Below are 51,452 nucleotides of genomic sequence, written 5' to 3'. Positions count from 1 at the left end.
GAGATCATATAGTTATACTTAGCTGATCAATAGTTAACCAATAATTATCCAAAACATACTCAGACGTGTGTATATAATATAGCAAGACCAATCAATTTCAATTTGTCTTATCAATACTAAGCATAAAGGTAACGCTTCTCATAACGCAACCAACCGGCGTGGTACGTCAAGTGAACCGCCACTCGCACGTAGTGAGTCATCTTCTTAATACACGATCTTTGGACGGAAAGTGGAAAGTTCTACGTTCTGCGCATGCGCGCCCCAGGATTAATGTCAAGGCACAAAAGTGGCGCTACACCGTTTCGAGCTCTACTCCGGTAAGCGAATTTCACACACGTTTTTTATATTACAGTTTTACGCCTAATTAGTCAAAGTTTTGGGAACTTGCGCGTGCCGTTAAGCCGGTGTCCAGGGACTCCCTCAGGAGTCACGCCGGGGCGAAAAGACACATTTAGTGAACAATAAACAGTCAATTTTAACAGATTTTCTCCCCTGATGTGTGTGTGCTGTGGCTGCTGCCGCCTCTAGTCTCCAGTATTGTTCAGTTGGCTCCCTAATGGCGACGGCAGGCAGTGCTGTTTTCCGCTGGGGGAGGAGGAAGAGGAGGGGGGGGGGGGCATATTCTATGTGGTTGTGAAATTATTAGGTTTATACCCGGCTTTGGGTCCCGGTAACTCCCAAAGGGTCTCATGTAAACACGGTGTGGGAATAGCTTTGCCCCTCGTTGTTTACCACCGCATGACACAGATGAAGACCGTTCATTTGAGCGACAGGGCGCCCCTGGCGGTGGCCGGGGATATTTGCCACTGATTGCGCCAGGTCGGGCTATGTGCGGGGTAACTTTCCAATTAAAACCCCTGTGTCACAGGTATCCTAAAAATCGGGCTTTTTATTCTGTTTCCCGGCCTGTTGTGGTGATACTGGCACGTGCACGACTAGAAAAAAATAAACTGGATGAGATGGGGGGGGGGGGGGGTAAGGGGTGTTTGTGGATTAAAACCACACGCTGCCAGTCGTGAAATATGTCAGAGTCACACTGTGTGTCTTGTTCAGCATCAAGCGCTATTTGATGCGAACAAGTTGTGATCATTTTAGTGATATTTTTAACAATGGCGCAGTCGGTCTGTGCCTGCTCTCCTCCCCTCTATCCGCCGCTAATCCAATGGCTGTTTGCGCCAGGAAGGGCAGGGAGAGGAGCACGGAACACCCTGAACCACGTTTTCTTCTGGATCCCAACTTGGAAGCCAACCTACCTCCTCATTTACCTACCTGGGGTATTTATGGAGGAGTTGCGCAGCTCAGGTAGTTCTGTTTTTGTTCTGCTTAAAGTTTTGGACCTGCTTCCCGTAGTTTGTTGAATATCACTGCTGGGGGAAAAAAAAAAGAGAGAGAATGGGAAAAGAAGGGCAGCTCGGATCAGGGTCGTGTGATAGTCACCGCGGTAACCGGGTGCCTGGACCGGATTTGGTGCTGGGGTGGTCATGGAGCTGAGCTCCTAGCCAGTGTTAATAACCAAGGGCACGGCCTGGGGGACTTCAGCGGCTCCTGGGAAGCTTGGTACAGGCTGTCCTTCAGCGCTGATTCTCTAACATTTCAAATGAGAGCTCATCAACTGTGCGGAGCTCAGAATAGCCGGGGTTGACTTTGCATTCCGCTGCCAGGTTACCGGAATTGGCTGTATTGTAGCCCATCAGCTGGCTCGGGGGATGTTCTGGTGGCTGCGCATTACGCATCACCTCTCAGTGACATAAGCCTTATATAATAATCTCAGTCGTTTTTATTTGAATATGGTATTAGTCGGTTGTCTTCTGCGGAACTGGCGCAAACAGCTCTATGCCTCCACCTTGTGACCAGCTGGAAAAAAATTATTTAATGATGAACTTGCGCAAACTGACAGTGTTAGAGGAGCACACATGTAGCCTGAGGTGATGATGTGGCCGGGGGTTTTCTGGCGCAGATTTTAACTGCTTGAGGGTTTTTTTGTTGCAAGGAGGGAGTCTCTCCCCCTCCTCCCCCCCCCCCCCCCATCCCACCTCTCTCTGTCCACCTGGTGTTGACGTTAGGAGCAAGGTTGCATGTCAGAGCTCATTAATGCAGGACCCTCGTTTCCCTCGCATCCACGTGAATGCAGGCTGGCTCATAGCGCTGCATTGCAGTCTGAACCGAGTCTAGACTGGGCTATTTTTTCCCCCTCAGAGCACTACTGAGTTGCTTTGCACATAGATTCCCTCTGTTGGTGTAATATCAGAACTGTGATGCGTTTACTTTGCAGCTCAGCGTGGCTTCTGGGTGGTGTTGCACATATAGAAGGGTGCCTTTGGGCCCTCTGTCCATATTTTGACACCAGTTAACCCCACGCACATGGTCTCTAGACATAGGGTTAGGTTATATCGTCTAAAATATAAGCTTGAGTTAGATTACGCAGTCACTACTTTGGAATCCAATCCCATACAGTCGAGGACAATTTATCAATCTGTAATGTGATGCTGTTTTGACTTGTGCTTCCTGTCACATGGTCATCATGAGCAGTTCTTCCTGTTCCAGCTTCAGTGTGTTAGATAGGTCACAGGGGTTGCCAGGCTGAGATCGCAGCATCCACAACAACGTTGCTTTACACTTGTCCCACGTCGCCAGACATTACTTCACAGCACACCGGGATAGCTAACGTTAGATGCTGGCTAGATTGACATTGTCGTAAAAGTGCTCACGCAGAGCTCTGTAACCCAACTGACGGACACACGTGTTCGGCTTAGACTTACGGTAGATGGGCGGAATCCAAATTGTGATAGCGGGAAACCTCCCTCTTTTACCGCGGTTTACGGTATTACTGTGACTAATTAAAAAGGATGGCGAAAGGCTCGGACGGCTTGTGGCTACAGCTTTCAGAAAGAGAATCCCAAATAATACTGAAACACCTCTTCTTCTCGTTAGGTTGGAGCCCCAAATGCTGCCAAACTGCAGAAGTTGGGTTCTTCTTCGAGACCAGGTCACTTGGTGCGCGACTTGCCATCCTTAAATATCTTTCAGCCAGAATTATTTTTGGTATCTAACATATAGATACTCTTTTAATACTAACTAAAGTAAGTCCAACACTGAGTATAGGAAATGGTTATGTAGCAAAAGCTAGTTTTTTTTATGGTCATATTTGTATTGTTTGTACATTTTAGACAGATTTTTATTGAGGAAAATTTCGTATACATTTGAGGTCTTTGACGTATTTGTATTTTTGTCCATCTCCTTTTAATTAAGTTGTGTTCTTCTTTGAGACCAGGTCACTTGGTGACCCCCCCCCCCCCCCCCCCCCTTCCCCTCCCACTGTCACGTGATGACAACCATGCAAGCATTTTTAGGCATCAAATAAATTTATATTTAATATTTAATCCTTGTCTCCCATATCAGTGCATTGCATTTTTGTAATGACGATATTGAAACTGATACCGTTGCTATTTCAAAGACCCTGCGGTATATGTCGTTTTTGTCGGTTAAGGAACTTCTGTACTCCAACTATGTCATTATAAAATTATAAAATGCCGGTTCCTTGTAGTGATGCTTACCTGTTCAGGAGGAAATTAGCCAACTTGGCGTCCTTTTTGACTCCCAACTGTCTCAGTCTTTCAAGTACATCTCCAATATTCACCCGGGGTTTGTAACGTCTCTGGTCACGCAACTGTTAGAAACATGCTGTTTTTTTAGGTTGGGTAGAATCTATCTCCCGTTGATCCCGTTCATTTGTTTGCTGCTTTCATGGCTGTACTATATATATATATATATATATAATATATATATATATATATTATACTTTATTAATCCCACAAGGGGAAACTACACTTTTCACTGTTGTTATTACACACATTACACACAGGACCTTTACATGCACTAATGGAGAGATGTCAGAGTGGGGGGGCTGCCCATGGAAAGGCGCCCCGAGCGGTTGGGGGTTCGGTGCCTTGCTCAAGAGCACCTTGGCAGTGCCCAGGAGGTGAACTGGCACCTCTCCAGCTACCAGTCCACCACCACCATACTTTGGTCCGTACGGGGACTTGAACCAGTAACCCTCCGGTTCCCAACCCAACTCCCTATGGACGGAGCTACTACCACCCCCTAACGTTAAGCTATAGCACTCTGGGTTTAGGTCTCTACAGGTAGATCTGGCAACCCGGCCCGGCTGTCAAACCGGGCAGTTGATAACAACACAAACTTTCAAAAAGGAGAAAATACTGGCATTAGCTTTGTTGTCAGAAAAGATAGTATTTCAACTTGGCGTGTTTCCTTTTTATCTGATTAGTCATTTGGCTCATTTTTGGATTCATTAAAGTAAATATGTTGCATATTGGACCTTTTCACCTGCAGCAGAAACATCTGATAATAGGTCTACAATGCTGTAAGCCCGGTCTAGTTTGTAGCATTGCTGAGCAAATATCTTGTTAAATATCTTTCAGTCAGCGTAATCAGTGCATTTAATAATTTAGTTTTACTGTTTTGGATATGTGTGTTGGCTGGATTTTTTTTTTTTACTAGTGCTTGGTATATAACATATAAATACTTAACACTGAGTATAGGACATGGTTATGTAGCAAAAGCTAGGATTTTTTATGGTCATATTTGTATTGTTTTGTACATTTTAGACAGATTTTTATTGAGGCAAATTTCGTATACGTTTGAGGTCTTTGACGTATTTGTATTTTTGTCCATCTCCTTTTAATTGCCAAGTAGCTGTCTTGACATAAGTTTCAAGTAAATTATTGGCGAAATGCCAACCGCCAGTAGCAAATAAACTCCTTATTTTTTGAAAGGAGAAAAAATAAATATGTCACAGGAACTGCTTTTTATACTTCAAGCAATCTGGTGGAAAATTAATTGCATATCTCATTTACATGTGGCTTTACACAGCTGTTAGTTGTGAGGTATCATAGAAAGATGTCTTCCAGTTTGCAACCTTGGGATGTTTCAGTAAGCCCCATCAGGAGGAGGTCTAGGTCATCTGGGTAAAGGATGGACTTCCGACCATACTAAAATTTAGCAAAATCTCAACCCGGTCATGAAGCTAATGTGGGAAAAGTGGAAAAAGTTGTAAAATATTAAGAAAACCTAATTTCCTACCTGTTTCCTTCAAGATACTGTAGCTGTGGTGCTGTGATTTATATTGGATGGCCAAAATGGCCGCCGCAATTATGTCAAGCCAGTGAAGTGGCAATGATCAGCGTCTGCACAGAAATACGTGTGTGTGTGCGTGTGTGTGTGTGCGTGCACGCGCACGCGCACATGTGTAGCAGCTGTCAGCAGTGATTTGATGTGTGGTCTACAGCCACCCTCACTGCTGTGCGACATGAAAGGCAATTTTTGACAGAAACGGATCAACGTAGAGTGTGCAGACATCCCCAAAAGTGCTTTAAATTGTAATTACCGGTAATAGTAACTAATAGTGTGGCACCAAATCTGCCTAAGACGTATTTTGTTGTATTTCTTCTCTTTTGGATACTGTAGAGATATCCAGAAGACCAGCTTTAGTAACATTTACCTGTAAAAGCATGTTTTATATTGATCACTTCACACATCCGTTCATTCAGTATCACGTAGAGTTAAATATAAGCCATTTGAATATTGTGTTAGCCAACTCAACAGCACCCAGATGTAGAGCACAGACAAGGAGTCCCTGTGGTGGTGGTGGTGGGGCCTTACCGTCACCATGGCAACCAAGGTGTAGCTTCACTAGTTGCCGGGGGCAACAAGAGAGAAGCTGTGTCGAGTGACACACGGGTACGGACGGAGGGATGTGAAAGACAGCAGGTGAGAGGAGTAAAGTGCACGGTAGATGGGTGAGGAGGTGCAGAGAAGAGGAAAAGACGGATGAGACATTATGGAGAGGAGGATGAGCAAAGTCTCCTCTGTTGCTAGGCAAGCACGTAGCGGTTCCTCAGAGTCTACTGTTGAAGACATCGCCCCTACTATTGTTTAGCCTCAGTTTCTTCTTTTCGTAGTGTTTTCCTGTGGTAATTTCAATCAGAAAGCCTTGACTCTGCAGCACAAGCCACCCACCATCCTTCGACCTCATCAATAATATAATACTGGAATCAGTTTAGGAAAGTGTCTCAGCAAAATTGTTTTGATAAGACAGAAGGTCTTCTCAGAACCAGACTTTATTCGCCAGGTATGACATACAAGTACACATACGAGGAATTTGACTTAGGTTGGAGCAAGCCTCCGGGCGGCAGCTATGGAACAGCGCCACCACACGCTTATCTCGAAAAGAAAACAATGCAGACAGCAACGTACTATACAAAGAAACATGGTATACAGTACACAACGTAAGAGATGGTGATGCTGAGATGGTTTTGCATTGATTTACAAGATCTCAGTCAGCTCTGTACAGTGGTTGCAACAAAAATGCACAAACATGTTCAATTAAATTTTAGGTTCCACCATAATGATGTAGTAGTAGGAATACTAAGTCGTTAATGTTTCCAGGATTTATGTCCCAGAGAGGACTAAACTGCTACTTGTTCATACAAACGTGATTTAAAGAAGTACAATGCTTTAGGCTTAGTCACCAAGTACAGCCAAAAATGAAGAGGTCTGAAAATTGGGACTAGTCCTGCTCTTTCTGGAGTTGCTTGACCCACATTTGATGAGTTCTTCTCACCCAGGTCGAAGGAATATTGAGGGATCCTTGTGCCGTCCTTGTTTCTTTTACCAACACCTTCTTCTCAGTGCGAGTCACCTTGAAAAGGAAAAGTTTGACTTGACCTCAACGAGCTGAGTGATGTAACTCGGGCTGCAACTAACAATTATTTTCATTGTCAATGAATCTTTTGATTAATCTCTTGTATAATCGATTAGTTGTTTGGTCTATAAAATGTCAGAAAAAAAATGCCGATCAGTGCCAAAGCCAAAGATGACATCCTCAAAAGTCTTGTTCTGTCCACAACTCAAATATAATCAGTTTACTTTCAGATATTTACATTTCAATAAGCTGAATCCAAGAACCTCTCTTCCATGGGACTTGGAAACTGATAATTGGATTATCAAAATAATGGGCAATTAATTTAACTGTTGACAACTAATCTGTTATTCTTTGTAGCTCTAGAAGTAACACAAGCAGAAATGTCACAGCATCACCACAACATCCATTTGGGCTCCAACTGTTAGCGGAGCATCCAGTTAACCCTTGTGTTGTCTTCCCGTTAACAATGAACTTGTCCTTCCAGGTCAAAATTGAAAATGAATGTTTTGTTGTGCTTTTCTGATGTTTTTGTCACTTTTTCTGATTTATTTGTCACTTTTTAAATTGCTCTTGGTGCTTTTTTAAAAACCTGAGCTGGTTTAATAACAGGTTTTACACTTATTCTTGGCAGTCATGGTCAACAAAACCTCATTTATATCAAATTATACCTACGTTTTTTTGTTAAAAAGGCAGAAATTAGATTTAGTTTGACTAATAATTAAGATCAGAAGATGTTGAGTGGATCTCAGATGGGTATATATATATATTAAAGTTTAGTCCGGATACTGTTTAAAACCATTAAAGACAAAAAATTAAAATGCTATAAGATTAAATAAAACACCCAAAAAATTCAATGAAAGTAATGTTGTATGAAATCATCCATGTTATTTTTTTGGCTATTTGGTTGAACGAAATCCATATTTCTAATATAAAACACTTTGAAACGGGTCCGTTTGACCCGAGGACAACACGAGGGTTAAAGCTGTGTCTTATAGGATATAGGTTGTAGTTTATTGGACATCTAGGACAAGCTTGGGGAAAAAGACAATGGCAATGAGTCTTCACCAGGCGTGAGGGGTCCATGTGGGGGGGGGGAACTGGCCTCTGGGGATACCTGTGTTACCCCTACAGCTGTCAGGAGATAATTAGGTGAAGCCAGCACCAGTGAATGGTTTTACGCTGTCTAACTGGCTTTTGTTTGTTGATCGCCAGGTGGTTGCCTTAGCGATGGACGGGGAATCAGAACCAAACCCTGCCATAGCAGAAGAGGCAGGGGAGCGGGTGGAGCCCATGGATGCCACTCCCTCCCCCGAGCAACAGACCACGCCCCCCTCCGAGGTGGCTGGGGAGGCATTTTCCATGGTAACGGAAGAAGACGATGAAGCCGCAAAGGAGGGGGGCACGGAGGACAATGATGAGGGTTGCGCAGAGGACAATGATGATGATGATGTGGTTCTTGTAGGGGAGGAGGATCTCCAGCCTTCTGCTACAACCCTCTCCCAAGACACGCCCAGCACAGACTGCCTAGAGCCGGCTGCTGCCGTGGCGACTGTAGACATGTCCACGCCAGACATGACCCCCAGTTCTCCTGCGTCTTCCAGCACATCCACGGTGGCAGCACCACCTAAGCCTCCAACCGCAGAAGCAGAGCCCATCGTCATTGACGATGAGGATGACTCTGAGCCGAAAGAAACGTCCTCCTCCTCACCAGCGGGCCCTGCGGGGTCCTCCGAATCCCACTCGCCAGGTGCACTCAGCAGCACTGAGCCGGATTCAGAGATCCGGATTGCCAGTGTCACAACACTGGGCTCCAGTAGCCAGAAAGGAAGCGCCACCGTGTCCGCAGTGAATACGCCACCACATCCAGTGGACGTCCTGGAAGACATGAACCTGATGATCACCTCGGTGACGTCGCTGCAGAGCGGGGCTGCGGTTGTCACAGCGGTGAGAATCAGCAGAACGTTTTATCCATATTTTCTTTCATCTAGTCTACATTCCCCTATGCTTTCGCTGTATTTTTGAAAAAATAAAAAAGTTTTAAGTTACTCCTTCTATTGGGTTTCAGGAAAAGTTGGTTCTTGTCTGCTGATAGACGTTGGTGAAAGCATGTGTTCTCTGTGACATAGCATGTTTGTTCTTGGCAAAGTGCATAATGAGATCTTTGTAATGACGATTTTTTTCATTCCAATATTTTATTCATCCAAGTTGCACTGGGAGCTCCTAGATAGATGAGGTTGGATTCAATTCCACAGACTGCACAGCATACATGTTGTTTTTTAATGTTTTGTCACTAAGGAGAGAAGCTCATCTAAGCAACTTGTCTGTCTAGGCAGGTGAAGGCCAGGCAGAGGAAAATGGTCTGCAGATTAGCAACGCGTTCAGCCTGAATCCCGACACCCCATCTGGTCGACCAACAGCCTCCTTCAACCCCGGGCGGGGCTCAGCCCCCACGGGCCAGCTGGTGCAGAACGGAGACACGGGGACGCACAGCAGGGCAGGTAAAGAAAATGATTATGCAGCAAGAAGAAATTTAGCTTGATGTGTTCTCACAGGTAAAACATTACGGTAGTGACCAAATTAGTAATTGTCAATGTTTTAATTGAGATTTTATTGTAAGTGCATATTTGGCTTTCATGTGTGTGTCTTTGTACGTATGTGATGATGTGATGATGATGTGATGTGATGCAAAAGAGATTTTTAATCTCAATGGGTATTACCTGGTTAAATAAAGGATAAATAAAAATAAAATAAAATAAATTGATGTGCCACATTTGACTTTGGTCACTGCAAGGCTTGCAGGGGAAGCAGAACAAATAGAGCCCTGCTTGCTTAAACCCCTAACGCTATATTTTGATGTTACACTGTTCTGTTGTGACAATAAAACAAATTATTATCATTATTTTACTGAGAACTCATAATTAATTAATGTTAGGGAAATCTGTTTATGTTTTGTAACGCTTTTCTGGATTCGTTTTTAAATATATATTGCCCCATATATCGGATTTTTAAATAACCAAATATTCTTATCGGCATCGGCCTTAAAAATCCTATATCTGTTGGGCTCTATCCTTAATTGGGTTAAGAGATTAACAGCTATATGTGTAAGGTGTTCAGATTGCACATTGTTTGAAAAAACATAGCCCCTTCATCCAGTGAAAAGCAGGATCATCCTGGAAAAAAAAGTTAAACCAGCTTTGCTTTTGCTGCAATATAATGCAACATCATCTGGTGAAGCACAGCTTGAAAGCACAAATTTGTGGTGGATTACTTTGTAATGTGAATGACGTATTTACACAGAATACCTTATAATGTAAATCTTTTCTAGTAGACCTCATGAGTACAAATATGATGCAGACAATGAGTATAATAGTGTCTCTTTAAGTGTGATTTTTACATGCTGGTTGCCAGTTTTACTCACGATGTTTACTCTGTTATGGCCTAATAGTATATAGCATACCACATACCTGCAATGACCCTGGTTCAATAGCAGCCGAGGACCTTTTATATGCATGTCCTCCAAATGTCTGTCTGTTTGCTGTCTGTCTCTCTACCAACATCTGTTGTTTAAAATAGGAAAAACATACTAAACAAATAATCTTAAAGTGTTAGCATGTAAGGACTGCAGGGAAGGGAGACGTGTCCAGACTTCTGATGTTGTATAAAATATAGATGTGGACACCCACATCTATATTTTTGAAGAGCTCATCGCTTCTCCTTTTCTGGGAAGACTTTCAACCATATTTTGGAACCTGAATGCGAGGAATCGCTTCCATTCAGCACACAATATGATTATTATTATTGATTTGTATTTATACTTTTTTTTTTCATTTTTATTAATCCCTAGTTGGGAAATTACAAGTAGTAGTCTGCTGTTAATTTCTGCTAATAAGATTCTCCTGCAAGTAAGAGATCAGCCCAAACCAAGCTTAACATCCTTAGGCCCTAAGTACACAAAACTATGTTTACAGGGTGGTCCAAATAGTTATGATATTTTGGAATAGTGAGGACAACTTTAAGACTGCAATTCCAAAATGAGGAAATGGTTAACGAGGAGCATTTGGACGGATGCGACAAACTAAATCCTCCTGATAAATTTGAATTAACTGAGTTTATTATTAAGTCGGAAAAACAAAGTTGTAGTATGGAGACAGCTGACTAAAGTAAAACTTTCTTTATTTCCTTCTAGACTCGTGGATCTCCCAGTCAGCCTCAGTTCCCCGCAACCAAAAACAGACGGGGGTCGACTCTCCATCACCAGCCACCTCCCTACCAAAACCTCCAGGCCAGTCTTCCTCATCTACTTCCTCCTCAGGCTCTCAGCCACAGCCCAGGACAGTCAAGGTGATCATTAACATTAAATATTAAAACATTAAAACATTAACATAGTCTATATCTTTGATGTTCCACTCGTTGCCGACTGAAATTCTGCTGGATTTTACTAATTCAAGCCAGATATCCGTTTCCTTTGTGTTGGATTTTAAACTCTGGTGGATTTCGGAAGACTATGGTGACCTGGTCCTCAGGTCTCTGCAGGGTAAATCCAGACAGCTAGCTAGACTATCTGTCCAATCTGAGGACTATGGTTACCTGGTCCTTAGGTCTCAGCAGGGTAAATCCAGACAGCTAGCTAGACTATCTGTCCAATCTGAGGACTATGGTTACCTGGTCCTCAGATCTCTGCAGGGTAAATCCAGACAGCTAGCTAGACTATCTGTCCAATCTGAGGACTATGGTTACCTGGTCCTCAGGTCTCTGCAGGGTAAATCCAGACAGCTAGCTAGACTATCTGTCCAATCTGAGGACTATGGTTACCTGGTCCTCAGGTCTCAGCAGGGTAAATCCAGACAGCTAGCTAGACCATCTGTCCAATCTGAGTTGTCTGTTACATGACTAAAACAACTTTTGAATGTACACGTTCCCCCAAAACAAGTTCTCTCAAGGGCGCTTTTGCAGAGGTGCTGTTTCTCCATGCGGAGGTTGGCGCCGTTCAAGACTATTGTGATTGGTTTAAAGAAATTCCAATAAACCATAGCACATTTTTCTCCCATCCCAGAATGCTGTGTGGACTCTCCAGACCCTCCTCTGCCACGAATCTAATGTTAACATAATAGACAAACTGGAAGTGTTATTTTAACTTAAGTCCAAAGTTAAAGGTTCAGTTGTACATGCAACTTTTGTATCTGTATTTTAATGTTTTCATATAAATAACAGTGTGTCACTCCTGTTTGTTTAATTGCTTCATATTCTCAACTTTAATTCATGTGTGCATTTAAATATTCTCCCAAGCACACTGCAACCACCACTGGAGCAGATTTAAGTGTTTTAATTAATTTAATTTACTTTTAAACACTTCTTTCTTTCACCACCTATTTGCTGTTGTGCAGGTGTGCAAAATGCAGACACTCAAAGTGTATTCTCATTTTGTGTGTCTGCAGTGAATCTGCAGTGCTTGTAAACTCATAAATTACTTACTGTTGTAAACTGCCCTGCAGTTAAGTTTGTTCTTTTGTTTGTTTGTTTATCCCAGGTGACCTGTGCCAACTGTAAAAAGCCCCTGAAGAAAGGCCAGACGGCATACCAGCGTAAAGGCTCCACGCACCTGTTCTGCTCCACCACCTGTCTCTCTGCCTTCTCACACAAACCCGCCCCCAAGAAGAGTTGCACCATGTGCAAAAAGTAAGTTGCACATTGAACGACAGATATTTCATTCGTACTTCCACTCTTGGTTATGGGTAACCAGAGCACAAAGTCCCTTGATCCTGCGGGGTCCGTGCTGTATGGATGAGATGGTAAAGACACGTGGTTCTGCTCGTATAGAGTGATTACCGTAATGGTCAACATAGTTTGGGTTTCCACAAAATGGTTATTGCGCTCCGATGACGTGTGTGGGACAGCGGCTTATACACTGTCCCATACTAGCAGCCTAAAATCTGCTATTTCATCTGCTTTAACTGTTCTTTAATGTTTAATTTCTTATACTGCAATGTGACTTTTGTTGTTTTAATTTTTAATTGGTTTTATGTGAAGCACTTTGAATTTCCCAGTTGTGTTATACAAATAAAGCTGTCTTGCCTTGCTTTCATTGGCTTGAATTTAGAATTGTAACGAAGCATGTGCAGTACATTTAAAGTAGTGGGGTTGTATTAATAAACCAACTCTTTTAAATTTCCATTAAGGAAAATAGATATTTTTGTTTATAAGTGAATTTCCAGCAGTTTTGAGTTGTCTGTCCCAATTCTTAATTTACTCAACTCATATATTTGCAAGTCCTAAACACAATATTTAAATAAGGACAACTATTATCACTTTTACTAAAGGATGCACATTTCCTGTATATGTTAATTGATTTGTGCACTGTTTTTCAGGGACATCACAAACATGAAGGGCACCATCGTGGCCCAGGTCGACTCTAGCGAGTCTTTCCAGGAGTTCTGCAGCACGGGCTGCCTCGGTGCATACGAGAACAAGCAAAACCCGCCAAAATCAGTCCTCAAAACAAAATGTACTGTTTGCGGCAAACTCACTGAGGTCAGTCTGTTTACACAAGTAGCAACACATGCTCCTCCCTTGTCCATTTACCTGTTTTTCTCAACCAAAGCAACACTTGCCTCTGGATTCCTGATAATAGAATGAATAATTGAGTGGCAATGAGTAAAAAAAGCAAGGTAAACAACCCACATGTACAGTATTATGTAGATAAGTGTGTGAAAGTCTGCAGCTGTTCACATCTGTACTGAAGTAGGATCATGGTTAATTACAAGCTAGAGGTGTCTGTATTAATATAATAATATATTATATAATAATAATATATGTGATATTCTGGCTCCCTCAGGGTGCAGAGAACATTACAAACATCAATGTAACGCAGAGCGGCTAGCATAGCTGTAGACTCTTAGCATTTTGGGGTTTCAACTTCTCTTTATTATTTACATCCTTGGTTTGAGTGTTTGATTTTTCCATCTTCTCGCCCTGTTCTTTAATTTTTTATTTATTTTTTTATCTCATTCTTATCCCTTAATGAACGTTTCTCTTACCACCATTTCATTGCCTCTGTCTCTCCTTCATTGTCTTCCTCAGGCCACTTTCATTCAATATTCATCTCTTTCTTGTTCCTTGTCTGCCTTTTACGGTTCTCTCGTTCTCTCTCCTTTCTTGCCTTCTTTCTTTTCTCCATCCGTCCATTTCAGTATGGCGTAGTAGGGCCCATCTGCAGAAGGCCTTCAGCGCAGTCTCCATGGCCACCAAGTGCAAAAACAGTTTTTGTCAAAATTGAATTGAATTCGTCCCACCTCCTAAAGAAGAAATCATTGCCCGGAAGCTGTGTATGAAATTACTTTTGTATTGGTGTCATGTAGTTCTGTGTGGGATGGGCCACATAAATAAAATATCATTCATCCAGTTGGCAATGGTCCTGGGTCCTTTAGCGCACAAAGTATCCAAATTAAATGAACGTACCATTAATTTCTTACTTGCATTCAGTATTAGTCTTTGGGGTTGTTCTGTTACCTGCATCACTGTCGGATAACTACCACTGCCGTCACCTAGCAACCAAAACTATCTGCATTTGTGACATCTTAAAACTATTTGCATTATTTATAGTCTCCCTGAGTTCATTTGCATTTTAAAGCAACAGCAATGCCCCTGCCAAGCTTCGTTGAAATAATTAGCAAAGTACACAGAATCGGACAGCATGCCTAAATAAATTTATAAATTTAACTAACATGATTTTTCTTTCTGTCATTCCCCATAGCTTTAGATTTAAATTATTTTTATTTTAGCAGATTGCAATGGCTTGAATTGAAATGGCTCGTTGGACACGTCCTTTAGTTATTGTTTGTATTCATGCTCAAATTATAGCCATGCATTGACTAATTTTGCACACCCATGACAATTTTGAAGGACTAGTTAGCACACTGTACATGTACATGCAAGAGGTGTTGTTCACGCCTCTGTTTTCACAATGGGAAGCACTGTTGGTTTTACTGAAAAGTTTGTTTCTACAAAGCTAGAACTCCTTTACAATAAAGTGAAACCAAGTGTGACACATAATGACGAGGCTCTCCGATTGAGGAGAAATGTATAAGAAAGCTTGATGAAGTTTAGTTAATCAGGCTCTTTCTGCCCCTTCTGCATTTCTCTCTGTCTACAGATCCGGCACGAGGTCAGCTTTAAGACTGTGACCCACAAGATCTGCAGCGACACATGTTTCAACGTTTACCGCAGGGCCAACGGGTTGATCATGAACTGCTGCGAGCAATGTGGCGACTACCTGCCCAGCCGAGCATCGGCCAACCACTTCCTGCTGGTCGATGGCCAACAGAAACGCTTCTGCTGCCAGAACTGCGTCAGGGAGTACAAGCAGGTACTGTAGGGCCAACCGCAGGCCCAAGGTGTGTGATGTGTAAACCTGAGGGAAGCCTGTTTGATTTGGTTCATTTATTTCATTCAAACGTATTCATTTAAATGTACAGCTCTGCTCAGATCTGTAGAAGTTTCTGTTGTATTAGTGTAGCTGTGGTGACCCCTCCTCCTCACAGCCAAGAAACTACCATGTAAAAAAACAGTAAAATGGCCTTGTTACTCACCCTCCTCCTCCTTGAAGTCAAGTCAAATTCAGTTTGATATATGATATATCAAACTGAATTTGACTTGATTTCAAGCACATAATTGGGACCATCTCTGAGGAAAGTTAGGTGAGGTTGTGATACAGCAAGAGGGAAGACTTTGAGGATTTCAACAAACTTTTCATTTATTTGTTTATTTGAAAAGGGGACAATGTACACTGATCAACATTCAAAGCAAATGTAAGAGCACCCGAGTTAGCGATAGGCTAGTTTTCATCGGCAGTCCCCTAGCCAGATGTTATTAGGCATCCTAAAATAATAAACATCCTAAAATAATAAACAGTTATAATACAATGAAGAGATTTATACAATAGACAAAAGGTTAAAAATTACTATGTTAAATCACAACAATCGAATAAACAAGATGAGCAAATAAAATCTAAAAATCTAAAATAGATTTTCATTTATTTTGCAAAAAAAGGAGAATATGTATTGCCATCTACAGGAACTTATGTTCCTTTTTAGCACACAAAGATTTAAATATTACAGAATATCAATTGAAATAACTTGCATTCATCAAACTGCCATCTTCGGTGCTCTTACAATAATTGTATCCTTTAAAAGAAAAGGAGAGGAACTCTTAAAGCTCCGTCTTTTGAATAAGTCAGAATACGTTGTGATTTTTTTCTTCTTTTTTTGTTGTATAGTTTTTAATAAAATGGATACTTGTTTTGGGGAGAATAAAACTATTCTATGCTGAGTTTTCCCAGTAACCTTACCAAAAGGCTCAGGATGCGGCAAATGTTGGTATAATATGACAATGGCTGGTGGATTTAAGACAAAAAAATAATTTATTGAATGAATCAAATTTGAACATATCTGTCAGTGTGTTGTGCGTTGAACCTTGCAACGCACACACGCTCCGAACCGAGACAAGTGAACCAAACATTTTAGATGTTTTTTTCGTGCCACCCATAGTACAAACCTTCTCATTGGGCTAAGAAGTGAAACAAAGTGTTCAAATATCTTTGGCTGGTGGACAGAAGTTGCCTGCATCCATTTGAGCATTTAAATAAGTTATCTTTTCTACATCTGACAAGCTCTGTTGTCTACATTTTTATGAAAAATACAGAAATCTTCAAGGCTGACAAACAGTTCTTCTAAATAGAAAATCCTAACTTATGGCTAATGTTTGCAGGAGGCACATTCTAAATTCGGTAATGCCTCTTAGTTTTAAATCATTTTTAAGATCTAAAATCAGTTCAATAAATGCAGTTTTGCACTTTGAGGAAAATCACCTTATTCTTCTCTTGGGTCTCATTAAATCATCATTGTTGTATTTTCTACAAATTAATGAAAGTGAGAATGGTTCCAGGTCTTACAACACATATTGATCATAGTGTTTTTATCAAGCAATGCAATAATAGATTCCCAGGGCTGATGTTGATGCTGCTAGTCACTGTGATAATAACAGGACAATGAGGATAATCAGTGTGCTTTTGTGGCTAAGCAGTGGGATCACTTTAGATCCCATACTGGGGAGTTTCACGCTGTGTACTCCTCTAATGCTCATATGTCATTAAGATTTACTCAACTAAAGTCAGAACAATCACATTAAAACCCAAAGAAGACGATCCATCAGGATTTCCCACAACTTGTAATGATCCCTTTTTCTTTCTCTTAGGTGCATCTTAATATCCCTTCACCATAGTTCACGATATGTTTGAATGTGTTGTCATGACAGTGCTGTCTGTAAATGTGTTTACATGGACTCTAATGTGAATAAAAGGACTTAAAAAGCTTGATAGAAGTCTAATTGGAAAAAAGTGCTGTTTTTAGCTGACAAAATGTTTTTATCTAATCAATTCGCTTTATTAATGATTTAATATAACATTGTTTTCACTGCAGAACATAAAGTGAGTTATTATTTTGACATGGTGTTTTCCTTCTGTCACAGGTCCACAGTAAACTTGCGAGCTGCCTGACTTGCAAAACGTTGATCAAGACAGGCGAGGTGCTGCACAGCCTCGGAGCCGGCGGCACCATGGGCTCCTACTGCTCCGTCAACTGCATGAACAAGGGCAAGCTGGCGTCGACCTCCTTCATCAGTGAGTAACCAGGCGGCAAAACACAAAAACAGAGCTTTTCTGAACAGAATTTGATAGAGTTCTGCACAGTTGCACAGGTCCCATACTATGTTAAGCTGATTTTAGCAACACAAAGTCATGTTGTCAAGGCTCAAAGTGGGCAGTAGCAGAAAAAGACTTAGCATTTATCACGGTATGAGTTCGGTAGCCTACTGTTTGTGTTGGGAATTCAAATATTTCCTTGTCTTAATGTATTTAGGTGTGTTTATTCTGATGATGGATAACTGACTTGACAAAGCAGCAGAGAAAAGCTCCTGTTAACCGGTTTGATGATTAGTATTCATCCCGGCAAACATTGAATGCACATGTAGGAGAAACAGTTATTCACTCTCACAAGTCATAAAGTCACAAGTATGTGTAATAAATGCATTGTCGTGGTGAGTTTTAATGTTTAACGTCTGTGTGTGCAGACACAGAGCCCACATGTCACTTCTGTAAGAGGAATTCATTACCGCAGTACCAGGCCACGCTGCCAGAAGGAAACATCCTCAACTTCTGCAGCTCACAGTGTGTTACCAAGTTCCAGGTGGGGACTCTTGTCATTATAAACCAGCAGACACAAATCTGGGTCCTTTTACAAAAAAAAAAACCCTACATAATAAAGTGGTCACACTCGTGAACGCTGTCCCTCTGATGTATTCTGGGTGATTTAGCACAGTAATTCTTTGATGTTGTTGAATGAAAACACCGTATTGTTTCGTGCAACTGCACGGAGGACGCTGCTGAAAATTAGCATACATACAACTGATCTCATGCAATTAACACTTTAGATAATTGGATCAAACTAGGCTTTCGCATAGTTTGGGTTTCCATTGCGCCCTGTATTCCAGTGTGAAGTTGTGCGGAGCTGATGAGTAAGGGCATGAAATGGTATTATACCTGATAGGAATGAATAGGAAGTTGTGAAAATAAAACCCAGATTAACTCGTCATGAGAACAGCAGCTCAAAAACACAAACGTAAAATGCCACAGGTTTCCTCAGTGGAGTTGATGACCTGATCAGTTTCTTAGCACCATGTTGCATACATTTACATATTAACGACAAAACAGATTTTCTTGAAACTATCGTGACTCGTGAATCATTGTTTATGACAGTTCATATAATGCCAACCACGTATAAAATATATATTTATTTGCAAGTCAATCTTTAAATTAGCTTTGCTAATTACATCTGTAAGTACAACCAGCTGTGTTTTGATATATATCAAGACGCTCATGGAAGGCCATTAGACCCGGATGTTGTTACTCATCAGCTGCTAGTCGTCGAAAGTTTTAATTTAGTCCTCGTTGTTTTTTTACAGAACGCTACTCTTCAAACAGCCACCAATGGACAAACGCCACTCTCCACCACAAACAACACCGTCCAGCTCAAATGTAACTACTGCCGAGGAGCTTTCAGCTTGAAACCTGAAACTCTGGAGTGGGAGGTGAGACCATCCTGAGGAGTAGTTGCTCCCTTTTTTATTCAGGTAGCACAGGTCTTTTTCTTCCACAACGATAAGATAAGTTAAGATAAGATAAGCCATTAATGATCCCCAGAGGGGAATTTCGGGCGTTGAAGCAGCACAAGGACAGAAATACGTATAGATAAATAGAGAGAGGTTAAAAAAAGTACATGGAAATAAAAATAGAAGCTTAATAGTTACCTTAAAAAAAATCTAAATAATAAATTATGTTATTTTTAAAGAAGGAAAACTGCCAAAATTCACTAGTTCTAGCTTTTCAAATTTGAATATGTTCTGTCTTTTCTCAGTCCTCTGTGATAACAAAATGTAGTAAAATTTGTGTTTTTGATCTTATCATAATAAATTATATATGTCAAGTGGGCTTTAGGCAATAGTGATGGGACGGGATTTTGGTATTTGACTATAGACAAAATGATTATAAGGTAATTGATATAAACACCCATATGTTGAATTCCCCTAGGCCTTTGGAATTAAAATAGCCGAACATCATCACATACCCTTCACCATACATAGAGACAGGCATGGGGAACGTTCCATAAGATCATCTCTCAATGCAAATCAAACCAGCTGTTAAGATAACTGAAATAACACCATGCCAATCTCTATGTACGCTGAAGGGTATGTGATGATGGGGGGTTATTATTTTATTATTATTTTGATTCCAAAGGCCAAGGGAACTTTGTCATGATGCAAAGTATCCTGGATCCATGAAATAACTGGTCTTTAAAAATAAAAATATGCCTGCCTCTATGGGAATTTAACATAGGGGTGTGTATACTTATGCCCCTGTATTTATAGGAGGAACATTTATTTATTTACTATACATTAATCATTCACAAAGAAAATTAGTGTCCTTTAAAAGGTTGTATTTCCCCAATTATTTTGAATTAAGGCGTTAAGATAAATTTCCAAAATATTTCCTTTTATTTCTCTTTTTAATCAACTTAACATGGGTGTGTAAACTTATGCAAGCCACTGTATTAAGAGCGTGCACCTAGCAAATCCACAATTTTAATAGCAATCCGCCATGGAACAAGCGTGCCTGCTACTTCAGACCAACCCATCCTATTTTAGTTTCAGGCGCCAGAGTCATTCATCCTGCCGATATAATAGCAACAGCGCCTGAGTTTCGCCCACAAAGCTACTTGCGTTTGCCGTTTGATACTTGCATTTCAGATTGTTAAAATAGGGCCCGTTAATCTCATTGTGCTTTCTTTTGGAAGGCTGCACTTACTAGCAAATTAATTGAGTTAAACGCTAGCTATCAGTAAACAGAAGGTAGTGTTTGGTGTGCACGCTAGTGTTTGTGTGTGTGCGTGTCTGCGTGGGAGTATTCATTTTGGACCCTGCACACGCAGTAGAATTCTTTTCAACATGAATAAATTATTAAAATTATCGTCATGGGAAAAATGCATCAATAACAGCTTCAGATTTACATTTTCGATTAATCGTCCAGCGCTACTTGGTACAGAAGGTGAGTGATGAGTTAAGTCAAACTTTGTGTCCAAGCCAACTTGTTACAGCTGTAGGAGCATCCTGCAATTCTAACGTTTTCTTCATGCATGCAGAGAATAAAGGTAATGAATCTTAAAACCAGAATTGGTGCAACACATTTATCCAAATGTGTCTGTCTTTAGGATAAGGTCTACCAGTTCTGCAGTAAGACGTGCTGTGAGGACTACAAGAAGCTCCACTGCATTGTGACTTTCTGTGAATACTGCCAAGAGGAGAAGACGCTACACGAGATGGTCAATTTCTCCGGAGTCAAGAGACCTTTTTGCAGCGAAGGTAGTAATCTCCCTTCCTTGACAGTTTTGACATTGTCATATCCCATGATGGCTGCTGTGGATTGGTTTTCAATGCCTTTTGTTTCTAGTTGTGTGTTCAATTGTTTGTTTGCCGTTTTAAGCATATTTCTTGTTTTTCTGAGGTTTTGTACTCATGATTTTTCAGTTCCTTGATTGTTTGTCCTTTTGCAATTTCATTTTCTTTTGCTTGCCTTCTCTTTTTTGTTTTTGCTCAGGCTGTAAGCTGTTATTTAAGCAGGATTTTATCAAAAGATTGGGTCTGAAGTGTGTCAGCTGTAACCACTGCAACCAGCTCTGTAAGAGAGGTTTGACCCGGCAGCTCGGCGGCATGACTCGGGACTTCTGCAGCGAGACCTGTGCCAAGAAGTTCCACGACTGGTACTTCAAGGTCCGCTCACGTTCACTGTATCCCTTAATAAATTAACACAAATGTAATTGTACGCAGGAATGCGTTGTTGTGAACAGTCGGAAATGTTTCTCTTCCACTAGGCGGCGAGGTGTGACTGCTGTAAGGTGCAGGGTAACCTGACAGAGTCCGTGATGTGGAGAACCGAGATGAAGCAATTCTGCGACCAGGAGTGTCTGTTAAAGTTCTACTGCCAGCAGAACGACCCCATAATGGTCACACAGAAAGGCCCCGAGAACACCACCCTGGGTAAAAAAAACAACAACAGCAAAAAAACTGTGTGTACGCGCACGTGTGTTTCTTTTGGAATAATAAAGCCTTCCTACAAATACCTGCCTTCTTATGTTACTTTATGTGTCAATTATTCACGAGGCAAAGATGTGATGTGTTTCATTTTCCTCTTTACAGGCTATGAAATGCAAGGGGCCAAACTTGGGGTAAGTAAGAATTTGGAAAAGGTCATACAGTTAGAAACACTAGTTTTTGCTTTATCTGAAGTATTCATCAAATGTACGACCTAGTAGTATAGAAATGTAAGGCATCTACTTAAATGTGTTGCCTTTTTTTTTAAACCACATAAATGTTTTTTTTTTTGTCAGACTTGTACTTACCTGCTGTCCCTTTTTAAAAACAACACCATCATTTGTTTTAATAAAATATTGATTTGTCAGAGCAGAAGCCACATTCGTTTTTGCGATTATCCTGTACATTTTTTTAATATTTTTCTTAACCATGTTGCAGCTGGTGAACCAGGGTACTGTGGCGTATGCTGGTGGAGGTTTGATGAGAGATGTCAAGAACAAGGCAGTGCTCTGCAAGCCGCTCACACTGACCAAGGCTACTTACTGCAAGCCACACATGCAGAGCAAACTTTTACAAACAGGTAAACGAAGCAATTAGAAGTGTTCCACACTGAATTATACAGTGTGTGTGTGTGTGTGTATATATAGGAAACATGATAGAGGGAAATTATGAAGTTTGCTTTAGCGAGGCAGTAGAATTGGGACATTTTTGTGAAGTTTCACTTAAGTCCGACTTAACCATTATGTGTAGGTTGACAAAATTCCTGCCACTCACCCTTCAAAATCATCACTTCACGACCCATTATCACACGTACTGATTTTTGTATATAATTTTATGGTTTGACATATCTGTTTTCACAGATGTAGACGATGGTGTGAAGAGGGAGTATATTCCTGTACCCATACCTGTGCCTGTCTTCATCCCCATGCCCATGAATATGTATTCCCAGATCACTCCCACCCCAGTCTCTCTGCCTGTACCGGTAAGACACTATGAACACATATGGCTTATCTATGCTAAAAGGCAAAATCTCGTTTTATAAAGGTTTAACATAACGTGGACACATTACTAAAAGCCTGTATGATAAATGTTAAAATCCCAAGCTGCTTAAAATGTCTCTGTTATGAACAAATAGGTAAACGCAACAATTTAAGTGTACACATTTTTTATGTTAAAATTGTGTTGTCAATTCTACCAAAGCTAAATAAGGAGACATTTATTAATTAAAGTTGTCTTATTACTGACCAAATAGCTACGTGTCCTGTCCCGTCTAGGTTCCTGTGCCTGTGTTCCTGCCCACCACCCTGCACGGGACAGAGCAGATCGTCCAGACCATCAACGAACTAAAAAACAAGGTGCCTTCCGACCATCTGGAGGCTCACCTGCTCTCCATGGCGGAGATGATCACAGAGGACCAGAAGCCAGGTGCGCTTATGATAAAAATAACAAGTTATCAAGTTAACAGTTATTACATGAGTTACAGCAGTTACAGCCAGGGGAACTGGCACACTTTTAAAATTGTATTAATTTAAAAAGAGAAATATTTTAAGACAGCAAAACGAACAGAACATCAGAGCTGGTTATTCTGTTTTGATCAAATCAACACATCTGAGACAGAGAAACTGCAGAAGCCCAAAACATTGGCTACATAAAATACTAGAGGTGTGACGAGATAAAAACATTTAGATATTTCTTGATGAGGTTAAAAGTTAAAATGTTGTTACCTGAAAGCCCAAGCGTCGTTTCTGCATGTTTCACAGAGAGCGGGGCTCAGCGCCAACACGCACGCACACACTCATGCACGCAGATGGACCAAAAAGTTACGCCTTTTCTCTCCAGTTTGCTAAAGTCACTGTGAGTCACCGCAATGCCGGTAAAGTGAACCTAAGTGTGGTTACAGTTTTTAAAACTTCACGCAATAGGTTGTAGGGGCGGGTTTGGGACGAGAGAGGAATGCACAACTACTAGTTCTGAAGAGATTAGTTATACAGGAGAGATGCCATTTGAGTTTGTGGTAAAACCTTTCACAGTGCTCATTTTCATTTTGTGACTTTTGATTAAAAAAAAGACTATTTTTGATATGTCATATTTCCTCATTTAAGTGTTTTTCTTGTGAATCCAATCTTGTCTCTTATCTCTAGAGCTGAGTGTCTTGTCACACGTCTATAAAATAGGATGTGGTCCAATTGATTGGTTAACATTTTTGCCAAATCTGGCACATTAAAAGTCATATTTTCCTCTTACGTACTTATAGGGCTTTGTACCGGTACTCAATACCTTTTTATGGTATCAACAGAAATAACCAATTATCAAATAGTATCAAAAATTATCCATTCAAACACACCTGCAAATACCTGCATTTGATCCTTTATGTACCCAGATCTAGAAACAAATGAATACTTGTATGGTTTTGCTCACAGCCAATCACCACAAGCGTTCTTTGTTTTTATGCCATGTGTGATTGGCCCCCATATCGCAGCAGCTATACAACCCATACAGTCTGTAGTGTGGTAAGACCAAGTGCATTTAAAGACTTGTTTTTTAAAGATGTATCTGTGTAACAAAAACAATAATCATTTGGATGGGTGGTGGCGGCATTTTACACCAACTGAATGCTTATGGTCACATGATGGTTAGCAAGTGACATGAATGGGGGAAAAAAGTATTATATAAAGTACTTTATTGGTATCTGCACCACTTTGATTTTAAAAACCAGCTTACTTACTTGTGTAGACATCGAGGTAGTTGTTTCTTTCTTTCTTTTTGGCTGAGCTTTTGAGATGGTGGTGAATGAACCATTAAGAAACCTGAATTTGTAAACACAAATGTCTCTTTCCAAAAACAGTGTTCTGGTTACAACATTTTCAATTTAATAAGATGCAACAAGTGATGACAATGAGAACCTACTTGACTGTGTGTTTCAGATGTGAAGCCGGTGAAGAGGGAACGTAAAAGGAAGGAGATCTCCAGCAGCAGCTCTGAGGAAGAGGAACAGGAGAGGCAGGACCGGGTTGAAAAGGAGGAGGAGGAAGAGATGGAAGAGAAACAGAAGCAGGAGGAAATGGAAGAGGAGGAGGAAAAGATAGAAGAGAAAAAGGAGCAGCAGGAAATGGCAGAGACGGAGGAGGGAGAGGAGGAGGACAAGTACGCACCCAACCTAGACTTGGAGTCAGACTTCCCTCAAGGTAAACGCCTACTGCACATGTAGTTCTGAGCCTGTTGATGCTAGGCTAGTGAGGCAACAAAGCCATGAAATACCACCACACAGCATTCTGGGATGGGAGAAAAACACTCTGTGGTTTATTGGCATTTCTCTAAACCAATCACAATCGTCTTGGGCGGCATTAAGCGTCATACGAAGCAACGGCGCCTCTGCAAAATAGCCTCGGAAAGGAACTTGTTTTGGTGGAACGTGTACGTTCAAAAGTTGTTTTAGTCGTGCAACAGAAAACTCAGATTGGACAGATAGTCTAGCTAGCTGTCTGGAATTCAAAATGAGTGAATATTTGCAACAAAAAAACAAAACATGAAGTTTATCCGTTTGAACATTAAAGGCCTTTGTAGTTTATTCAATTGAATATAGGTTGAAAATGATTTGTTTTTATTTATCTTTTACACTACATCCCAACTTAACTGGAATTGGGATTTGTAATAAAAATAATTCAACACATGTTGTTAACTGTCTCAGCCTCAGACCCTGTTCCAGTTCTGGAGGGCATGGATGAGGACATGGACTTCTCTCTACCTCCAGTCCTGGCTGAGGAGAAGGAGGAGCCAGAAGAGTTGGAGGCGTCTGCACCTCGACCACAGCCCAGAAGACAAGTACGCACCCACACAAACACACGTGTAACAATTAGGAACACTCCACTGGCCGACCTACAATTTACTGTAATTGTGTGTTTGTTTGTGTTGCAGGGGAACAAGAGGTTGGCAGTGGAGGAAAGCTCAGATCTGGCCTCGTCCTCGTCTTCCCATCCAGCACACAGACACTCAGCTGGACGGGCGCTGCCTCTCAAAGCTCGATATGGCGTCAATGCCTGGAAACGCTGGGCGCTCTCTCCTTCTGACCAATCAGATGACACCAAAGTAAAGGACAGCTTCAAACCAGGTAAGCTGAACTGGATCATGAACTTACTGCCGTGGCTCAGTAGTAGTAGTTGGTTGGCAGAAAATGAAAGATTGATTATCATATTTGAGAACATGTAGGATGTGTTTGCTGAACGCAGTCTGTCTGTTCCTCATCTCCTACAGCTCGGTCTAAAAGTAACCTGTTGTCGCTGAGTTCAGAGGAGTTGAACGTTGCTCTGTCCCGGTTTGTCAGGGAGGTCTGCAGGCCCAGCGGAGAGCGCTACTCTCCAGACAGCATCCTCTACCTATGTCTGGGAATTCAGCAGGTTGGTACCAAGCCATGTAATCGAACCCCAGAAACACCAGCACCTCTTCATCAAGCCATAAGAACAGAAGTATAACGTTGAAAATTAACACTGATCATTAAGATTGCACCACATGTGTTCACACAATTTTTAAAAGGTTTATTTTCAAGTTGTTTTTTGAATTGAAAACACTAGTGTTAATGCAAAAATATTGTCACATCTATATTTTCAATCTACCTTGGTCTAAGATGCATGGCAAATAGCCGTAGCTACACAACAGCACTTTATCCAGCTGGGGACCTTTTTGTTGCATGTCAACCTCCCGTATTTACTACAAATAGAGGCAAAACCCCTAGTTGCTATTATCTGAAGAAATGAAAGGTTGTTACTTGCATAGTCATAAGATAATTTAAGATCAGATAAACTTTACTCATCCCGAGGGAAATTTTAGTGCAGCAGTTGCAGTACAAAGGTGGGGTGTGTTGTGGTGTGTGGTGTGTGTGTGTGGTGTGTGTGTGTGTGTGTGTGTGTGTGGTGTGTGTGTGTGTGTGTGTGTGTGTGTGTGTGTGTTGTGTGTGTGTGTGGTGTGTGTGTTGTGTGTGGTGTGTGTGGGTGTTAAAGATCATGTGGCTGATGTGTGGACAGGCATTTTGAAGTATTGATAAAATGAAATGGCAATCAAGTTTTACAGCTGAGATTAAACTAAACATAAAGCATGGTTATAACAAAGTATTGATTGAAATTATCACAATCATTACTGTCTGGTTAGTTTTGTATTCCACCTTTACTTAACCTGGGAAATAATGCACGGAGAAGGAGGAGCGGTGTTCTAGTGTGCTTAGTTTATACTTAACAAAGTGACCGTTTAATCGCCCCTGTGTTGCATGTCCCTGTCGTAGACCGTGGTCCCTCCTTTGTTTTTCCCCTCATTTCCTGTCACTTCTTTGTCAGCATCAAATAAAGACTAATATGCTATAAACATACTATATATAATAAAATAATAATAATTTCTTTTCTTTTTTTAATCATACAAAGGCATGGTATCTTTGCTAATGTTAGCAGTTGGGTTGTCACAACACCAATTTTGTTGACTTCCTCTCCACTACCACCATATCATACACCATATACTACCAACGTATTATTGTTTCACTGACTGAAATAATATCTTAAAATAATACAAAATAACTATTACATTTTAGATTTAACCTTGTTAACCTTTCCTTTGCACTATGCACATTTAAATAATTGTATTGATCTCTTCATTGCACTCATGCCTCTATATTGTTTCTGTTTAGAGTGTGTATATATTGTGTATATATTAGTGTGTATATTTCTGTTTTGGTTGATGTGTATGTGTAAGCACAGTTTGAGTAACGATGCTCCAAAGACAAATTCCTCGTATGTGTCCTCATACTTGGCGAATAAAGATGATTCTGATTCTTTTTGTTTCTTGGGGGTGGAAGTATCTTGGGGGGGGGGGCAGTAGCTCAGTCCACAGGGAGTTGGGTTGGGAACTGGAGGGTTGTTGGTTCCTTGTATGGACCAAAGTACGGAGTGTGGATCGGTAGTTGGAGAGATGCCACTTGATCTCCTGGGCACTGCCAGGTGCCCTTGAGCAAGGCACCGTACCCAGCTGGCCCACTCACTCTGACATCTCCATTTGTGCGTGTGTGTGTATTTCACGCCTGTGTGTAGTGATTACTAACAAAGAGTGTAAATTGTGATTTCCACACTGGGGATCAATAAACAGTATACGTTAAATTAGTTAAATTAAAATTATAAGCATTCCATCTGTAGTCTTTCTAGAGGTAGGAACTAACGTTAGAGTGAGTGTTTCCAGGAGGACGGAGATAATCGGCGCACATAGTTCCCTCTCATACGTCCATGCTCTGAGCCTCTCACGTGGTATCAGCCGTGGTGAGCAGCGGGAGCATGGCGGTGCAGTGGAGCGCGGGATTGTCCAAAGTCCTCTGGAGGGGGATTTTTCTGAAAGGAAAATGTAAGATTGTTTTATCTGTTTACAAAACTAACAACGTCTTAAATATATGGTTTATGTTTTATGTGACGTTTGAAGGAGAAATGTCAGCTTCAAAACACTCGAAAATGTCTTCTACATTTTCTGGGCCTGCTTTAATTTGCTGCTGTAACTTTTCCTTTACTTTTAAAAAAAAAAATGAAAAGCTAATTGGTGGGTTTTCGCTGAGAATGGAGCTTCTGGTGTTCAGACCTTTAGTCCCAGATGGGTCCGGCTAAATGTGCAGGTTTGTGTCCAGTGATTATAACTCGTTTAACTCTGCTGTTCACATCCTGATAAACAGTGATGATGATTTAAATATGAGGACACTAAGGTTTTGATATCTGTGTATTGCAGCTATTTGTTTGATTTTTTTTTTTTTTTTTTCTTTTTTTTAAAGATGAGATTTTATGTGTTTTTATAGCATCTTCACGCCAAAGGCCGGAAGGATGACCTGTTCAGTGACCCGTGCTACCAGCAGTTTGGAGAGGAGCTGAACCAGGTCCTGAAGGACTGGCAGCCCAGCGTGCTTCCCGATGGTGAGTCTGAGATCCCCATCTCTCCAACTCCAAGCCACTCTGAATTTTTATCAGATTTCTTACCAGTTAAGCGAGTGACCACGTTTTTAAACGTCACACAATCTGTTGAATATCTGAACAACCACAATGCACACAATAATAATAAAACTAATTTAGAGAATTAAAATTCACAGGTCAAATTGGACCTCGGTCAACCCAGAGCGTTAAAGTAGCTTTCATAACTGTGCGTGAAGTTAATTAGTTTGAATGGATTGTTCTTAGCACCACCTGGTGGCGTAGTGCTGTATGGTTTCTCTCAGTTATGATCCGTGTCCAATGATTATAACTCTTCTGCTGTTCACATACTGATTTGCTGTGATTGCACTATAATGTTATATGAGGACACAAGTTAAACAAATCAAGTGTTTTCCTGTTTTACTTGGGGTGATGCGTTTGTGAGATGTAAAATTTGAAGGTTGAATTCAAAAATTGGGGCGGCTGTGGCTCAGTGGTAGAGCGGTTGCCTGCCAATCGGAAGGTTGGTGGTTCGATCCCCGCCCCTGCAGTCCCACGTCGAAGTGTCCTTGGGCAAGACACTGAACCTCGAGTTGCCCCCGATGTGAATGTGTGTGTGTTTACCTGATGAGCAGGTGGCACCTTGTACAGCAGCCCCGGCCACAGTGTATGAATGTGTGTGAATGGTGAATGTTTCCTGTAGATGTAAAAGAGCTTTGAGTAGTTGTTAAGACTAGAAAAGCGCTATATAAATACAGCACATTTACAAAAATGAGTTTATACTGACATGCTTTTTTTTTGTTTCACGATTAAAGTGCTAGTGTGAATTAGTGTGTTACTTTTGGTCCCAAAAATATGAGCGTTAGAAAATAATGAATAATTTTTAAATGCATGCATGTCATTAAAGTCTGCAGAAAGATTTCCTGAACACGTAAAAGTACAGTTTGAGGGTCATGAATATTACTCTACCCTCCACTTATCTCCATCTTGGATACTGAGTAGTCCTTCAGACTAAGGATGGTGTATTTTCCCCCCCCAGGCTCGCTGTGGGGTCGGGTGGAGGAGCAGAGCCTGTGGAGCAGCCGACAGCTCGGGGAGCAGAGTCCGGCCGCTCTGCTGCGCTCTCTGGTTTACCTCAACACCAAATACTTTGGCCTGCGGACCGTGGAGCAGCACCTCCGCCTCTCCTTTGCCAACGTCTACGGCCCGGACACCGTCCATCCTGTAACCAAGGAGACCACCGTCTGCATCCGAGTGCCTTCCATCTCTCAGGACCACCACGGTGAGACCAGCACCATGTACATTTTGGGACTTTTTTTTTCAGTTTTGATGCATTTTAGCGATGTCAACTGCCTGTTTGTGCAATCTACGGTAACCCAAGCGGTTAGATTTGACATATCACATCTTGACACATCTCTTTTATGCTTTAGATGAATTATCTTTTAAATTTGTTAATTTTTGTGTTTTGTCGGACACATAATCATGAATGTTATTTTTGTCTTTTGGTCCTTCAGTGCAAACAGAGTCGAGGAAGCGTAAGTTGGAAGAAGGCGATCAGGACTACGAACCAGACGAGGACTCGGGAGGTTCCGCTGTGTGCTGCCCGGTTAAGAAGCGCGAGTGTCATCTTTACGATCTCTACAGATCTAAGTGGTGGGTTCAATATCTTTACTAACGGCATTGCTGAGGATCAAATTATGCAGCAGTTGTAAAAACAAAGATTCCCTATTTAGATACGTGGATACATACGATGGTTAACATCATTTATCTCAAGTCCTTTCCAGGGGTTATTTGAAGTTTTATTTGGGCTGCAACTAATGACGGTTTTGCTATCAACTAATATATTGATTGGTGCTTAACATTAAGTGTATTATTTTGGCAAAATTACAGTGAAATAAAGTAATGAAAAGGCTGACTGCCTGGTTTGTGCAACAAACGGTCCAGAACCCAAATATATTTAATTTTCAATGACAAATGAAGAAAATTGTAAGAATATGGTGAAAGCAAACATTTTTGCTTGTTAAATGTTATTTCTGTTGAATGAATAAATCTTCTCATTTACACTTTAATCACTAATTAAAACTTGACATTAATTGGTGACTTTTTCTGGAATAATAAAAAAAATTGTTGCTCTGAATATTTCTGACATTTATCTCATTTTTTATTTAAAGTTTAATTTATGCAAAGTTTGTCTTCAGTTGCTCCATTTTGCATCCCTAATCAAGTTAGATTTCTATATATTTTTGTAGTCCTGTGATTATAACTCATTGCTGTTCACATCCTGAACCACAGTGTTGACTATTGAGTAATGAGGACTTACCGTAAAATACTCCAAAGTGTTCAGAACAATAGATTCACACTTCTCTCCACCCCCCCCCCCCCCCCCCCCCCACTCACCTCCATTTGCTCTCCACATCCCTCCTTCAATCACATATCCTTTGTTTCCATCCTTTCAATCCCCCTCCCCCTCTTCCAGTCCAGCGTTGTTGCGTGAGCGTCTAGACGTCTTCTACGTTCAGCCGGGTCCGGCCTGCAGTCCCGACAACCCGCAGTGGTTCAGCTCCACACCGCTGGAGCGAAAGATCCTGGAGAGCCTCCTCACCAGAGTCCTCCTGGTCAGGGACGTTTACACAGACAAACAACGCGAGGAGGAAGAGGACAGCGGTGAAGCAGTTGGGGGAGAGTAGCGGCCACTTTGACTTCTTTTAGCAGAGCCTAAACAGTCAGCAGGGGAGGAGGAAGCGGAGGATAGCTAGTTGTGTGTGCGTGCATCCCCCTTCTCCTCACTGACTTGCCAAGTCCTCCAGGTGAGGGGAGTCCACAACAGAACTTGAAGCGGAGGATGATGAATTTGGTCGTGAAGAGCAGTCTGAACTTTTACTTCTGTTGATAGATTCACGAACAGAGGAGCAGGTCATAAACCAGAAGAGGACAGGCACAAATCAGTCCTGATGTGTTGGATTATTAGGGTGATGGGAGGTAAAGGAGGTGGAGCTGCCATTTGGTTTTCAGGTAGAAGACGAAGCGTATCAATGGTTATCCATTGAATTGGATGTGCTGCTAAGGATCTAGCTTGCTTACAGTGCTCAGACATGCAGCCTTACAATATTTAAACTTTTAACAAGGGTCATCAGAAGCCACCAGGGGGCAAAGGGACAGGAAGTCATGGAGTTATAGTCTTTCTCTCTAAGCTTCAAGCCCTCCACCATTGCTCAGTGGAGGAAAAAGAGAGCAGTGTGCTTTGGGGTTCAAGAGAGGACAAAGCAGACAAAAGGTCTGGGTGAAACCAGAAGCTCTACCTTAGAGGTGAAGGAAGAAGATAGTGCAAGGCTTATGTGTCAGTTGGTAGGTCATAATTCTCTTTGATGCAATCGGTAGTTTAATTTGTACAAAAATAGAAACACAGGTAGCCAGGTAGGTTTTTGGGCAAATATTTACCACTGTTCCCAATTTAGCAGCTCAGCATACAACTAAAAGTGCTACTTCATATTTTTCTATTTAAAGGACGATAAACCCAGAATATTCTACAACAGAAATATATTATCTATATCCATCTATACTGGAAAGATTTGGGCCCGCATCTTTGACCTCACCCATCAGTGACGTAACAATGTACCTTGTCCACTTATGGGGGTTGAAAATGTCTAAGCAAATATTTGGTTCAGAAATGGATCTGGAGAAGATGTAAAGGTCTTGCACACCCACACAACTTTCTGCTCAGGTAAAGTTTGAAGGTGTTGAGCTGGTGAAATATGCTCCAAGTTGCGCCTAAAAGCGGGCAGGACAGGAAATGGCACGGGTAAGGTTGTAAACTGCACGAGCGTTTCCTGTTTAGGTGTGATCTCCAGTCCACCTTTTGACCAACAGAAACGTAACAAAAGTTATTTCGGTCTGTTTCATCACCATATTTAGTACGTTATAACAGACTATGAACTGCGGTGTCTCTCTTTCACACTGATTGCTCTGGTCGATATTTACTTACCTGCATCTAAAATGTTATGTCATGCTCTTTGGAGCAATTTTATGTGACTGCACCTTTTTTTTTTTTTTTATGCAGGTAATATTGTGAGGTCCCCAAAGATTGGTGTACCAATAAGAATGGAGAGAGGTGCTTAAACTATAGTAAAGGATAAAATTGGGTAAATGAATTGGAATCACCTGTGAGTGTGTCTAGGGCCTCTTAAGGTTGTGAACTTAAACTCCATGAGACTTGAGTGTATTTTTGACTTGTCCGTATTTTAAAAGTGATGCTATGTACTGCTGACGTGTCAAAGTCTAATAAGTGCATAAAGAAAACCTCCAGTTAAAAAATGTTTTGCCATGCAGGATCTGAAGATGAAATTTCTGTTATTCCAACATGCCTTGAACACAGCATAAGGACTAGCCTCCTCTTCCCCTCGGTCAGGGCAACTTACTGGCCCCACACACATCCATTTTAACTGGGCTGCTTGCATTCCTTCCCATCATCCCGCTCACTGCTATTCCTCTTTCAGTACTGCTCTTAGGCAAACCCATTTGCACCACAGAGGACTTCAGGAGCCAGAACTGATCCCAGACAGTAAGAAGGATTGACTCTAAACCTTGTGTTCCCTCACCTGACGGGCCTGACTCGCTGTGTGTGTGGTGTGCGGGTCAAAGGCAACCTACCAACATGCTTCCTTTTTATAGGACATTAGGGAACCTTCATTCATGCGATGTAGCATTATGTGCGTACTAAGCCCAGATTTGGTTGCTTTTGAAGTGTAAATATCTTTGAAACAAGGTGGTTATTGAGATGGAGTCACCACAGACTCTAGTTTGGGGAAAGGAAAAACACCTACTGAAACCTTCAGCTTGAAAAAAAACGCCTCCGAGAAGCCTTTTTAAAAAGACAGATTATTTATTTCTTTTTATTAGTTTGACTGTATCCCCTTTATGTTGGGATGGAATTCTCTTGGGTGCCATTTCCTTACCTGACGTTCATTGAAAACCTGCTGCAGACTCTTGTAGATTTATAAAGGGTATTTGTGCAGGAACCTGCAAAACATGAAGGCTACGGATCATTCAGAGCTCAATGGAATATATATATATATATATATATATACTCTCTCAAACAGTTTCCTTTCTGCTATTGTCCCTGTGTTTGGACTTTCAGTCTCAAGGAGACGAAGAACAGCTGTTAAGTTTGACAACTGAGCTTTTTTTTTTTTTTTCGGCTGTTTTAGGATGCAAGCACTGCAAAGCGAAAGCTTATGTTCTAATAACAAATTGGTTGGACGTTAAAAATATTTTTTTTATGAACTGTTTATACACTATCATTTTTATTTAATTTTTGTGTGTGGTTAAAGTCCCTTTTTTTTACTTTTTGTTTTGTTTTCTTTGACTTTTGCTTTCTAAACGTTTCAATAAATTGGAGAAAGTGTTTTATCATCAAGTGAACTTTATTTGAGAATATTCTTTGTTCTACTTCTTCCTTGGTCACTTAACTTTCATTTGAATAGGGAGAATACTCTCTAAAGCTGGCTGAAACTTACACCCAAACAAAATGTACTTTTTTTTTAAAAACCTGTGCTAAACATATAAGGAACACACTCCAGTTGTTGAGTTTGACCCACCATGAACACAATGTCTTACATTTCTCCCTGATTAAAGTTAGATTTCTCCCAGCTGAAGTGGATTAAACCTATTCGTAAGGCCATGGAACAAAGCCTTTCAGGGTTTTATTTTATCTTGAGCAGATGTTCTGTTGTTTTGGACACTTGTCTGTGCATTTAACGGTCTAGCAGTGTAACCGTTCAGGAACAAAGGTTTTGTGGATTTAGAGGGTGAACAGTGGTCCGGATTCCCAGCACCAGATCAGTGTCACCAGCCCCAAACCTTTTTAAACTTTGACTTTGGAAGTTAACAAAACTGACTCCGGATCAGCGAACACTGGTTAACTTGGCTGAGTTTTCCTGCTGTGCCGTGAAGGCAGTAACCAAACCTCCCACAGATTTGGACCTACCTAGACGCTGTGTCTGGCTTCGATGCCGGAAGTGAACGTGCCTATCTGTACATACTGAAAGTGAGTGATTGTGAGGCTGATGCTATGTGTGTGGGCTGATGTGCTGATACGGTCATGTTAAATAAATGATTTCATTTTCTAACCAGACTCCTTTATGATGTTGTGGATATGCCATGGAGTAAAAACAATAATGTAGACTTTAAAGGGCTGCTTCACCAAAAAGCATGTATTTTCTTACCTGTCCCTAGTGGGGTAGAACTGGGAAGTTTGACTTTAATGTGCTGAGATTTTGAGATTGCCCCTAAACCTGTGCTACTAACCCAATATAATGGAGGTGACTCAAAGGGACTTTATTAGAGCGTAGTTTCAGTGAAAATGGTTGGCTTGGATGTCTTAGATTTATCCAGAGCAACCAGGACATTGTTATGGCTGAGACATTTCTGCAATGTTTTATTTAAATGACATTTTTTAAACAACTGCATTGTTTTGTTCAACAGCAGAAAGTCACAAATCAAAAACCTCAGAACATAGAATGGCTGAAGAAAAAGATCGGTTGGGATTTGTTAATGTACACTACGCGGCCACAAATATACGGACACCCGAACATTAGACCCATTAGGACGTCTCATTCCAGAACTACGGACATTAACTTGCTGCTTTTAACATCCTTCACTCTTGTTGTTTCAGGCTTTCCACTAGATTTTGGAACCTGGCTGCATTCCAATTAATATTAAAGGTGTTGGGTTAGGGTCGAGGTCAAGTCTCTGTGCAGGACTGCCGAGTTCTTCCACACCAAACTGAGAAAGATTTATGGAGCCGGCTTTGTGCGTGATGGCGGCGTCATGTTGGAACAGGAAGGTCTTCACCAGTCGTGGAAAGTAAGGCTGCAAATGGCAAAAAGGTTCTTTTTACTTTTTGTATGTACTGCAGCTGCCGTTACCCAGATGTGCTGCTGCAAGCACCGTGCACACATCAGGGACGCACTGCTTTACTACTTCACAACGTTGTGTTTTAGACCTCCTGAACTTTGACCCTGGCTCATGTATGCTTGGGGATAAATTCACAAGCTACCTATCACATTAATACATTCATATATAAATCAACATTTGTAATCATTAATGTTTATATTATTCTGAAATTGGCCATTCTGTATAATGAATACTTTAGTTAAAGTATATTTGGATCTTAGTAAGTTTAAGTACGTAAAGTTTTGAATGCAGAACTTTTATTTGGAACAGAATATGTCTACAGTGTGATAGTACTACTTTGACTTACAAAGTACTACTTTGTGTGCATGGGTGTCCAAATACTTTTGGTCCGTGTAACATAATCACTCATGACAATAGGCAAAGCAGCGTGTCATTCGTAATTTCAATTTAAATAATTGTTCACACGTTGTTTCTTCCATTATTTTTTTATAAAATGTGAAACTTTGTAAAAAGGCAGGTGTTAAAGGAACAATTATGGTCATGGGTCAATGACCTTGTTATAGTCTTATGTAAAACCATAAGATTTTAAAAAAAATTCTCCCAACAAAGTCCAGATGAAATTTACTACAGCGTAACGTTGGCACAACATGGGGGGGCTTGTTCGCTGTGTTCTGACTCTACTCACTATCATTTAGATTAGATTAGATTATACTTTATTCATCCCACAACGGGGACATTTTGGGTCATTTGGACTGTTATTGTTTCAATATCAGCAACAAAAAAAAAACACAAACAAGTTAGCTCACAAGAAATACAGGCAAACAATAGACAATGATTAAATGGTAGACTGACTAAGCAAAATGGCGTTAAATAAATTTATTTTAAAGTGCGGTTGCCATGATACAAGAACCAATATTGCAGTGTAAGTGACGTTAAAAAACTAAATTGAATGTGTAATTAGAATAATGAAGCAAGAGTCGGTAGCATAATATAAATATGTATAAAATGATATATACTTTTTTCTTCTTCTTCTTTATAAGGTGCCAGGCGGACATGACACTGAGGCAGGGAGTGTTATCTGGGAGATGACAACAGGGCAGGAGGAGGAGGCGCGGCCTGTCGACACCCCCGGGTCAGTGGAACAGGCGGGGGTCAGGGTCAGTGGAACAGGCCGGGGTCAGGGTCGGTGGAACAGGCGGGGGTCAGGGTCGGTGGAACAGGCCGGGGTCAGGGTCGGTGGAACAGGCGGGGGTCAGGGTCGGTGGAACAGGCCGGGGTCAGGGTCAGTGGAACAGGCGGGGTCAGGGTCAAGAGACAGGCCGGGTCAGGGTTAGAGACAGGCGGGGGTCAGGGTCAAGAGACAGGCGGGGGTCAGGTCAGGAACAGCGGTCTGGACAGGGGTCAGGGTCAGTGGAACAGGCCGGGGTCAGTGGAACAGGCGGGGTCAGGGTCAGTGGAACAGGCGGGGTCAGGGTCAGTGGAACAGGCGGGGGTCAGGGTCAAGAGACAGGCGGGGTCAGGGTCAGTGGAACAGGCCGGGGTCAGGGTCAAGAGACAGGCGGGGTCAGGGTCAGTGGAACAGGCTGGGGTCAGGTTAAGAGACAGGCGGGGGTCAGGGTCGGTGGAACAGGCCGGGGTCAGGGTCAAGAGACAGGCGGGGGTCAGGGTCAGTGGAACAGGCGGGGGTCAGGGTCAGTGGAACAGGCGGGGTCAGGGTCAAGAGACAGGCGGGGTCAGGGTCGGTGGAACAGGCCGGGGTCAGGGTCAGTGGAACAGGCGGGGGTCAGGGTCAGTGGAACAGGCGGGGTCAGGGTCATGGAACAGGCCGGGGTCAGGGTCAGTGGAACAGGCGGGGGTCAGGGTCAGTGGAACAGGCGGGGGTCAGGGTCAGTGGAACAGGCGGGGTCAGGGTCAAGAGACAGGCGGGGTCAGGGTCGGTGGAACAGGCGGGGGTCAGGGTCAAGAGACAGGCGGGGGTCAGGGTCAGTGGAACAGGCGGGGGTCAGGGTCAGTGGAACAGGCGGGGTCAGGGTCAAGAGACAGGCGGGGGTCAGGGTCAAGAGACAGGAAGCCCAGTGGAAAGGTTAAGGAGTGGTTCTCAAAGTAAGTACTGCAGAGTCCCAGAAGACTATGAACACTGGTGGCATGTAACTAAATGCATTTATTAAGTACTATACTTGAGTACAATTTTGAGTTAATTGTACTATACGTAAGTGTTTCCATTTTATGGTACTTTTATACATTCACTACATTTATCTGACAGCTTTAAGTACTTTTCAGATCGAGATTTCACAACAAAATCATGAGTTCTGTTACTACTATGTTCTGTTAAAGATTTTACAATGCAAAAGTATTTCAAATTAGCGTCACCTTAACCAGCTATAACAACAATGTACAGTTCACATGTTAATGCATCAATAAAGGCCAGTAGTTTAATACTCACAAATACTTACTTTTGATACTTTGAGAACATTTGGCTGACAACACCTTTGTAATTTCACTAAAAGAAGTATTACTTGCGTATTTCTATATTGTGGTATTGCTCCTTTACTTAAGTAAATTATTTAAATACTTCTTTCACCACTGGCCATGACATATTCCTGAAGGTCTCTACAGCCAAGTGAACATTTCAGTATTTCTCACATCTTTTCAAATTCAATAAAAATAACCAGATCAAAAAGATATGAGCCATTTACTGCATATACTGTAGAGAGGTTGCACTGTGACAGAAATGTACGAAAACGAATATTCATTTTAGCTAGGTCTACTGTAAATTCCGCTTTGTTTATGAAGTGAGAATTACACAGCTCACTCATAACTAACTTGACTGATGACTGAACTCATAACTGAAATGTTGTTGTTGTTGTTGTTCTACTTTTCTGTCTGCAAATCTCCTGATCAGAACAAACAATGCATTAGTCCTTCTCTCAATGCTTTCCAGCTTCTCTATGCTGTCTGTGGCTCCAACGCCTTTTAGTTTAGTTTATAGCTTATTTGAACATTTACAGTTTTTTAAACAAAAAAACAAACAAACAAAAAAACAAAACAAACAACAACATTAAAATAAAAGATTTATATACATGCATTCCTGCATACATATATTTACTATATGTACATATATGTACTTATTAGCACAATCTTCCAAATTTGAAAGTCATTCAAAAAGAAACAAAAATGTTCCATTCAAAAGGAGGAGGAAGAAGTTGATAAACAACTTATCAGGTCCGACCCCCCTTTCTCTACTTTTATCCTTTAGTAAATCTTATTCTTCAGTTATTTACACGTTGTTATTTACACATCAGAGACACAGATGCATACATACACAAACACTTATAAACCCTCTTTTTTCTTTTTTTTTTCCCTTTCTTCTACTTTCTATACCATCTATAGCAGATTACATACCACAGCCATACTAGACTTAGTATATAGACATGCTAGTATGTAGATATATTTGCATTTGGACATACCAGCATATAAACATACCAGTATATGGACCTTTGTTTCCTGCTGAAGACATTCAGCTTTAAAATGACTCACAAATATATAGTTCTTTTATTGTGTTTAGAAATAGCCAAGGCAGTATTTTCCTAAGGCAGCGGGTGACTGTAGTTCTGTGAAAATCTTACTCAGACAGGAGTAATCAGTTGGGGACTATTTTCAGCTGCGGATTAATATACATTTGCTGCTTTTGTGAGTATTTGGGGCAGCAGGACGGTGCATGTGGGAGTCAAAATAATAATAATAGTGTGTGGATATGGTAATGAAGGAACATGTCGCCCAGTGTTTTTAGTAGTTTTTGGACATCAATGGAGCTCTGTGGTGCAGAGGAAAACTTATACTCATTGATACTCAAATTAATTTATGGATTTGGTCTTTTTATGGGATTTGTTGACAATAAGTAAAATACAGAAAATCCCCATCTTTATCCTGTAAATACAAAAACTGACTAACTGCATCAAACAAATTAACGACTGGATGTGCCAGAACTTTCTGAAATTAAATGAAGGAAAAACTGAGGTAGTTGTTTTTGGAAAAAAAGAGGAACGATTAAAAGTCTGCGCTCAGCTTCAAACAACAACGTTAAAAACAACAGACAAAGCCAGAAATCTTGGTGTAGTCATGGACTCAGACCTGAACTTTAACAGCCACATTAAGACAATTACAAAGTCAGCCTACTATCACCTTAAGAACATATCAAGGGTTAAAGGACTTATGTGTCAACAGGACTTGGAAAAACTGGTCCATGCTTTCATCTTCAGTAGACTTGACTACTGTAACGGGGTCTTTACAGGTCTCCCTAAAAAATCAATCAGACAGCTGCAGCTGATTCAGAACGCTGCTGCTCGAGTCCCCACTAAGACCAAGAGACTGGATCACATCACTCCAGTCCTCACTAAGACCAAGAGACTGGATCACATCACTCCAGCCCTCACTAAGACCAAGAGACTGGATCACATCACTCCAGTTCTGAAGTCTTTACACTGGCTTCCTGTGTCTCAAAGAATTGATTTCAAAGTACTCTTGCTAGTTTATAAATCCCTTAACGGTTTAGGTCCAAAATACATTTCTGATCTGCTACTACACTATGACCCCCCTCAGACCTCTCAGGTTATCTGGGACAGGTCTACTACTACACTATGACCCCCCCAGACCTCTCAGGTCATCTGGGACAGGTCTACTTTCTGTCCCCAGAGTCAGAACTAAACAGGGTGAAGCAGCTTTCAGTTTCTATGCTCCTCATATCTGGAACAAACTCCCAGAAACCTGTAGATCCGCTGCTACTCTCAGTTCTTTAAATCAAGGCTGAAGACCTTTCTTTTTGATGCTGCCTTTCTTTAAATGAATGCTCATTTCTTTCTTATGCTGCACTGTAACTTTTATTCTTGTGTTTTATGTGTCCTAATGTTTCTATTTGGTTTTTAACTGTCTATTCATGTGTCTTATTGATTTTTAATGCTTATGACTTTTAACTGTTTGTACTTGTGTTTTATCTGTTTTAATGATTTCGTGTAAAGCACTTTGAATTGCCCTGTTGCTGAAATGTGCTCTACAAATAAAGCTGCCTTGCCTTGCCTTGCCTTGTAAGGAAAGACATTTCACAGAAGACAAAATATGGGAACGACCAGAAAAAAGGGCTGCTTTTGTCTGAGCTAAAAAGAGCAATGTCCTTTCTCTCCCAATGGGGGGCGCTACGCCCTCGCTGTGCCCCCCCCCCCCCCCCCCCCTCCCCCTTGTGGGACTAGTTGAGTATTCCTGAGCTCCTGGTTGATCAGCAGTCATCATCACCACCAGGCGTGTAGTTAAACTAATCCGCATCATTAGCCGAAGGACGAGCGGCTGCTTTGTTCAGCTTCGGTGTCACGACCCACATCTGACAAGAGGTTCATCTGCAGCCGGCTGATGTGCGGCGGCCTCCCCTCTCCTCCCATAAGCCTCGGCACACTCCTCCTCCCCCCCGACCCCCAGCCTCGCCCTGTCACCACACACACACAGAAGAGGCATTTCATGAAAACTCAAATCTTTTGGAGGCTTTAAGAAGAAAAAAGGGAAAACATTCCCTCTCGTTCACCTCACTTTTGTTTTTTTGGTTGAGGTGGAACAGTAGAGGTACAAAACATGGTGACAAAACCCAAATTTTTGAAGGGGCAAGCTTTTTTCATTCTGTGCCATCTGTCAGAGTTGGCCAGACTCCAGTAACTTGTCCCATTGATCTAAAGCTAAAACGGCCCTGTGTACCCTCACAGCCAGGCCCGCGAGGGAGCCGGGTGGATGTAAAAACATTTTTTCACCCTCGTGGTTTTTTTTTTGTTTGGGCTCAATCCCCAGCTCTTTCAGGGGGCATAAAGAAAGCGCTGTGGTCAGCAGGGTCATGTGGGCGAGGCCCAGGGGGGAGACTATAGGTGGCGATTAAGGCCTCTAATGTGCAATGAATCCTTTTTGAATCACATGATATGAACTAATGTCGCCATTTAATGATAAAACAACAACGACTAAGAGGGAAGAGCCAGCGTGTGTGTGTGTGTGTGTGCGTGTGTGTGTGTGTGTGCGTGTGTACGTGTACGTGAGTGTGTGCGTGCGTGTGCGTGTGTGTGTGTGTGTGTGTTTGAGAATGTCGATGTGTCTACTGATGCAGTGTACAGCTGCACAGAGGACAAGAGGGCAGGAATGGATGACAACTGCATTTCTCAGTTTGTGTCCCTCAACGGCGCAGGACCGGCTGAAGGACGGGAAAAGGTTGAGCTGGGACAGCCAGGATGTGGGTTAAAGTGCAACACAAATATTTTACCTCCTTTTGGATGCTTTTATCTTTGCAAAATGCCCCCCCCCCCCCTCCCCTCCCCCTCCTCACACACACACACACACACACACACACACAAACACAGTTTAACCTTGGCTCTGACTGGTGGTGAGGAAGAGTGGGGGTCTTGGATTAAGTTAAAATTAGGACGGCCTGACCCTATCTGGTGAGCCACAGCAAAGAAGTGAGTGCAACAATCCCTTCAGCACAGTCACCCAACTCTATTTTCAAAACGCCCACTGGCTGACACATCAGCAACACACACAAACACACACACACACACACACACACACACACACACACCTAGGATTCACAGGATGTACAAACTACTGTCCTTTGATAACAGGAAATAAATGTAATATGTTATGTTGCTGCAAATGGCGTGCAAGAACTTTGTTGAAGCTATCAAGAAAACTGTACATCGTTGAAACCTAAATGTGAAGGGTTTCCTAGATTCAATCTGTTTCCAGAGTTCTAAAATTACCAAATTGAGTTAGTTTTACTGCAATATCAACTTTTGTTACATTACATTATTACATGTTATTTAATTAACTGACGCTTTTATCCAAAATGACTTAAAATTGCATTTGCCACACCTAAGGCATGTGTCATATCCACTGCGCCACATGAAAGCAAGGAGTAAACATCAAAACATGTAAACTGAGGTAAACCCGTGTGCAGCTCTGTGGCGAGTGAGCTCGGGTCACGTGAGGTCGGTGTGGTTTAGAGTAAAGTAAAGAGGAGATGCTGCCTCTTCTCCCATTTTTGTGAATTTCTATTTGTGCTTTAGCTGACCTCTGGAAAGACAGGTGCAGATGTCATTACATTTTTATTTATTTTCAGTTTGAGACCTTTAGTTGAGCACCTTTATGAATGTACCCCGGTGCATTCAGGTGAAGCCAGCCAGGTGCATTGTGGGCACTGTGTCCATACCCTCGCCTCACCTGTAGGTGTCCCCGCAGAGCTGACCTCGCCTCACATAATTCCCTCATAATGCTCTTTCTCCCCGTGCTGCCCCCTCTCCACTCTCCATGAACAGTCAAAACAAGCCGCCCCTCACATGACCGCACACTGTACAAATGCTGCAACATTACATCATTTATACTATTAACATGCATAGGGTGTATGTAATCAATGCATTCATTAATTAAAAATAATAATGTGAGTAAATTAAGCAAATGTGATTTTGACTAGATTAGATGATTTCTTATACTTATTTGGACTTTTTAGGCTTTTTGTCAAGTTGTGGTCAAACAAAAACTTTTCAAAGGAGTTTTCCTGTGCTGTGACACCCAATAATAAAACATTTAACAAGTTATTTGATTAGCTGTTGAGATTTTTTAAGTTCACAAGTCACTTTCAACAAAATCCTGCAACAATGGCTGAATCCATGAGAGCTCATGCAGGGCTGTACAGTAGTTAACTTTGTGGACATTGAGCTCATGTACTCTTGTATTGAATCTGGGGTTTTTAAATGAGTTGATGAGTTGAAAGAGATACATTCTTTAATGATACACAAATTACAGTCTTAAATTTGTCTGTTTTCATCATTTAAAGTTGTTAAAAAAGATCAAAGATCACAGGCCAGCTACGATCCCCTGCAGAGATTTGCACCATTTGTCTACAGGTGAAAGGGACATAAGCTTCTTAAAGACTCCTCTCTCCTCGATGTCCATTCTTATTTATTTCCTCCACTTTTTTAAAGCCTGACATTATTAAAACTAAGTCAGACAGGTTCTGCTACAACACTTAACCAGAGACTGTTATCTCCTGAATCCCCATTGTGCTGTTGTTACTCTCTCCATGACACTGTAAAGTAAGTAAGTAAAATGTATTTGTATAGCACTTTTCTCAGATGAAGATCACAAAGTGCTTCACAACAAAAGGAAGCATTAACAACTCTCATAAATACAATGCATCACAAAAACAAAACAAAAGAATAACACGTACACATAAGACCAGCCTAACCACCCTACCATCTAGTTAAAAGCCTCTTTAAAAAGCCGAGTTTTCAACTGAGTTTTAAAGTTTTCCACCCAATCTAAGCAGCGCATGGAAGGAGGCAAAGCGTTCCACAACCTCGGTGCAACAACCTGAAATGAGCGGTCCCCCCCTAGTTTTAAAATGTGTAAGGGGGGCAACTAATAGTCTCTGGCCTGTTGATCTCAGACTACGTGAGGATGTACGCAGCTGTATCAGGTCTGAGATGTATGGGGGTGCCTGTCCTTGTAGGGCTCTAAAAGTTAAGACCAAAATTTTGAAGTGCATTCTAAATATCACTGGTAACCAATGAAGTGAAGCTAAAACTGGAGTAATATGTGCCCTTTTACTCGTGTGGGTTAAAAGCCTAGCAGCAGAGTTTTGGACAGTGCTGAGAGCATGGTCATGGCAACACTTTTATTATTTTCTGTATTTTCTTATTATTTTGCGCATGGAGGCGTCTTTTATTGACTATTTTATGTTTTTACCACTGGTTTTGCTCGGTGCAGTTGTTGTATGTGATGTATTGAGTCTTGGAAGTTAGACTCCCAGTAGTCTCGCTTTGCCAGACCTTCCTCCACAGCACTGCGGAGAAGGGCTTGGCTAGTCCACACTGCATTCTGGGATGGGAATAAAATGTGCTCTGGTTTATTGGTCTTCAAACCAATCACAATCTTCGAACTTGTTTTGGTGGAACATGTACGTTCAAACACTAAAGTTGTTTCAGTCGTGCAGCAGAATCCTCAGAGTGGACAGATAATCTCGCTAGATGTCAGGTTTTGAAACAGTGTTAACATCATCACGCAGGGAAAATAATTTTAATTTGATTGAAATTTTAATTTCTTTTGGTGGCTAAAAACATACTAAGGAGGCTAGAATTGCTGCATGACCTCAGTGTTTATGAAATCCCTGCGATGGCACTGGACTCTGATGAAAGGAAAAACCCAAATAAAGTCAAAGCTTTCTTTGTAATTTTTAGTTGTTTGTTGATAATTTCAAAATTATTGTTATCATTCTGACTATTTGTAATCATTTTTGTAAGGATCTTTGAGGTTGCGTGATCTGAATTAAAGTCTTGTGCCAAACTACTAGAAAGGTTTCTGCCAAACAAACCAACATCTTTCCATGAGCTGGTGGTCTGGCCTCCTAGAAACAAATTCATCACACTCCTGAAATACGTAAAGGGGGCCTGAGGTATTTGTGCTGTGGGCTGAGTGTGAATTTGTTAGGTGATTAAAGGCTAAATATAGTCTCCTGGTGACTCAGTGAGCAGACAGTCTCTTTCTGTAGTCGTTGCTTTTCCACCACAGGGCCAAGTGGGGCTTCACAGGGGCCCCAGGGTTCAAAATGGATAAAAAACACCACTGAAACCACCATCATGACCTTGTGACTTAATGTCTTTATCTCGATTAATGAGTCGACATGTTATATTGATTTGTTTTGTTTTTTTCAATTCCTAAGCCTTTATGATGAATTGGTGATGAATTTATGGAGATTCACAAAAGGTGAATGTAGACACGTCTTAAGGGATGAAGTAATTTCATTAAAAACATGTTATTCTAAATTTAATCTGTAAGAGCCCAACACCAAACTCAGAATTTCTGAAGACTTTCTGTTTTCAAATTAAAGTTTAAAGGAAAATCTCTCCAGGAAAAAGCTGCAGATTTTGTAGTCGTATTTAAAAAGCGAATGCAACGCTGTTAAACACAAAGAGCAGGTTTCAGACGTGAACACAGTGTAACAATTAAGGTTAATATTTGAAATGAGTCTAATGCATTGATCTGGGGGTTTAAATGTGAAAATATAGTATTTTATATCAGATTAATTTCCATTAATTGGTGTTTAGTAAATAACCGCAAAGACGAACGTCACCACTGGCAGTGACAGGTCTGCACCCCTTGGTGACCTCACCATCAGTAAGCTTTCTAACCAGACCAGTGTGTCGCCTCCCAAAAACATCAGGTTCAAATGACCGGCCATCAGGTGCTGGGCAAAAAATACATTTTACTTTGGTAAAAGTTTCAATGAACAAAAACTGCCAATGATGAAGAAAAGGACTAAGAAAATGTCACTGAAAAGCATTGAGCTGTGTTTGGCCCTGCAGTGGAAACAAGGCAACTGACTGAGTGACAGACGGAGGCCTCCATCGGGGGTGCCAACAGATCCACTATCTCCCATCACTCTGCAGCCACTGGACCCGAGAGCCCAGCACTCATGTACTATCCTCTGTTGTTAGACTCAATGCCAAATATCCAGGGCCAAGTAATCCTTCCAAAGCCTTATTCTGCTTTATCTCATTAACTAACGTTTAGTTACTGTTCGTCTAGGTAGTTTTTTTCAATACAGTCAAGGATAAAGAAAAAGAAAAAAAGAAAAAACTTAAATAAATTTGATTTGAGACTATTGAACTGTTCAAAGGATGAAAACATAACTGTTAGATTTTAGAGAGGATATCACATCCTGGAACGATCGCTGATCGACGCTGAAGGACAATTACTGACTTGCTCAGCATTTAGACAGAAAAAAGACTCAAAGAGCCTAACTTAAACTGCCGTAATCAATATATATATACATATATATATATATATATATAAATGTATATGTATATATATATGTATATATATAAACGTATATGTATATATGTGTATATGTATATATATGTATATATATAAACGTATATGTATATATATAAACGTATATGTATATATATATGTATATGTATATATATGTATACATATAAACGTATATGTATATATATATGTATATGTATATATATATGTATATATATATAAACATATATGTATATATATATATATGTATATATATGTATATATATACATATATATACATATGTATATATATATATATCAAATACAATTTTATGTGAAAGCCTGAAAATACTTTTAGTGCCACAATCATGGAGACCAACTCACCAAACACCAGCTTTTCTGAGCTTGTTAGCCTGTTTTAGCTCATTGTTTTGATTTTACAGCCCAGGAATATATGGAGATATAAGATACAATGTAAAGTTGTCTGCTTTAGAGGTGTTTTTTACAGAGCCCCCAAAGAGACAAGGGGATTTTTTTCAATCTGAATAATCAGTCAGAATTTTGCAGAGGACAAGATATTTCCTCTTCCTAAAAACGCAACGGTAGCAGTCCTTCGATAGGATAATTTTGCTAGCCTTAGATTGGTTTCTCATGAATTCAGGTCAATTCAATTCAATTTTATTTATAGTATCAATTCATAACAAGAGTTATCTCGAGACACTTTACAGATAGAGCAGGTCTACGACACACTCCATAATTTACAAGGACCCAACAGTTCCTCCAGAGCAAGCTCATGAGCACGAGATAATCACAAGATGCTCACAAGAAATGGATCTCATGCTCACCAGAAAGATTCTTGTGCTCATAAGAAGCACAAGAAAAAATAATAAGTCCCCATGTCCCTTTAGGGGCTCCGTAGTTTGTTCACTTTCTTTAACGTTTTATTTCTAAGATAGGCTAATCACTTTTGCCATATTGCCGTACTCGACGTTAGATCTCACTTTCTAAAAGACACAAAAGTTCCCAAAAAGTAATGTAAAAAAAAAAAATGTATTCCTTTACGGTGACCCAAAAGTGTACTCTAACATGCAGTCAGTCCACTGACATCTCTTGGTATGTACACGAGTGTCTGTTAGCGGTTGCTTTGTTGTTGCCCACCGGGCCCAAAGATCAACACATCCTTTCCCCGCAGCTGTTAATTTCACCCTCATCTATCATGGATGGCACAGTGTTGTAAATTATTAGAGGGTGCAGACTAAAGACAAAGACTTTGTCATAGATGTTTGAATCTCTGATGCAAAGTGTGTGTGTGTGTGTGTGTGTGTGGTGTTGGTGTGTGTGGTGTGTTGTGTGTGTGTGTGGGTGTGTGTGTGTGTGTGTGTGGCTGGTGTGTGTGGTGTGTTTTGTGTGTGTGTGTGTGTGTGTGTGTGGCTCTGTGTGTGTGTGGTTGTGGTTTGTGTGTGTGTGTGTGTGTGTGTGGTGGTGTGTGTGTGTCTGTGTGTGTGTGTGTGTGCGCGGCTGTGTGTGTGTGGTGTGTGTGTGGGACTGTGTGTGTGTGTGTTCTGTGGGTTTTGTGTGTGTGTGGCTGTGTGGCTGTGTGTGTCTGTGTGTGTGGTAGTGTGTCTGTGTGTGTGTGTGTGTGTGTGTGTTGTGTGGCGTGTGTGTGTGTGTGTGGTGTGTGTGTGTGGCTGTGTGTGTGGTGTGTGTGTGTGTGGCTTGGGTGTGTGGTTGGTGTTGTGTGTGTGGTCGTTGTGTGTGTGTGTGTGTCTTTGTGTGTGGTGTGTGGTGGCTGTGTGTGTTGTGTTGGCTGTGTGTGTGCTGTGGGTGTGTGTGGTGGTGTGTCTGGTTGTGTGTGGCTGTGTGTGCTGTGTGGTGTGTGGGTGTCTGTGGTGTGTGTGAGTGTGGTCTGTGTGTGTGGCTGTGTGGCTGTGTGGTGTGTGTGTTCTGTGTGTGTGGCTGTGTGTTGTGGTTGGTGTGGGCTGTGTGTGTGTGTGGCGTGTGTTGTGTGGTGTGGCTGTGTGTGTGTGGTGTCTGTGGTCTGTGTGTGTGTGTGTGGTGTGTGTGTGTTGTGTCTGTGTTTGTGTGTGTGTGTGTGCTGTGGGGTGGTGTGTGGTGTGTGGTGTTTGTGTGTTGTGTGTCTGTGTTGTGTGGGTGTGTGTGTGTGTGTGGCTGTGTGTGGTGTGTGTGTGTGTGTGGCTGTGTGTGTGTGTGTGTGTGTGTGTGTGGTGTGTGTGTGTGTGTGGCGGTGTTGTGTGTGTGTGGGTGTGGATGTGCTGGCTCAGCGTCACATTCTGATATTGGCTGTTGGAATGCAGAGCAAGGGAGTGAGCGGTGGGGGGGTCGGAGGTCAAAGAGTCTACAGAGAAACTAATGCCAAAGACACTCAGAAGGTTTCCTGAGGCTGATGTGGGCCGCAAACAGGAAGCCAGCAGTTCACATCATCAAGAACAACATGCTGCCAAAATTATATTGTAATGATTATGTGACTGGGAATTACATATGAAAACAAAACTGAGCTTAAAACCACAAGTTATCAATAAAATATTCTTTATCTTCACATATACAGGAAAAAGGAAACAACGTTTTAACTCATTATCTTATGTAGGCTCATACATAAAATGCTAAATGTCAAATTAAATGTAATTAAAAAGTAAAGTCACAACGTTCCTAATGTGCAAACTGCAACTCAACAGTGGTGGAAACCAACGATGTAGAACCTACCTTTACTGAAGTGCTGTACTTGATAGGGGTGCATGATGTATGATTTATGATTTACTGCCTTAACATCGTTATCCTGATATCACGTTGCAAAATAGTACATTGAAATTATGCAATGTTTTTTATTAAGTATGCAATTACTTTGCGGAGCGATGCGTCCCGTCCGTTGACTGTGTGGCAGAGGGACAGCGTAAATGAAGAAATAGATAGAGAAAACAAAACGGAACGACTCGTGGATCACGTGCATGATACTATCCCCCCAAAAACCCCTGTTGCAGTTAACACGCCAGAGCTAGCCAAACAAGCCTGGCTGGCGAGTGGCACAAAGTACAACAAGAACTCAAAGAGACGTGCCGAAATCACCGATGCTACAACTTATAATTTGGCCAAAGATATGGTTTTAGTTTATTTAACCTTGATTTAACCAGGAACTCCCTTGAGATTGAAATCTCTTTTTTTGAGGGAGACCTGGCCGAGACGGCACACCAGTCACAATGTAGGCTACACAGAAACACAACATAGACAAGATCACACACAGAGGAAAGGAACATGTCACATGCGGCAGGTACATTTTTGAATCACATGACATTTTGACACGGCCTTAAAGTCATTTAACGGGACCAGATCATTTAGATGGAGCAGGTTTTGCAAATTATTCCAAGACCACGGAGCAAAGTAAGAGAAGGCTTTCTTCCCCAGCTCAGTAAAAACCCTTGCCATCACAGTGATAATAAGAATAAGAATAATATTAATACGTTTTATTTCTAATGCACTTTACATTTAAGCAAATCTCAAAGTGCTACAGGTAAGATCATGAAAGCAAGGTAAAAAAACATCAGTGTAAAATATCTATGAGTAGTGCAACGACATTTTTGGGTATGGTTAAAACTCGTAAGTTCAGTGGATAAAAAAAGGCTTCCGGAAGCTTCTGAATGAACAAGACAAACCGAATCCCGTCCCGCACTTTTAGTCTCCCAGGTAGCTATCCCGCAACTTCATAAAAGTTGCAGTGCAGGCAGAGTTTGGAGTCTGACAGATTGAATATTTTTCATTCACGTCTGACCTGTGGTCCAGCCGGAGCCGTACATCAGTCTCACTGTACACTATATTATGTTGTTATGATGTGTTTTCCTATTACTTTTGTAATTTTACATATCCATCCATCCATCCATCTTCTCCTCCACACCAGCCCTCTCTGGGCTATCAGTCAGTGAGCTTGTAGATAATTTCAACTGTAAAATTACAAATGTTATTGATGCCATTGCTCCCCCTAAGGTCAAAGTTGTCTCTGGTAAGAAAAAGATCTCCATGGAGAAATGTCCTACTGGTGAGAACAGAAAAAAGAGAGTGTAGGAAAGCTGAACGAAGGTGGCGAAAAACAATCTCCTGGTCCATTAAACTCCTATAAAGAGAGCTTCGCATTTATAATTTGGAACTGAGGAAATGCAAGAAGGTCCTTTTTCTCTGATATTATCTCTAGAAACAATAATAATTTCCCGTGCTTTTTGCTACTGTTGATAGGTTAACAAACCCTCCAGTACCATAGCATCTGAACTTTATCTACCAAGGCCTGCAATGACTTTGCCTCCTTCTTCAAAGACAAAATTCAAAAATTAGACAAACAGTCAGTGCCTCCATATCAAGTCCAGGATATGTGTTGTCACAGTGTTCAAGCAAAAAAAGTTCCAATATGACAGAATTTCACACGATCAACCATACAAACCTGGAGGACATTATTCACATCTGAAAACCTCGACCGTTGCCTTGATGTTCTACCAACGGGACTTTTCAAAATTTTCCAATTGTTTGACTTCTGATCTTCTACAGATTGTGAAACCATCTCTTCTTTCAGGTATCTTTCCACAGGCCCTAAAAACTGCAGTAATCAAGCCACTCTTAAAAAAGAACAACCTAGACAAGTCACTAATGAGCAACTATAGGCCCAATATCAACCTTCCGTTTTAAGTAAAATCATTGAAAAAGTAGTCTTTCAACAACTAAAACCATTTCTTGTCACTAAGCAACAGTTTGATACCTTTCAGTCGGGTTTCCGACCACACCACAGCACTGAAACGGCTCTTGTCAAAGTCTTTAATGACATCCCCCTTTAACACAGATAATGGCAAAATTTCAATCTTAGTATTACTTGATCTCAGTGCTGCATTTGACACGGTCGACCACGTTTATACTACTAGACCGATTGGAAAACTGCGTTGGCCTTTCTGGCTCAGTACTAAACTGGTTTGAATCCTACTAAAGAATAGGGATTACTTTGTGTCTATAGGAATTTATGCATCTGGCGTACAAATATGACGTGCGGAGTTCCGCAAGGCTCCATTCTGGGGCCTCTTCTGTTTAACATCTACATGCTTCCACTGGCTCAGATTATGGAGAAAACAAAATAAGTTACCATAGTTATGCGGACGACACACAAATTTACATAACCTTATCGCCAGGGGACATAGTCCAATACAAAAACTGACTAAGTGCATCGAACAAATTACGGCTGGATGTGCCAGAAACTTCTGAAATTAAATGAAGGAAAAACTGAGGTGGTGTTTTTGGAGCAAGAGAGGAACGATTAAAAGTCTGCGCTCAGCTTCAAACAACAATGTTAAAAACAACAGACAAAGCCAGAAATCTTGGGTAGTCATGGACTC

The 51,452-nt window shown here is 41.3% G+C and overlaps 1 protein-coding gene across 2 annotated transcripts; it reads left to right on the top strand.

Moving 5' to 3' along the window:
* Positions 1 to 212: 212 nt before the first annotated feature.
* Positions 213 to 33,172, top strand: zmym2 (zinc finger, MYM-type 2). 2 transcript variants are annotated; one of them, XM_032529970.1, is made up of 25 exons: positions 213 to 317; positions 7,934 to 8,665; positions 9,051 to 9,219; positions 10,908 to 11,062; positions 12,249 to 12,397; positions 13,087 to 13,249; positions 14,871 to 15,083; positions 17,243 to 17,393; positions 17,843 to 17,958; positions 18,734 to 18,859; positions 20,536 to 20,686; positions 20,922 to 21,094; positions 21,196 to 21,361; positions 21,521 to 21,549; positions 21,854 to 21,995; positions 22,276 to 22,397; positions 22,690 to 22,840; positions 24,340 to 24,600; positions 25,104 to 25,237; positions 25,331 to 25,523; positions 25,667 to 25,809; positions 28,227 to 28,341; positions 29,375 to 29,617; positions 29,850 to 29,988; positions 30,812 to 33,172. In XM_032529970.1, exons 2-25 carry the CDS (start codon positions 7,949 to 7,951, stop codon positions 31,020 to 31,022), a joined length of 4,332 nt encoding a protein of 1,443 aa, XP_032385861.1. In that variant the 5' UTR covers positions 213 to 317; positions 7,934 to 7,948; the 3' UTR covers positions 31,023 to 33,172. The 2 variants fall into 2 exon arrangements, with proteins under 2 accessions (XP_032385861.1, XP_032385862.1); XM_032529971.1 differs by lacking the exon at positions 213 to 317 and adding an exon at positions 1,163 to 1,302.
* Positions 33,173 to 51,452: the final 18,280 nt, after the last annotated feature.

The sequence above is a fragment of the Etheostoma spectabile genome, chromosome 11 (genome assembly GCF_008692095.1).
Source record: "Etheostoma spectabile isolate EspeVRDwgs_2016 chromosome 11, UIUC_Espe_1.0, whole genome shotgun sequence".
In the NCBI taxonomy this organism is placed as follows: Eukaryota; Metazoa; Chordata; class Actinopteri; order Perciformes; family Percidae; genus Etheostoma; species Etheostoma spectabile.
This window is presented reverse-complemented; position numbering and strand designations above follow the sequence as displayed.

Coding starts and splice junctions, on each gene's coding strand:
- zmym2 (XM_032529970.1), top strand. CDS start 7,949: ATGGACGGGGAATCAGAACCAAACCCTGCCATAGCAGAAGAGGCAGGG. Junction 9,220..10,907: donor GGGGACGCACAGCAGGGCAG/GTAAAGAAAATG, acceptor ATTTCCTTCTAG/ACTCGTGGATCTCCCAGTCA. Junction 20,687..20,921: donor GAGACCTTTTTGCAGCGAAG/GTAGTAATCTCC, acceptor GTTTTTGCTCAG/GCTGTAAGCTGTTATTTAAG.